Source organism: Oncorhynchus kisutch, unplaced genomic scaffold (assembly GCF_002021735.2).
Source record: "Oncorhynchus kisutch isolate 150728-3 unplaced genomic scaffold, Okis_V2 scaffold744, whole genome shotgun sequence".
In the NCBI taxonomy this organism is placed as follows: domain Eukaryota; kingdom Metazoa; phylum Chordata; class Actinopteri; order Salmoniformes; family Salmonidae; genus Oncorhynchus; species Oncorhynchus kisutch.
In genome coordinates, this window is record NW_022262689.1 from 110,001 (window position 1) to 175,658 (window position 65,658).

At 45.1% G+C, this 65,658-nt stretch overlaps 2 protein-coding genes and 1 long non-coding RNA gene across 3 annotated transcripts; all 3 read left to right on the forward strand.

Annotated features, from left to right (window-relative positions):
- Nucleotides 1–1,033: 1,033 nt before the first annotated feature.
- LOC109887214 (pre-mRNA 3'-end-processing factor FIP1) lies at nucleotides 1,034–37,841 on the forward strand. Its single transcript, XM_031816111.1, has 19 exons — nucleotides 1,034–1,381; nucleotides 1,847–1,898; nucleotides 2,961–3,024; nucleotides 3,621–3,727; nucleotides 7,723–7,787; nucleotides 8,911–9,021; nucleotides 10,487–10,617; nucleotides 14,076–14,194; nucleotides 16,456–16,509; nucleotides 19,337–19,436; nucleotides 20,103–20,259; nucleotides 20,600–20,626; nucleotides 21,299–21,350; nucleotides 22,355–22,413; nucleotides 25,256–25,279; nucleotides 32,031–32,117; nucleotides 33,718–33,850; nucleotides 36,810–37,091; nucleotides 37,328–37,841. Exons 1-19 carry the CDS (start codon nucleotides 1,291–1,293, stop codon nucleotides 37,467–37,469), a joined length of 1,857 nt encoding a protein of 618 aa, XP_031671971.1. The 5' UTR covers nucleotides 1,034–1,290; the 3' UTR covers nucleotides 37,470–37,841.
- Nucleotides 37,842–51,444: 13,603 nt separating this feature from the next.
- Nucleotides 51,445–60,713, forward strand: LOC109878782 (NACHT, LRR and PYD domains-containing protein 12-like). Its single transcript, XM_020470987.2, has 9 exons — nucleotides 51,445–51,579; nucleotides 51,827–51,993; nucleotides 52,093–53,893; nucleotides 53,977–54,150; nucleotides 54,230–54,403; nucleotides 54,559–54,732; nucleotides 57,663–57,836; nucleotides 59,966–60,012; nucleotides 60,151–60,713. The coding sequence occupies exons 1-9, from the start codon at nucleotides 51,464–51,466 to the stop codon at nucleotides 60,711–60,713; spliced, it is 3,390 nt and encodes a 1,129-aa protein (XP_020326576.2). The 5' UTR covers nucleotides 51,445–51,463.
- A 682-nt stretch (nucleotides 60,714–61,395) lies between these two features.
- On the forward strand, nucleotides 61,396–63,889 carry LOC116361760 (uncharacterized). Its single transcript, XR_004207652.1, has 4 exons — nucleotides 61,396–61,419; nucleotides 62,038–62,075; nucleotides 63,475–63,539; nucleotides 63,672–63,889. It is a non-coding gene; the product is annotated as an uncharacterized LOC116361760 (long non-coding RNA).
- Nucleotides 63,890–65,658: the final 1,769 nt, after the last annotated feature.

Below are 65,658 nucleotides of genomic sequence, written 5' to 3' on the forward strand. Positions count from 1 at the left end.
TGTGTGTGTGTGTGTGTGTGTGTGTGTGTGTGTGTGTGTGTGTGTGTGTGTGTGTGTGTGTGTGTGTGTGTGTGTGTGTGTGTGTGTGTGCGTGTGTGTGTGTGCCTGTGTGTGTGTGTGCCTGTGTGTGTGTGTGCCTGTGTGTGTGTGTGTGTGTGTGTGTGCCTGTGTGTGTGTGTGTGTTTGTGTTTGTGCCTGTGTGTGTGTGTATGCCTTAATAGATCCATCTATACGACCCCTTATAGTTCAATAAACCACACAGAGGCTGAACTCCAGTGGCCATAACTACATTAACTACATTAACTATAGAGCAACCTCTGCATTAAAGTCTACCCTACCCCACCCCCGTACAAAACCACAACACCAATCAGGACATTTTAAAGTGGCCATCGGCTGTCTATCACTACAGATGGACTGGACTGCTGTTGTGTGATGATGATACACACCTATCTACCCTACCCCACCCCCATACAAAACCACAACACCAATCAGGACATTTTAAAGTGGCCATCGGCTGTCTATCACTACAGATGGACTGGACTGCTGTTGTGTGCACAGTAGACATGACGATACACACCTAATTGAAGAGAATGATGTAGTTTTGGTATTTAATGGGCATTGTATATTGTGTTGGTTTTAAAGGGAGTCTTGCATGTTTGTGTGGGACGCTATAAGAAGTGTATTCATCATGATTAGCATACAGGTATAGTGTATACAAGAATTAGCAGAATAGTTGTCCACAATGTCGTCACCAATGTATCAACACATAATTGTTGTGATGAACAAAATAGCAAGTAGATGTATCCCAGGGAGTGGTTTGCTACATTGTCCTTCAATAATAAAAAATAGCTTCATGCGGTGTCCCCCCCCCCCAAAGAAAAATTCGGATTGATGTTATTTCGCCCTCTTGTGTCTTTAAAACGTTACTCCATTCGACACCCCGGTCCCAACTGCGCATGAACCGTTCGGTGTTTGACTTCCGCTGACAGAATCCCGCTAGACCAATAGGAAGACAGTTTGCTTGCCCTCTGTTGAAGGATTACTTCCGGGCACACGGTCCACTCGCTAGCTCGTCGAAATCAAAATGTATGAACTGGATATTTTTCCGCGCTTCAAGATAATGCAATAATTTATGACGACTTATGCTGTTTTAACTATAGATATATTTTTGTTGTTGTTTGGTCGTGTGCATTTACTACTATCCGGGTTGTTTCGTTAGCCAACTAGCTAGCTGGAAAACAAGAGTTGCGATCTTCGTGAAAGACACTTTCTTACCGCTGGTTAAAGAAGATGTCTGCGGAAGAGGCGGCAGACAAAACAACCCCGGCGGACGCGAGTGCGGGAGATGGCGGAGACGAGGAAGAAGAGTGGCTCTACGGAGGTAAAGAGGTGTTACAATGAATATAACATTTAGCTAAGTGGTTCCAGTTATAACTAATGCCACATGCAACTGCAAGTCGTTAGCACAGGTGCTACCTGATTAGCACAGTAGTTGCTGTAGCTTGCTAAAGCCTTAAGGTGCCGTGGTGCTGCATGTGTTGGCCTAGTGTCACTGTAAACGTCAAGCCGACCCACTAACGCTACAGCATTTCCTTCAGGATTGCACCAAGGATTTGCACTTTGCTCAGTTTGTAGTTATCTAGCTACCTGTATGTGGGGGAAAATACAATGGACGGAAGAAGCATTGGATATGAATGGTTCGTTTGCATGGATCTTCTGAACCAATAAACGTGGCTAGTTAGCTATGTAAGTTATTTAACTAGGTAACGTTAGATATTGTAATCTATGACTTTATCGTTGACATTTTTACCGTTAGTTAGTTCATGAATGGTCGTTTCCCTTCTAGATGATGATGAGAGAGCTGATGAAGAAGAGGCCAAACTATCTGCTGCTGTCAGGTAAATAATACTGTTATTGAGTTGTCTCAACTTTCTCTGTTGTATTGTCTACAGGATGTGTCTGAATCTATTGATGATATTTACGTCCTCAGTCTGAATGTATTGGTGATATTTACATCCTCAGTCTGAATAATGTGTTGGTGATATTTACATCCTCAGTCTGAATGTGTTGATGATATTTACATCCTCAGTCTGAATAATGTGTTGGTGATATTTACATCCTCAGTCTGAATAATGTGTTGATGATATTTACATCCTCAGTCTGAATAATGTGTTGATGATATTTACATCCTCAGTCTGAATAATGTGTTGGTGATATTTACGTCCTCAGTCTGAATAATATATTGGTGATATTTACATCCTCAGTCTGAATAATATATTGGTGATATTTACGTCCTCAGTCTGAATAATATATTGGTGATATTTACGTCCTCAGTCTGAATAATATATTGGTGATATTTACATCCTCAGTCTGAATAATATATTGGTGATATTTACGTCCTCAGTCTGAATAATATATTGGTGATATTTACGTCCTCAGTCTGAATAATATATTGGTGATATTTACGTCCTCAGTCTGAATAATATATTGGTGATATTTACGTCCTCAGTCTGAATAATATATTGGTGATATTTACGTCCTCAGTCTGAATAATATATTGGTGATATTTACATCCTCAGTCTGAATAATGTGTTGGTGATATTTACATCCTCAGTCTGAATAATGTGTTGGTGATATTTACATCCTCAGTCTGAATAATGTGTTGGTGATATTTACGTCCTCAGTCTGAATGTGTTGGTGATATTTACGTCCTCAGTCTGAATAATGTGTTGGTGATATTTACGTCCTCAGTCTGAATAATGTAATAATATATTGGTGATATTTACGTCCTCAGTCTGAATGTGTTGGTGATATTTACATCCTCAGTCTGAATAATGTGTTGGTGATATTTACATCCTCAGTCTGAATAATGTGTTGGTGATATTTACGTCCTCAGTCTGAATGTGTTGGTGATATTTACGTCCTCAGTCTGAATGTGTTGGTGATATTTACGTCCTCAGTGCACCTATTCCTGCTACTGAGTCAGAAGAGGCAGCTACTACAGGCAACGGAGTGGAAGCTCAGGTAAGACCTCTTCCCCCAGTGTGTCCCAAATGGCACCCTATTCCCCTATAGGGCACCAAGTTTGACCGAAGTAGTGCACTATATAGGGAATAGGGTACCATAGGGCTCTGGTCTAAAGTAGTGCACTATATAGGGAATAGGGTGCCATAGGGCTATGGTCTAAAGTAATGCACTATATAGGGAATAGGGTGCCATAGGGCTCTGGTCTAAAGTAGTGCACTATAAAGGGAATGGGGTGCCATAGGGTTCTGATCTAAAGTAGTGCACTATATAGGGAATAGGGTGCCATTTGAGACCGAGGGGTAGTGTTTCTCCTATCGTTGTCGATGCGAGGCGGGGTGAATTGGGATTTGTGTGTAATTAAGGTCTGGAGTTTCTCATGGTCAGTTCATGTGGTCTGGACACACTCCAGGACCTACTGTGTTCAGGAGATGGGTTCTGATCAGGGTTTCTGTCTCTCTCTGTTTGTTTCTCTCTCCTCCCCCTTCCCTCTCTTTCCCTCTCCATCCCCCCTCTCTCTCCTCCCCCTTCTCTCTCATTCCCTCCCTCTCTTTCCCTCTCCATCCTCTCTATCTCTCCCCCTCTCTCTTTCTCAGGAGAAGGAGCCAGGAGATGATGACGACAGCGATAGCGATAGCGACGATGATGACGATGATGTTCGTGTCACCATCGGAGACATCAAGACCGGAGCCCCACAGTACACGTACGTGTCTTTAAAGTAGAGATCCCCACAGTACGTGTCTTTAAAGTAGAGGTCGGTACACATGCGCGTCTTTAAAGTAGAGGTCCCCACAGTACACGTACGTGTCTTTAAAGTAGAGGTCCCCACAGTACGTGTCTTTAAAGTAGAGGTCCCCACAGTACACGTACGTGTCTTTAAAGTAGAGGTCGGTACACGTACGTGTCTTTAAAGTAGAGGTCCCCACAGTACGCGTCTTTAAAGTAGAGGTCGGTACACGTACGTGTCTTTAAAGTAGAGGTCGGTACACGTACGTGTCTTTAAAGTAGAGGTCCCCACAGTACGCGTCTTTAAAGTAGAGGTCGGTACACGTACGTGTCTTTAAAGTAGAGGTCGGTACACGTACGTGTCTTTAAAGTAGAGGTCCCCACAGTACGTGTCTTTAAAGTAGAGGTCGGTACACGTACGTGTCTTTAAAGTAGAGGTCCCCACAGTACGCGTCTTTAAAGTAGAGGTCGGTACACGTACGTGTCTTTAAAGTAGAGGTCGGTACACGTACGTGTCTTTAAAGTAGAGGTCCCCACAGTACGCGTCTTTAAAGTAGAGGTCGGTACACGTACGTGTCTTTAAAGTAGAGGTCCCCACAGTACGTGTCTTTAAAGTAGAGGTCGGTACACGTACGTGTCTTTAAAGTAGAGGTCGGTACACGTACGTGTCTTTAAAGTAGAGGTCCCCACAGTACGCGTCTTTAAAGTAGAGGTCGGTACACGTACGTGTCTTTAAAGTAGAGGTCCCCACAGTACGTGTCTTTAAAGTAGAGGTCCCCACAGTACGCGTCTTTAAAGTAGAGGTCGGTACACGTACGTGTCTTTAAAGTAGAGGTCCCCACAGTACGCGTCTTTAAAGTAGAGGTCCCCACAGTACACCTACGTGTCTTTAAAGTAGAGGTCGGTACACGTACGTGTCTTTAAAGTAGAGGTCCCCACAGTACGCGTCTTTAAAGTAGAGGTCCCCACAGTACACCTACGCGTCTTTAAAGTAGAGATCCCCATAGTACACGTACGTGTCTTTAAATTAGAGGTCGACCGATTATGATTTTTCAGCTCCGATACCGATTATTTGGGACCAAAAAAAGCCGATACCGATTAATCGGCTGATTTTGTATATGTGTATTTGTAATAATGGCAATTACAACAATACCGAATGAACACTTTTATTTTAACTTAATATAATACATAAATAAATCTATTTAGTCTCAAATAAATAATCAAACATGTTCAATTTGGTTTAAATAATGCAAAAACACAGTGTTGGAGAAGAAAGTAAAAGTGCAATATGTGCCATGTAAGAAAGCTAACGTTTCAGTTCCTTGCTCAGAACATGAGAACATATGAAAGCTGGTGGTTCCTTTTAACAGGAGTCTTCAATATTCCCAGGTAAGAGGTTTTAGGTTGTAGTTATTATAGGTCTATTTCTCTCTATACCATTTGTATTTCATTAACCTTTGACTATTGGATGTTCTAATAGGTGTTCCAATTGCCAGCCTGATCTCGGGAGTTGATAGGCTTGAAGTCATAAACAGCGCAATGCTTGAAGCACAGCGAAGAGCTGCTGGCAAACGCCGTTAAAGTGCTGTTTAAATGAATGCTTACGAGCCTGCTGCTGTCTACCATCGCTCAGTCAGACTGCTCTATCAAATATCAAATCATAGACTTAATTATAATGTAATAAACACACACAAATACTAGCTTTATGTAATTAATATGGTAAAATCCGGAAACTATCATTTCGAAAAACAAGACGTTTATTCTTTCCGTGAAATACGGAACCGTTCCGTATTTTATCTAACGGGTGGCGTCCATAGGTCTAAATATCGTTCCGTATTTTATCTAACGGGTGGTAAATATTGCTGTTACGTTGCACAACCTTCAGTGTTACATAATTATGGTGTAAAAATCTGGCAAATTAATTACGGTCTTTGTTAGGAAGAAATGGTTTTCAACACAGTTCGCAACGAGCCAGGCGGCCCAAACTGCTGCATATACCCGGACTCTGCTTGCACAGAACTTCACAAGAGAAGTGACACAATTTCCCTAGTTAATATTGCCTGCTAACATACATTTCTGGGGCCTCCCGGTGGTGCAATGGTCTCTGCCACCAGAGATTCTGGGTTCGAGCCCAGGCTCTGTTGCAGCCGGCCTGCGACCGGGAGGCCCATGGGGCGGCGCACAATTGGCCCAGTGTCGTCTGGGTTAGCGTCGTCCGGGACCGGGTCCCCAGGTGTACGGTGTTTTCTCCGACACATTGGTGCGGCTGACTTCCGGGTTGGATGTGCATTGTGTCAAGAAGCAGTGCGGCTTGGTTGGGTTGTGTTTCGGAGGCTCTCGGCCTTTGCCTCTCCTGAGTCCGTACGAGAGTTGCAGCGATGAGACAAGACAGTAACTACTACCACGAAATTGGGTAGAGAAAATGGGTCAAATGTTAAATTTTTTATAAACATGAATAACTTTTAACTAAATATGCAGGTTTAAAAATATATACTTGTGTTTTGATTTGAATTAAGGCATTGATGTTTATGGTGAGGTACATTGGTGTTTATAGTTAGGTACATTGGTCTTTATAGTTAGGTACATTGGTGTTTATAGTTAGGTACATTGGTGTTTATAGTTAGGTACATTGGTGTTTATAGTTAGGTACATTGGTGTTTATAGTTAGGTACATTGGTGTTTATAGTTAGGTACATTGGTGTTTATAGTTAGGTACATTGGTGTTTATAGTTAGGTACATTGGTGTTTATAGTTAGGTACATTGGTGTTTATAGTTAGGTACATTGGTGTTTATAGTTAGGTACATTGGTGTTTATAGTTAGGTACATTGGTGTTTATTGGTGCAACGACAGTGTTTTTTTGTTGCGAATGCGCTTGTTAAATCGTCACCTGTTTGGCGACGTAGGCTGTGATTGGATGATAAATTAACAGGCACCGCATCGATGATTTGCAACGCAGGGACAAGCTAGTTAAACTAGTAATATCATCAACCGTGTGTAGTTAACTAGCAATTATGTTAAGATTGATCGTTTTTTTTTTTTTTACAAGATAAATTTAATGCTAGCTATGGTCTTTAGAGGGATAGTTCACCCCTATGGGTCTAAAGGGATAGTTCACCCCTATGGGTCTAAAGGGATAGTCTTTAAAGACTATATCATAATTCACCCATAGGGGTGAACTATCCCTCTAAAGACCATAGCTAGCATTAAATTTATCTTGTAAAAAAAACGTCTTTAAAGGGATAGTTCACCCATATGGTCTTTAAAGGGATAGGTCACCCATATGGTCTTTAAAGGGATAGTTCACCCATAATGTGAAAGGGATAGTTCACCCATATGGTCTTTAAAGGGATAGTTCACCCATAATGTGAAAGGGATAGTTCACCCCTATGGTCTTTAAAGGGATAGTTCATCCATAATGTGAAAGGGATAGTTCATCCATAATGTTAAAGGGATAGTTCATCCATAATGTGAAAGGGATAGTTCACCCGTAATGTCTTTAAAGGGATAGTTCATCCATAATGTTAAAGGGATAGTTCACCCCTATGGGATAGTTCATCCATAATGTGAAAGGGATAGTTCACCCCTATGGTCTTTAAAGGGATAGTTCATCCATAATGTGAAAGGGATAGTTCACCCCTATGGTCTTTAAAGGGATAGTTCATCCATAATGTTAAAGGGATAGTTCATCCATAATGTGAAAGGGATAGTTCACCGCAATGTCTAAGCCGATCTGACCTTATTATTCCCAGATAAGGGGTTTTAAGTACAGCTGATGAGCCTGAATTCATCTATTGTATTTCACAGCCTTTGACTCTGTAGCGTTAAATTGTGTTGTTGTTGTTGACATGTCTGGGTTGTTGTTGTTGTTGTTGACATGTCTGGTTTGTTGTTGTTGTTGACATGTCTGGTTTGTTGTTGTTGTTGACATGTCTGGGTTGTTGTTGTTGACATGTCTGGTTTGTTGTTGTAGAACGTATGGAGTGGCTCCTGTTAACCTGAACATAAAGACAGCGGGAGCCAGACCCTATGGAACAGGTACTGTAGTGTTCTGTTCTTCACCTGTTCTATGCACCTGACTTTACACAGGCCGACATGGAGTGGGAAATGTATAGTACAGGCTAATAGAGGTGTCCATTCCCACCGCCGTGGGTGTCCATTTCCACCGCCATGGGTGTCCATTCCCACCGCCATGGGTGTCCATTCCCACCGCCATGGGTGTCCATTCCCACCGCCATGGGTGTCCATTCCCACCGCCATGGGTGTCCATTCCCACCGTCATGGGTGTCCATTCCCACTGTCATGGGTGTCCATTCCCACCACCATGGGTGTCCATTCCCACCACCATAGGTGTCCATTCCCACCACCATAGGTGTCCATTCCCACCACCATAGGTGTCCATTCCCACCACCATAGGTGTCCATTCCCACCACCATGGGTATCCATTCCCACCACCATGTCTTGATAGGTGTCCATTCCCACTGTCATGGGTGTCCATTCCCACCACCACGTCTTGATAGGTGTCCATTCCCACCACCATGTCTTGATGGGTGTCCATTCCCACCACCACGTCTTGATAGGTGTCCATTCCCACCACCACGTCTTGATAGGTGTCCATTCCCACCACCACGTCTTGATAGGTGTCCATTCCCACCACCATGTCTTGATAGGTGTCCATTCCCACCACCATGTCTTGATAGGTGTCCATTCCCACCACCATGTCTTGATAGGTGTCCATTCCCACCACCATAGGTGTCCATTCCCACCACCATGTCTTGATAGGTGTCCATTCCCACCACCATAGGTGTCCATTCCCACCACCATGTCTTGATAGGTGTCCATTCCCATCACCATGTCTTGATAGGTGTCCATTCCCACCACCATAGGTGTCCATTCCCACCACCATAGGTGTCCATTCCCACCACCATAGGTGTCCATTCCCACCACCATAGGTGTCCATTCCCACCACCATGTCTTGATAGGTGTCCATTCCCATCACCGTGTCTTGGGCAGCTAAGTGTAACTAGATGGTATAAATGTCGATATCGGTGATTTAAATAATTTTGATTGATGTACTAAAGTGTCCTCTGTATATTTTAACACGGGTATATTCTTAATGTTTCTTTTCCATGTGGTGTTCTGGTTTCTATTCTCTCTCTAGTAGGGAACAAGTTAAAGGGTGTGGATCTGGAGGCCCCGGGAAACATCAATGGAGTCCCAGTAGTGGAGGTGGACATGGAGACATTCGAGGAGAAACCCTGGAGGAAACCAGGTACGGGTTACTGTGGGCGGGGTTACTGTGGGACATTCGAGGAGAAACCCTGGAGGAAACCTGGTACGGATTACTGTGGGCGGGGTTACTGTGGGACATTCGAGGAGAAACCCTGGAGGTAACCTGGTACGGATTACTGTGGGCGGGGTTACTGTGGGACATTCGAGGAGAAACCCTGGAGGGAACCTGGTACGGGTTACTGAGGGTGGGGTTACTGTAGGCGGGGTTACTGTAGGCGGGGTTACTGTGAGACATTCGAGGAGAAACCCTGGAGGAAACCAGGTACGGATTACTGTGGGCGGGGTTACTGTGGGACATTCGAGGAGAAACCCTGGAGGAAACCAGGTATGGGCTCCTGTGGGCGGGGTTACTGTGGGAAATTCGAGGAGAAACCAGGTACGGGTTACTGTGGGACATTCGAGGAGAAACCCTGGAGGAAACCAGGTACGGGTTACTGTGGTTCGGGGTTACTGTGGTTCGGGGTTACTGTGGGCGGGGTTACTGTGGGACATTCAAGGAGAAACCCTGGAGGAAACCAGGTACGGGTTACTGTGGGCGGGGTTACTGTGGGACATTCGAGGAGGAAACCAGGTACGGATTACTGTGGGTGGGGTTATTGTGGGCGGGGTTACTGTGGGGCATTCGAGGAGAAACCCTGGAGGAAACCAGGTATGGGTTCCTGTGGGCGGGGTTACTGTGGGAAATTCGAGGAGAAACCAGGTACGGGTTACTGTGGGCGGGGTCACTCTGGGCGGGGTCACTCTGGGCGGGGTTACTGTGGGACATTCGAGGAGAAACCCTGGAGGAAACCAGGTACGGGGTTACTGTGGTTCGGGGTTACTGTGGTTCGGGGTTACTGTGGTTCGGGGTTACTGTGGGACATTCGAGGAGGAAACCAGGTACGGATTACTGTGGGTGGGGTTATTGTGGGCGGGGTTACTGTGGGACATTCGAGGAGAAACCCTGGAGGAAACCAGGTACGGGTTACTGTGGGCGGGTTACTGTGGGCCATTCAAGGAGAAACCCTGGAGGAAACCAGGTACGGGTTACTGTGGGCGGGGTTACTGTGGGACATTCGAGGAGGAAACCAGGTACGGATTACTGTGGGCGGGGTTACTGTGGGGCATTCGAGGAGAACCCCTGGAGGAAACCAGGTACGGGTTACTGTGGGCGGGGTTACTGTGGGCGGGGTTACTGTGGGACATTCGAGGAGGAAACCAGGTACGGATTACTGTGGGTGGGGTTATTGTGGGCGGGGTTACTGTGGGACATTCGAGGAGAAACCCTGGAGGAAACCAGGTACGGGTTACTGTGGGCGGGGTTACTGTGGGACATTCGAGGAGGAAACCAGGTGCGTGTTACTGTGTCTTCTGACAGAGTGGGGCGGGGTTACGTTTCTGATTGGTCCACTTTTACACTGAGAGGCTTGGTAGGAGTTTGTAAAAATAAACATCTGTGTGTCTAGGTGCTGACCTGTCTGACTACTTTAACTATGGGTTCAACGAGGACACGTGGAAGGGCTACTGTGACAAACAGAAGAGGCTGAGGATGGGCCTGGAGGTCGTCAACATCTCCTCCACCACCAGTAAAATCACTGTAAGATACCACATCTCCTCCACCACCAGCTAAATCACTGTAAGATACAACATCTCCTCCACCACCAGCTAAATCACTGTAAGATACAACATCTCCTCCACTACCAGCTAAATCACTGTAAGATACAACATCTCCTCCACTACCAGCTAAATCACTAAGATACAACATCTCCTCCACTACCAGCTAAATCACTAAGATACAACATCTCCTCCACTACCAGCTAAATCACTAAGATACAACATCTCCTCCACTACCAGCTAAATCACTGTAAGATACAACATCTCCTCCACTACCAGCTAAATCACTGTAAGATACAACATCTCCTCCACCACCAGCTAAATCACTAAGATACAACATCTCCTCCACTACCAGCTAAATCACTGTAAGATACAACATCTCCTCCACTACCAGCTAAATCACTAAGATACAACATCTCCTCCACTACCAGCTAAATCACTGTAAGATACAACATCTCCTCCACTACCAGCTAAATCACTAAGATACAACATCTCCTCCACTACCAGCTAAATCACTGTAAGATACAACATCTCCTCCACTACCAGCTAAATCACTGTAAGATACAACATCTCCTCCACTACCAGCTAAATCACTGTAAGATACAACATCTCCTCCACTACCAGCTAAATCACTGTAAGATACAACATCTCCTCCACTACCAGCTAAATCACTAAGATACAACATCTCCTCCACTACCAGCTAAATCACTAAGATACAACATCTCCTCCACTACCAGCTAAATCACTAAGATACAACATCTCCTCCACTACCAGCTAAATCACTAAGATACAACATCTCCTCGTCATCAACATCTCCTCCACTACCAGCTAAATCACTGTAAGATACAACATCTCCTCCACTACCAGCTAAATCACTGTAAGATACAACATCTCCTCCACTACCAGCTAAATCACTGTAAGATACAACATCTCCTCCACTACCAGCTAAATCACTAAGATACAACATCTCCTCGTCATCAACATCTTCTCCACTACCAGCTAAATCACTGTAAGATACAACATCTCCTCCACTACCAGCTAAATCACTAAGACACAACATCTCCTCCACTACCAGCTAAATCACTAAGATACAACATCTCCTCCACTACCAGCTAAATCACTAAGATACAACATCTCCTCCACTACCAGCTAAATCACTAAGATACAACATCTCCTCCACTACCAGCTAAATCACTAAGATACAACATCTCCTCCACTACCAGCTAAATCACTAAGATACAACATCTCCTCCACCACCAGCTAAATCACTGTAAGATACAACATCTCCTCCACTACCAGCTAAATCACTGAGATACAACATCTCCTCCACTACCAGCTAAATCACTAAGATACAACATCTCCTCCACTACCAGCTAAATCACTAAGATACAACATCTCCTCCACTACCAGCTAAATCACTGTAAGATACAACATCTCCTCCACTACAGCTAAATCACTAAGATACAACATCTCCTCCACTACCAGCTAAATCACTAAGATACAACATCTCCTCCACTACCAGCTAAATCACTAAGATACAACATCTCCTCCACTACCAGCTAAATCACTAAGATACAACATCTCCTCCATTACCAGCTAAATCACTGTAAGATACAACATCTCCTCCACTACCAGCTAAATCACTGAGATACAACATCTCCTCCACTACCAGCTAAATCACTGAGATACAACATCTCCTCCACTACCAGCTAAATCACTAAGATACAACATCTCCTCCACTACCAGCTAAATCACTAAGATACAACATCTCCTCCACTGCCAGCTAAATCACTGTAAGATACAACATCTCCTCCACTACAGCTAAATCACTAAGATACAACATCTCCTCCACTACCAGCTAAATCACTGTAAGATACAACATCTCCTCCACTACCAGCTAAATCACTGTAAGATACAACATCTCCTCCACTACAGCTAAATCACTGAGATACAACATCTCCTCCACTACCAGCTAAATCACTAAGATACAACATCTCCTCCACTACCAGCTAAATCACTGTAAGATACAACATCTCCTCCACTACAGCTAAATCACTAAGATACAACATCTCCTCCACTACCAGCTAAATCACTAAGATACAACATCTCCTCCACTACCAGCTAAATCACTGTAAGATACAACATCTCCTCCACTACCAGCTAAATCACTGTAAGATACAACATCTCCTCCACTACCAGCTAAATCACTGTAAGATACAACATCTCCTCCACTACCAGCTAAATCACTAAGATACAACATCTCCTCCACTACCAGCTAAATCACTAAGATACAACATCTCCTCCACTACCAGCTAAATCACTAAGATACAACATCTCCTCCACTACCAGCTAAATCACTAAGATACAACATCTCCTCCACTACCAGCTAAATCACTAAGATACAACATCTCCTCCACTACCAGCTAAATCACTAAGATACAACATCTCCTCCACTACCAGCTAAATCACTAAGATACAACATCTCCTCCACGACCAGCTAAATCACTAAGATACAACATCTCCTCCACTACCAGCTAAATCACTAAGATACAACATCTCCTCCACTACCAGCTAAATCACTAAGATACAACATCTCCTCCACTACCGGCTAAATCACTAAGATACAACATCTCCTCCACTACCAGCTAAATCACTAAGATACAACATCTCCTCCACTACCAGCTAAATCACTGTAAGATACAACATCTCCTCCACTACCAGCTAATTCACTGTAAGATACAACATCTCCTCCACTACCAGCTAAATCACTAAGATACAATATCTCCTCGTCATCAACATCTCCTCCACTACCAGCTAAATCACTAAGATACAACATCTCCTCCACTACCAGCTAAATCACTGTAAGATACAACATCTCCTCCACTACCAGCTAAATCACTAAGATACAACATCTCCTCGTCATCAACATCTTCTCCACTACCAGCTAAATCACTGTAAGATACAACATCTCCTCCACTACCAGCTAAATCACTAAGATACAACATCTCCTCCACTACCAGCTAAATCACTGTAAGATACAACATCTCCTCCACTACAGCTAAATCACTAAGATACAACATCTCCTCCACCACCAGCTAAATCACTGTAAGATACATCTCCTCCACTACCAGCTAAATCACTGTAAGATACAACATCTCCTCCACTACCAGCTAAATCACTGTAAGATACAACATCTCCTCCACTACCAGCTAAATCACTGAGATACAACATCTCCTCCACTACCAGCTAAATCACTGTAAGATACAACATCTCCTCCACTACCAGCTAAATCACTGTAAGATACAACATCTCCTCCACTACCAGCTAAATCACTAAGACACAACATCTCCTCCACTACCAGCTAAATCACTAAGACACAACATCTCCTCCACTACCAGCTAATGTTATAAACCTAAAGATGTCCTACTCTACTCCCCCCAGGTTCAGCAGGGCAGGACGGGGAATGAGAAGGAAGTGAGTTTACCCATCCACACGTCCAAACCTGACTTCCCCACTCCAGCCAGCCTCTACAAGACATCCATGAACATGAACACTACCAGGTAAGAGCTGTACACAGGTCAGATGAATAAGAGCCGTACACAGGTCAGATGAATAAGAGCCGTAAGGTTAGCCTAGGACAGGTAGAGATGGTAAGAGCTGTACACAGGTCAGGACAGGTACATATAGGTTAGCATAGGACAGGTAGAGACGGTAAGAGCTGTACACAGGTCAGGTGAATAAGAGCCTAGGACAGGTAGAGACAGGCCGTAAGGTTAGCATAGGACAGATAGAGATGAATAAGAGCTGTACACAGGTCAGATGAATAAGAGCCGTAAGGTTAGCCTAGGACAGGTAGAGATGGTAAGAGCTGTACACAGGACAGGTACATATAGGTTAGCCTAGGACAGGTAGAGATGGTAAGAGCTGTACACAGGTCAGGACAGGTAGAGATGGTAAGAGCTGTACACAGGTCAGGACAGGTAGAGATGGTAAGAGCTGTACACAGGTCAGGACAGGTACATATAGGTTAGCCTAGGACAGGTGGAGATGGTAAGAGCTGTACACAGGTCCTCAGATGAATAAGAGCCATAAGGTTAGCATAGGACAGGTAGAGATGGTAAGAGCTGTACACAGGTCAGATGAATAAGAGCCGTGAGCTTAGCATAGGACAGGTACATATAGACGGTGAGGTTAGCCTAGGACAGGTAGAGATGGTAAGGTTAGCCTAAGACAGGTACAAACAGACGGTGAGGTTAGCCTAGGACAGGTAGGGACGGTAAGGTTAGCCTAGGACAGGTAGAGACAGACTGTAAGGTTAGCCTAGGACAGGTACATTTAGACCGTAAGGTTAGCCTAGGACAGGTACAGGCGGTGAGGTTAGCCTAGGACCGGTAGAGACGGTAAGGCTAGCCTAGGACAGGTACATATAGACGGACTGTAAGGTTAGCCTAGGACAGGTAGGGACGGTAAGGTTAGCCTAGGACAGGTAGAGACGGTAAGGCTAGCCTAGGACAGGCAGGGACAGACTGTAAGGTTAGCCTAGGACAGGTACATATAGATGGACTGTAAGGTTATCCTAGGACAGGTACCGACAGTAAGGTTAGCCTAGGACAGGTAGACAGTAAGGTTAGCCTAGGACAGGTACAGACAGTGAGGTTATCCTGGGACAGGTTAAGAGACAGTGAGGTTATCCTGGGACAGGTACAGACAATACGGTTATCCTAGGACAGGTAAAGACAATACGGTTATCCTAGGACAGGTGCAGACAGTAAGGTTAGCCTAGGACAGGTACAGACAGTGAGGTTAGCCTAGGACAGGTTGAGACTGTAAGGTTATCCTGGGACAGGTTTAGAGACAGTGAGGTTAGCCTGGGACAGGTACAGACAGTAAGGTTAGCCTAGGACAGGTACAGACAGTAAGGTTAGCCTAGGACAGGTTAAGAGACAGTAAGGTTATCCTAGGACAGGTGGAGAGATAGTGAGTTAGCCTAGGACAGGTGTGAGACAGTACAGTTATCATAGGACAGGTACAGACAGTAAGATTATCCTAGGACATGTTGAGAGACAGTGAGGTTATCCTGGGACAGGTACAGAGAGTGAGGTTAGCCTAGGACAGGTTAAGAGACAGTAAGGTTATCCTAGGACAGGTTAAGAGACAGTGAGGTTATCCTGGGACAGGTTAAGAGACAGTGAGGTTATCCTAGGACAGGTTAAGAGACAGTGAGGTTATCCTGGGACAGGTTAAGAGACAGTGAGGTTATCCTGGGACAGGTTAAGAGACATGAGAGAGACTCATGTATTAGCTCTGGTAGAGGATTTGGCAAAACACTGTCTGGCAGTGGACAGACAGACAGACACAGACAGACAGACACAGACAGACAGACACAGACAGACAGGCTGACAGACAGGCTGACAGACAGACAGACAGAGACAAACAGATAGACAGAGAGACAGATAGAGGTAGAGAGAAAGAGCGAGAGAAGGACAGATAGATAGAAAGACAGACAGTGAGTGAGTGACAGATAGAGGTAGAGAGAAAGAGAGCGAGAGAAGGACAGATAGATAGAAAGACAGACAGTGAGTGAGTGATAGAGGTAGAGAGAAAGAGAGCGAGAGAAGGACAGATAGATAGAAAGACAGACAGTGAGTGAGTGACAGAGGTAGAGAGAAAGAGAGCGAGAGAAGGACAGACAGAGATGCAGTAGACTGCTTGCTTCCATTTTTTCTCCTTTCACTGTACACATGAGTGAGTTCCTCTGAGTTCCTCTGAGTGTTTGAGGGGAGGTCTAACTGTGTCTCCCCCCTTCTCCCTCTGATGGTAGGATCTCCCCCCCACAGTGGACTGCTCCCCCCGTCCAGGACATGTCCTACTATACGTGAGTGGGATGTGGCTTTATCACAACAACACACTGATACATGGGATGGGGCTTTATCACTACAACACACTGATACATCCATCTGGTACTGATCTGTCTGTGGTGGTTAGGTACTGATCTGTCTGTGGTGGTTAGGTACCCCGATCTGTCTGTGGTGGTTAGGTACCCCGATCTGTCTGTGGTGGTTAGGTACCGATCTGTCTGTGATGGTTAGGTACCGATCTGTCTGTGGTGGTTAGGTACCGATCTGTCTGTGGTGTGGTGGTTAGGTACAGATCTGTCTGTGGTGTGGTGGTTAGGTACCCCGATCTGTCTGTGGTGGTTAGGTACCCCGATCTGTCTGTGGTGGTTAGGTACCGATCTGTCTGTGATGGTTAGGTACCGATCTGTCTGTGGTGGTTAGGTACCGATCTGTCTGTGGTGTGGTGGTTAGGTACAGATCTGTCTGTGGTGTGGTGGTTAGGTACCCCGATCTGTCTGTGGTGGTTAGGTACCCCCGATCTGTCTGTGGTGGTTAGGTACCGATCTGTCTGTGATGGTTAGGTACCGATCTGTCTGTGGTGGTTAGGTACCGATCTGTCTGTGGTGGTTAGGTACCGATCTGTCTGTGGTGTGGTGGTTAGGTACAGATCTGTCTGGTGTGGTGGTTAGGTACCCCGATCTGTCTGTGGTGTGGTGGTTAGGTACCCCGATCTGTCTGTGGTGGTTAGGTACCCCGATCTGTCTGTGGTGGTTAGGTACCCCGATCTGTCTGTGGTGGTTAGGTACCGATCTGTCTGTGATGGTTAGGTACCGATCTGTCTGTGGTGGTTAGGTACCGATCTGTCTGTGGTGTGGTGGTTAGGTACAGATCTGTCTGTGGTGTGGTGGTTAGGTACCCCGATCTGTCTGTGGTGTGGTGGTTAGGTACCCCGATCTGTCTGTGGTGTGGTGGTTAGGTACCCCGATCTGTCTGTGGTGGTTAGGTACCCCGATCTGTCTGTGGTGGTTAGGTACCCCGATCTGTCTGTGGTGGTTAGGTACCCCGATCTGTCTGTGGTGGTTAGGTACCGATCTGTCTGTGATGGTTAGGTACAGATCTGTCTGTGGTGGTTAGGTACCGATCTGTCTGTGGTGGTTAGGTACCGATCTGTCTGTGGTGTGGTGGTTAGGTACAGATCTGTCTGTGGTGTGGTGGTTAGGTACCCCGATCTGTCTGTGGTGGTTAGGTACCCCGATCTGTCTGTGGTGGTTAGGTACCCCGATCTGTCTGTGGTGGTTAGGTACCCCGATCTGTCTGTGGTGGTTAGGTACCGATCTGTCTGTGATGGTTAGGTACCGATCTGTCTGTGGTGGTTAGGTACCGATCTGTCTGTGGTGGTTAGGTACCGATCTGTCTGTGGTGTGGTGGTTAGGTACAGATCTGTCTGTGGTGTGGTGGTTAGGTACCCCGATCTGTCTGTGGTGGTTAGGTACCCCGATCTGTCTGTGGTGGTTAGGTACCCCGATCTGTCTGTGGTGGTTAGGTACCGATCTGTCTGTGATGGTTAGGTACCGATCTGTCTGTGGTGGTTAGGTACCGATCTGTCTGTGGTGTGGTGGTTAGGTACAGATCTGTCTGTGGTGTGGTGGTTAGGTACCCCGATCTGTCTGTGGTGTGGTGGTTAGGTACCCCCGATCTGTCTGTGGTGTGGTGGTTAGGTACCCCGATCTGTCTGTGGTGTGGTGGTTAGGTACCCCGATCTGTCTGTGGTGGTTAGGTACCCCGATCTGTCTGTGGTGGTTAGGTACCGATCTGTCTGTGATGGTTAGGTACAGATCTGTCTGTGGTGGTTAGGTACCGATCTGTCTGTGGTGGTTAGGTACCGATCTGTCTGTGGTGTGGTGGTTAGGTACAGATCTGTCTGTGGTGTGGTGGTTAGGTACCCCGATCTGTCTGTGGTGGTTAGGTACCCCGATCTGTCTGTGGTGGTTAGGTACCCCGATCTGTCTGTGGTGGTTAGGTACCCCGATCTGTCTGTGGTGGTTAGGTACCGATCTGTCTGTGATGGTTAGGTACCGATCTGTCTGTGGTGGTTAGGTACAGATCTGTCTGTGGTGTGGTGGTTAGGTACCCCGATCTGTCTGTGGTGGTTAGGTACCCTGATCTGTCTGTGGTGTGGTGGTTAGGTAACCCGATCTGTCTGTGGTGTGGTGGTTAGGTACCGATCTGTCTGTGGTGTGGTGGTTAGGTACCGATCTGTCTGTGGTGAGGTGGTTAGGTACCGATCTGTGTGGTGAGGTGGTTTGGTACCGATCTGTCTGTGGTGTGGTGGTTAGGTACACCGATCTGTCTGTGGTGTGGTGGTTAGGTACCCCGATCTGTCTGTGGTGGTTAGGTACCGATCTGTGCATGTGGCTGTGTATTAGTTGGTAGAGCGTATAGATGGTAAACCCAGCGTTAATGACTGATTAGACGGCAGGTAGTCTAGTGGTTAAGAGCGTTGTCCTTAGTCGTTAGTGACTGAGTAGACGGCAGGTAGTCTAGTGGTTAAGAGCGTTGTCTGTCGTTAATGACTGAGTAGACGGCAGGTAGTCTAGTGGTTAAGAGCGTTGTCCTTAGTCGTTAATGACTGAGTAGACGGCAGGTAGTCTAGTGGTTAAGAGCGTTGTCTTAGTCGTTAATGACTGAGTAGCCGGCAGGTAGTCTAGTGGTTGGAAGGTTGCTTGTTCGAATCCCAGAGCCAACTAGGTGAAACATCTCATCTTGAGCCAAAAGGCCCTTAGTCGTGACAGCTTCCTGTTTGTTGTTCCGGAGGAGATGGTCTGCTGAGTGACTCATGTTGTACGGGGGGGGGGTTGTGTTCAGGAAGACCAGTGGTACGATCGACGTGATTGGAGGAGGGACCGCTACCATCAGCAGAGTGGAGGGACGACGAAGACACAACCTGGAGGGAAACAACATCCAGGTACACACACACACACACCTGGAGGGAAACAACATCCATGTATATACACACACACACAACCTGGAGTGAAACAACATCCAGGTACACACACACACACACACAACCTGGAGTGAAACAACATCCAGGTACACACACACACACACACACACACAACCTGGAGTGAAACAACATCTAGGTACACACACACACACACACCTAGAGGGAAACAACATCTAGGTACACACACACACAATATTTAGGAAGTTGTTCTTAATGTTTTGTAAACTCAGTGTATATTATGTGAACTAAACAGAAAAAATATATTATTAATTTAAATAAAATAATGAGCCGTACATTGACGCATCGAGTCCAAAACGTCAGTTAAAAAACATAAATATCGAGGTAGTTTTAAATCTTCCAGGAACTCATCTTTAATTTCCTGAGGAAAACAGTCCCTTGCTGTTATGAAAACCTTATGTTGACACCCAGAGTCCCATTTTAGTTTATTTAGTCTTTTCAACAGGTTTTTAACTGACTTTTTATTCTGGTATCGTAGTAATACTGTTGTCGGGACAACACTACACGAACACATGAAATGACATGGCCGACATAGAAGTCCATGTACCCTTTCTGTTGGCTGTTGAATCACATACCCGGTTGTGATTTGGCCGTTTCTTTGTTGTCTAGGTGATTTCGGAACACTCGTCGTCGGACGCTGAGCAAAACCCCAACAAGATGCCCCCCTTCTTCCCACCCGGGCCCCTCCCCCCAAACATCCCTCCTCCCCCATTCCTCCCCCCTCCTCCCAACGTCAGCCAGGCTCCCCCTCTCATCCCCCCACCAAGTAAGTCTACACCTCTCTCACTTTGTCATTCTGTCTCGCTCTCCCCCCATCTGTCTCTCTCTGTCTCTGTCTCTCTCTCTCTGTATATCTCTCTCTCTCTCCGTCGCTCTCTCTGTCCCCCCCGTCTCTCTCTCTCTCTGTCTCTCTCTCTGTCTCTCTCTCTCTCCTGCTGTCTCTTTCCCTCTAACTTTCTCTCCCACATTCTCTCTCAGGCTCTAACTTTCTCTCCCACATTCTCTCTCAGGCTCTAACTTTCTCTCCCTTTTATATATTTGTATATTCACCCTGTTTAACTTTCCCACAGAGAGGAATTTGCTAACAATTGTTTTTTATTTGTTAGGAATACCTATGAATGTCCCTCCTCCTGGTAAGAACAATACTCCCAACTATACTCACTGTTACTAGACAAAATACACAATGACATTCATGATGTGGGAAAGACTGAAGAGTTCCACATATTGGTATACTATACAGGTTTTATCTGTCTCAATGTTCCCAGTTAGAATGTGTCAGTGTGGTGATGTCATAATGTGGTATAGACTCAACAGTTAGAATGTGTCAGTGTGGTGATGTCATAATGTGGTATAGACTCAACAGGTAGAATGTGTCAGTGTGGTGATGTCATAATGTGGTATAGACTCAACAGGTAGAATGTGTCAGTGTGGTGATGTCATAATGTGGTATAGACTCAACAGGTAGAATGTGTCAGTGTGGTGATGTCATAATGTGGTATAGACTCAACAGTTAGAATGTGTCAGTGTGGTGATGTCATAATGTGGTATAGACTCAACAGGTAGAATGTGTCAGTGTGGTGATGTCATAATGTGGTATAGACTCAACAGGTAGAATGTGTCGGTGTGGTGATGTCATAATGTGGTATAGACTCAACAGTTAGAATGTGTCAGTGTGGTGATGTCATAATGTGGTATAGACTCAACAGGTAGAATGTGTCGGTGTGGTGATGTCATAATGTGGTATAGACTCAACAGTTAGAATGTGTCTGTGTGTGTCTTAATAGTAACACTGTGTGTGTGTGCAGGTTTCCCTCCTCCCAGCGGCCCCCCTCCCTCTCTCATCCCCACCTTGGACAGGTAAGACACCTTCTACAGCTCTACCTTGTAGACATGGATAGATTGAGCCCTAGCCTCTCCCCTCATGTACTTGTAGAGATCTAAGGCAGCGTTTACACAAGCAACCCAATTCTGATCTGTTGACTGGAAGTCTATGGGTATCTGCTAGCATGCTATGGGTATCTGCTAGCATGCTATGGGTATCTGCTAGCATGCTATGGGTATCTGCTAGCATGCTATGGGTATCTGCTAGCATGCTATGGGTATCTGCTAGCATGCTATCCATTTGTTTGTATGCTGTTCTTTGTTCTGACATTTTAATATTTGATTATTAACCAATGATATTAGGCCACTCTTGGCCATGATTACAGACACCTGTGTCTTTTGACACTATATAAACGAGTCATCCCGCAGTGTTTGTGATTATACCCTGATGAAGACAGCTTGGCTGTCGAAACGTTGGTAATTAAATGATTGCATCTGAGTGTGCGGCTCTCTTTTATGTTCAAGCATGCTATGGGTATCTGCTATAGCATGCTATGGGTATCTGCTATAGCATGCTATGGGTATCTGCTATAGCATGCTATGGGTATCTGCTATAGCATGCTATGGGTATCTGCTATAGCATGCTAGTGGTATCTGCTATAGCATGCTATGGGTATCTGCTATAGCATGCTAGTGGTATCTGCTATAGCATGCTATGGGTATCTGCTATAGCATGCTATGGGTATCTGCTATAGCATGCTAGTAGATACCCATCGACTTCCAGTCAACGCGCTAACTCTATTTAACATTGGCTCACGAATAATACCTTAAACTTCCTTCATACTGGACACAGAGACATAAACACGGTGTCCACGAGTCCATCTGACTCTGGGGAAGTGGATAAAGAGCATCATTGCCAGAATCCTGAAATATCCATTTAATATGATTGATTGGATCAATATGTAAATGGCATCAAAATTATTGGATAAAATGTTCATGACGACTTTGAAATATTGAACTTATTTTTTATTTTTTTATAGCAGTGGGCATCCAGGTGGATATGATGTTCGTCCCGTTCCACCATACCCCTTCCCCACAGGTAGGGGGCGACAACACACACTATCACTTTCAATCAATATTATATTATATAAGTCTGTCCAAAAATGGATCCCTATTCCCTATGTAGTGCGCAAACCGTTGACTAAGGTGCCATTTCTGATGTAGCCTCACTCTCAATCACTTTCAATTAATAATAAGTTGTTATTATATTAAATGGTATTCAATCAATCCATGGGCTTCATTTAACAAGATAAATAGGATGAGTCCCAATGGGACCCATTTCTGTGATCAAAAGTAGTGCCCTATATAGGGAATAGGGTGCCATAGGGCTCTGGTCTAAAGTAGTGCACTATATAGGGAATAGGGCTCTGGTCTAAAGTAGTGCCCTATATAGGGAATAGGGTGCCATAGGGCTCTGGTCTAAAGTAGTGCACTATATAGGGAATAGGGTGCCATAGGGCCCTGGTCTAAAGTAGTGTACTATATAGGGAATAGGGTGCCATAGGGCTCTGGTCTAAAGTAGTGCCCTATATAGGGAATAGGGTGCCATAGAGCTCTGGTCTAAAGTAGTGTACTATATAGGGAATAGGGCTCTGGTCTAAAGTAGTGCACTATATAGGGAATAGGGCTCTGGTCTAAAGTAGTGCACTATATAGGGAATAGGGTGCCATAGGGCTCTGGTCTAAAGTAGTGCCCTATATAGGGAATAGGGTGCCATAGGGCTCTGGTCTAAAGTAGTGTACTATATAGGGGATAGGGTGCCATAGGGCCCTGGACTAAAGTAGTGTACTATATAGGGTGCCATAGGGCCCTGGTCTAAAGTAGTGTACTATATAGGGAATAGGGTGCCATAGGGCTCTGGTCTAAAGTAGTGTACTATATAGGGAATAGGGTGCCATAGGGCCCTGGTCTAAAGTAGTGTACTATATAGGGGATAGGGTGCCATAGGGCTCTGGTCAAAAGTAGTGTACTATATAGGGAATAGGGTGCCATAGGGCTCTGGTCAAAAGTAGTGTACTATATAGGGGATAGGGTGCCATAGGGCTCTGGTCAAAAGTAGTGTACTATATAGGGGATAGGGTGCCATAGGGCTCTGGTCAAAAGTAGTGTACTATATAGGGAATAGGGTGCCATAGGGCCCTGGTCTAAAGTAGTGTACTATATAGGGAATAGGGCTCTGGTCTAAAGTAGTGTACTATATAGGGGATAGGGTGCCATAGGGCTCTGGTCTAAAGTAGTGTACTATATAGGGAATAGGGTGCCATAGGGCTCTGGTCTAAAGTAGTGTACTATATAGGGAATAGGGTGCCATAGGGCCCTGGTCTAAAGTAGTGTACTATATAGGGAATAGGGTGCCATAGGGCTCTGGTCTAAAGTAGTGTACTATATAGGGAATAGGGTGCCATAGGGCCCTGGTCTAAAGTAGTGTACTATATAGGGAATAGGGTGCCATAGGGCTCTGGTCTAAAGTAGTGTACTATATAGGGAATAGGGTCCCATAGGGCTCTGGTCTAAAGTAGTGTACTATATAGGGAATAGGGTCCCATAGGGCTCTGGTCTAAAGTAGTGTACTATATAGGGAATAGGGTGCCATAGGGCTCTGGTCTAAAGTAGTGTACTATATATGGAATAGGGTGCCATAGGGCTCTGGTCAAAAGTAGTGTACTATATAGGGAATAGGGTGCCATAGGGCTCTGGTCTAAAGTAGTGTACTATATAGGGAATAGGGTGCCATAGGGCCCTGGTCTAAAGTAGTGTACTATATAGGGAATAGGGTGCCATAGGGCCCTGGTCTAAAGTAGTGTACTATATAGGGAATAGGGTGCCATAGGGCCCTGGTCTAAAGTAGTGTACTATATAGGGAATAGGGTGCCATAGGGCTCTGGTCTAAAGTAGTGTACTATATAGGGAATGGGGTGCCATAGGGCCCTGGTCTAAAGTAGTGTACTATATAGGGTTCCGGTTGGGAAGCACCCATTTATGAACTTGATCCAAAGTTTGATTGATATTAGGGCCGGTACGATACCAGTATCGCCATCCTCGTTAGTGGCAAGGAAACACAACACAAAGCAGATTTAGGAAACAGCCCTGATGTTGGAGAACAGCCCTGATGTTGGAGAACAGCCCTGATGTTGGAGAACAGCCCTGATGTTGGAGAACAGCCCTGATGTTGGAGAACAGCCCTGATGTTGGAAAACAGCCCTGATGTTGGAAACAAACATCATTATGTTGGAAAACAGCCCTGATGTTGGAGAACAGCCCTGATGTTGGGAAACAGCCCTGATGTTGGAAAAAAAACATCATTATGTTGGAAAACAGCCCTGATGTTGGGAAACAGCCCTGATGTTGGAAAACAAACATCATTATGATGGAAAACAGCCCTGATTTTGGAAAACAGCCCTGATGTTGGAAACAACATCATTATGTTGGAAAACAGCCCTGATGTTGGAAAACAGCCCTGATGTTGGAAAACAGCCCTGATGTTGGAAAACAGCCCTGATGTTGGGAAACAAACATCGTTATGTTGGAAAACAGCCCTGATGTTGGAAAACAGCCCTGATGTTGGAAAACAGCCCTGATGTTGGAAAACAGCCCTGATGTTGGAAACAAACATCATTATGTTGGAAACAGCCCTGATGTTGGAAAACAGCCCTGATGTTGGAAAACATTTAATGAGTCACATTTAATTTATTTTCCACGCAATAGCACACCATATTTGTTTTTAAAGCACCAAACAGTTTAGTCTGTTACGATACTGCTATCGCCTCGGCCGTCATTGATATGGGAAGTATTTCAACTCCACATGGAAGGTGTTTTAGGTGGGTACACACTGATATGTTCACACAATATTGTAATAATCGATCATGTTTATTGTCCCTCAGGTGGTTTCCCTCCTCCTATGACAGGTATGTCCTCATCACTACAGTATATCCTCCTCCTCCTCACAGTATATCACTACAGTATATCCTTCTCCTCCTCACTACAGTATATCCTTCTCCTCCTCACTACAGTATATCACTACAGTATATCATTCTCCTCCTCACTACAGTATATCACTACAGTATATCCTCCTCATCACTACAGTATATCACTACAGTATATCACTACAGTATATCATTCTCCTCCTCACTACAGTATATCCTTCTCCTCCTCACAGTATATCACTACAGTATATCACTACAGTATATCATTCTCCTCCTCACTACAGTATATCCTCCTCCTCCTCACTACAGTATATCACTACAGTATATCACTACAGTATATCCTCCTCCTCCTCACTACAGTATATCACTACAGTATATCATTCTCCTCCTCACTACAGTATATCACTACAGTATATCACTACAGTATATCATTCTCCTCCTCACTACAGTATATCCTTCTCCTCCTCACAGTATATCACTACAGTATATCACTACAGTATATCCTCCTCCTCCTCACAGTATATCACTACAGTATATCATTCTCCTCCTCACTACAGTATATCCTCCTCACTACAGTATATCACTACACTATATCCTCATCACTACAGTATATCCTCCTCCTCCACACTACAGTATATCACTACAGTATATCCTCCTCACTACAGTATATCACTAGAGTATATCCTCCTCATCACTACAGTATATCACTACAGTATATCACTACAGTATATCCTCCTCCTCACTACAGTATATCCTCCTCCTCACTACAGTATATCACTACAGTATATCCTCCTCATCACTACAGTATATCACTACAGTATATCCTCCTCACTACAGTATATCACTAGAGTATATCACTACAGTATATCCTCCTCACTACAGTATATCACTACAGTATATCCTCCTCCTCCTCACAGTATATCACTACAGTATATCCTCCTCCTCCTCACAGTATATCACTACAGTATATCCTCCTCCTCCTCACAGTATATCACTACAGTATATCCTCCTCCTCCTCACAGTATATCCTCCTCCTCCTCCTCACTACAGTATATCTTCCTCCTCTTCACTACAGTATATCTTCCTCCTCTTCACTACAGTATACCCTCCTCCTCCTCACTACAGTATATCCTCCTCCTCCTCACAGTATATCACTACAGTATATCCTCCTCATCCTCACAGTATATCACTACAGTATATCCTCCTCCTCCTCCTCACTACAGTATATCACTACAGTATATCCTCCTCCTCCTCACTACAGTATATCACTACAGTATATCATTCTCCTCCTCACTACAGTATATCACTACAGTATATCATTCTCCTCCTCACTACAGTATATCACTACAGTATATCCTCCTCACTACAGTATATCATTCTCCTCCTCACTACAGTATATCCTTCTCCTCCTCACAGTATATCACTACAGTATATCACTACAGTATATCCTCCTCCTCCTCACAGTATATCACTACAGTATATCATTCTCCTCCTCACTACAGTATATCACTACAGTATATCCTCCTCACTACAGTATATCACTACAGTATATCCTCATCACTACAGTATATCCTCCTCCTCCACACTACAGTATATCACTACAGTATATCCTCCTCACTACAGTATATCACTAGAGTATATCCTCCTCATCACTACAGTATATCACTACAGTATATCCTCCTCCTCACTACAGTATATCCTCCTCCTCCTCACTACAGTATATCACTACAGTATATCCTCCTCATCACTACAGTATATCACTACAGTATATCACTACAGTATATCCTCCTCCTCACTACAGTATATCACTACAGTATATCACTACAGTATATCCTCCTCACTACAGTATATCACTACAGTATATCCTCCTCCTCCTCACAGTATATCACTACAGTATATCCTCCTCCTCCTCACAGTATATCACTACAGTATATCCTCCTCCTCCTCACAGTATATCACTACAGTATATCCTCCTCCTCCTCACAGTATATCACTACAGTATATCCTCCTCCTCCTCCTCACTACAGTATATCACTACAGTATATCTTCCTCCTCTTCACTACAGTATATCCTCCTCCTCCTCCTCACTACAGTATATCCTCCTCCTCCTCACAGTATATCACTACAGTATATCCTCCTCATCCTCACAGTATATCACTACAGTATATCCTCCTCCTCCTCCTCACTACAGTATATCCTCCTCCTCCTCACAGTATATCACTACAGTATATCCTCCTCCTCCTCCTCCTCCTCCTCCTCCTCCTCCTCCTCACTACAGTATATCCTCCTCACTACAGTATATCACTACAGTATATCCTCCTCCTCCTCACAGTATATCACTACAGTATATCCTCCTCCTCCTCACAGTATATCACTACAGTATATCCTCCTCCTCACAGTATATCACTACAGTATATCCTCCTCCTCCTCACAGTATATCCTCCTCCTCCTCCTCACTACAGTATATCTTCCTCCTCTTCACTACAGTATATCTTCCTCCTCTTCACTACAGTATATCCTCCTCCTCCTCACTACAGTATATCCTCCTCCTCCTCACAGTATATCACTACAGTATATCCTCCTCATCCTCACAGTATATCACTACAGTATATCCTCCTCCTCCTCCTCACTACAGTATATCACTACAGTATATCCTCCTCCTCCTCACTACAGTATATCACTACAGTATATCATTCTCCTCCTCACTACAGTATATCACTACAGTATATCATTCTCCTCCTCACTACAGTATATCCTTCTCCTCCTCACAGTATATCACTACAGTATATCACTACAGTATATCCTCCTCCTCCTCACAGTATATCACTACAGTATATCATTCTCCTCCTCACTACAGTATATCACTACAGTATATCATTCTCCTCCTCACTACAGTATATCACTACAGTATATCCTCCTCACTACAGTATATCACTACAGTATATCCTCATCACTACAGTATATCCTCCTCCTCCACACTACAGTATATCACTACAGTATATCCTCCTCACTACAGTATATCACTAGAGTATATCCTCCTCATCACTACAGTATATCACTACAGTATATCACTACAGTATATCCTCCTCCTCACTACAGTATATCCTCCTCCTCCTCACTACAGTATATCACTACAGTATATCCTCCTCATCACTACAGTATATCACTACAGTATATCACTACAGTATATCCTCCTCCTCACTACAGTATATCACTACAGTATATCACTACAGTATATCCTCCTCACTACAGTATATCACTACAGTATATCCTCCTCCTCCTCACAGTATATCACTACAGTATATCCTCCTCCTCCTCACAGTATATCACTACAGTATATCCTCCTCCTCCTCACAGTATATCACTACAGTATATCCTCCTCCTCCTCACAGTATATCACTACAGTATATCCTCCTCCCTCCTCCTCACTACCGTATATCTCCTCCTCTTCACTACAGTATATCCTCCTCCTCCTCCTCACTACAGTATATCCCTCCTCCTCCTCACAGTATATCACTACAGTATATCCTCCTCATCCTCACAGTATATCACTACAGTATATCCTCCTCCTCCTCCTCACTACAGTATATCCTCCTCCTCCTCACAGTATATCACTACAGTATATCCCTCCTCCTCCTCCTCACTACAGTATATCCTCCTCACTACAGTATATCACTACAGTATATCCTCCTCCTCCTCACAGTATATCACTACAGTATATCCTCCTCCTCCTCACAGTATATCACTACAGTATATCCTCCTCCTCCTCACAGTATATCACTACAGTATATCCTCCTCCTCCTCACAGTATATCACTACAGTATATCCTCCTCCTCACAGTATATCACTACAGTATATCCTCCTCCTCCTCACAGTATATCCTCCTCCTCCTCACTACAGTATATCTTCCTCCTCTTCACTACAGTATATCTTCCTCCTCTTCACTACAGTATATCCTCCTCCTCCTCACTACAGTATATCCTCCTCCTCCTCACAGTATATCACTACAGTATATCCTCCTCATCCTCACAGTATATCACTACAGTATATCCTCCTCCTCCTCACTACAGTATATCACTACAGTATATCCTCCTCCTCCTCACTACAGTATATCACTACAGTATATCATTCTCCTCCTCACTACAGTATATCACTACAGTATATCACTACAGTATATCATTCTCCTCCTCACTACAGTATATCCTTCTCCTCCTCACAGTATATCACTACAGTATATCCTCCTCCTCCTCACAGTATATCACTACAGTATATCATTCTCCTCCTCACTACAGTATATCACTACAGTATATCATTCTCCTCCTCACTACAGTATATCACTACAGTATATCCTCCTCACTACAGTATATCACTACAGTATATCCTCCTCACTACAGTATATCACTAGAGTATATCCTCATCACTACAGTATATCACTACAGTATATCACTACAGTATATCCTCCTCCTCACTACAGTATATCCTCCTCCTCCTCACTACAGTATATCACTACAGTATATCCTCCTCATCACTACAGTATATCACTACAGTATATCACTACAGTATATCCTCCTCACTACAGTATATCACTACAGTATATCCTCCTCCTCCTCACAGTATATCACTACAGTATATCCTCCTCCTCCTCACAGTATATCACTACAGTATATCCTCCTCCTCCTCACAGTATATCACTACAGTATATCCTCCTCCTCCTCCTCACTACAGTATATCACTACAGTATATCTTCCTCCTCTTCACTACAGTATATCCTCCTCCTCCTCCTCACTACAGTATATCCTCCTCCTCCTCACAGTATATCACTACAGTATATCCTCCTCATCCTCACAGTATATCACTACAGTATATCCTCCTCCTCCTCCTCACTACAGTATATCCTCCTCCTCCTCACAGTATATCACTACAGTATATCCTCCTCCTCCTCCTCCTCCTCCTCCTCCTCCTCACTACAGTATATCCTCCTCCTCCTCACAGTATATCACTACAGTATATCCTCCTCCTCCTCACAGTATATCACTACAGTATATCCTCCTCCTCCTCACAGTATATCACTACAGTATATCCTCCTCCTCACAGTATATCACTACAGTATATCCTCCTCCTCCTCCTCACTACAGTATATCCTCCTCCTCCTCCTCCTCACAGTATATCACTACAGTATATCCTCCTCCTCCTCCTCACTACAGTATATCACTACAGTATATCTTCCTCCTCTTCACTACAGTATATCCTCCTCCTCCTCCTCACTACAGTATATCACTACAGTATATCCTCCTCCTCCTCACAGTATATCACTACAGTATATCCTCCTCATCCTCACAGTATATCACTACAGTATATCCTCCTCCTCCTCACAGTATATCACTACAGTATATCCTCCTCCTCCTCACAGTATATCACTACAGTATATCCTCCTCCTCCTCACAGTATATCCTCCTCCTCCTCCTCCTCCTCACTACAGTATATCACTACAGTATATCTTCCTCCTCTTCACTACAGTATATCCTCCTCCTCCTCCTCACTACAGTATATCACTACAGTATATCCTCCTCCTCCTCACTACAGTATATCACTACAGTATATCCTCCTCCTCCTCCTCACTACAGTATATCACTACAGTATATCACTACAGTATATCACTACAGTATATCACTACAGTATATCTTCCTCCTCTTCACTACAGTATATCCTCCTCCTCCTCACTACAGTATATCACTACAGTATATCCTCCTCCTCCTCACTATAGTATATCACTACAGTATATCACTACAGTATATCACTACAGTAAATCCTCCTCACTACAGTATATCCTCATCACTACAGTATATCCTCATCACTACAGTATATCACTACAGTATATCACTACAGTATATCCTCATCACTACAGTATATCCTCATCACTACAGTATATCACTACAGTATATCACTACAGTATATCCTCATCACTACAGTATATCCTCATCACTACAGTATATCACTACAGTATATCACTACAGTATATCACTACAGTATATCACTACAGTATATCTTCCTCCTCTTCACTACAGTATATCCTCATCACTACAGTATATCACTACAGTATATCACTACAGTATATCACTACAGTATATCACTACAGTATATCCTCCTCCTCCTCACTATAGTATATCACTACAGTATATCCTCATCACTACAGTATATCCTCATCACTACAGTATATCACTACAGTATATCACTACAGTATATCCTCATCACTACAGTATATCACTACAGTATATCCTCATCACTACAGTATATCACTACAGTATATCCTCCTCATCACTACAGTATATCACTACAGTATATCCTCCTCATCACTACAGTATATCACTACAGTATATCCTCCTCATCACTACAGTATATCACTACAGTATATCACTACAGTATATCCTCATCACTACAGTATATTCTCCCCTTCACTACAGTATATCACTACAGTATATCCTCCTCATCACTACAGTATATCACTACAGTATATCCTCCTCATCACTACAGTATATCACTACAGTATATCCTCCTCATCACTACAGTATATCACTACAGTATATCCTCCTCATCACTACAGTATATCACTACAGTATATCCCCCTCCTCTCTGTCTCCAGGTGGCTACCCTCCTCATCCACACTAGAGTATATCACTACAGTATATCACTAGAGTGTATCACTAGAGTATATCCTCCTCCTCTCTGTCTCCAGGTGGCTACCCTCCTCCTATGCCAGGTGTGGTGTCTCCATGGCCTCCTATGATGGACCAGTCTAAACAGTGGGACTACTACCCTCCAGGTAAACCAGTTTAAACAGTAGTACTGCTACCCTCCAGGTAAACCAGTCTAAACAGTGGTACTACTACCCTCCAGGTAAACAGTGGTACTACTACCCTCCAGGTAAACCAGTCTAAACAGTAGTACTGCTACCCTCCAGGTAAACCAGTTTAAACAGTGGTACTACTACCCTCCAGGTAAACAGTGGTACTACTACCCTCCAGGTAAACCAGTCTAAACAGTAGTACTACTACCCTCCAGGTAAACCAGTCTAAACAGTAGTACTGCTACCCTCCAGGTATACCAGTCTACCCTCCAGGTAAACCAGTCTACCCTCCAGGTAAACCAGTCTACCCTCCAGGTAAACCAGTCTACCCTCCAGGTAAACCAGTCTACCCTCCAGGTATACCAGTCTACCCTCCAGGTATACCAGTCTACCCTCCAGGTAAACCAGTCTACCCTCCAGGTATACCAGTCTACCCTCCAGGTAAACCAGTCTACCCTCCAGGTATACCAGTCTACCCTCCAGGTCCAGGTATACCAGTCTACCCTCCAGGTAAACCAGTCTACCCTCCAGGTATACCAGTCTACCCTCCAGGTCCAGGTATACCAGTCTACCCTCCAGGTAAACCAGTCTACCCTCCAGGTATACCAGTCTACCCTCCAGGTAAACCAGTCTACCCTCCAGGTAAACCAGTCTACCCTCCAGGTAAATCAGTCTACCCTCCAGGTAAATCAGTCTACCCTCCAGGTAAACCAGTCTACCCTCCAGGTAAACCAGTCTACCCTCCAGGTAAACCAGTCTACCCTCCAGGTAAACCAGTCTACCCTCCAGGTAAACCAGTCTACCCTCCAGGTAAACCAGTCTATCCTCCAGGTAAACCAGTCTATCCTCCAGGTAAACCAGTCTATCCTCCAGGTAAACCAGTCTACCCTCCAGGTAAACCAGTCTACCCTCCAGGTAAACCAGTCTACCCTCCAGGTAAACCAGTCTACCCTCCAGGTAAACCAGTCTACCCTCCAGGTAAACCAGTCTATCCTCCAGGTAAACCAGTCTATCCTCCAGGTAAACCAGTCTATCCTCCAGGTAAACCAGTCTATCCTCCAGGTAAACCAGTCTATCCTCCAGGTAAACCAGTCTATCCTCCAGGTAAACCAGTCTATCCTCCAGGTAAACCAGTCTATCCTCCAGGTAAACCAGTCTATCCTCCAGGTAAACCAGTCTATCCTCCAGGTAAACCAGTCTACCCTCCAGGTAAACCAGTCTACCCTCCAGGTAAACCAGTCTAAACAGTAGTACTGCTACCCTCCAGGTAATGTGATCAGCGGTAGATCTGTGTAATAGCAGAATTTAAAGGTCATATCTGATTGAGCTGACCTATGCAGCGGTTACCGTGACTACAATCTCCGTGAACACAGGAACATCGCCTTTTAAAAGGGTCATAGCTGACAAAGCAGGATCAGATTGAATCCCAGCCTTACTCTCTGTTAGTCAGCGCCTCTACACACTGTTTTGGGGTTTCAGCTAATGTTTTTTACTAGTGATCAAACAATCAACCTGTCAATCAATAACCAATCAATCAGTCTGACCTGATGTTCTTTACTGTACTACTACCCATCAGGACCGGGACCGGGACCAGGACCAGGACCCAGACGGGAGGACAAGAGGGAGAAGGAGAGAGAGAGACCCAGGGAGAGACCACATGAGAGGGAGAGAGAGCGAGAGCACAGCCCCTCCACTATGGCTTACAACAGGTTAGTCGAGGACGATGCGGACGACGGCGGGTTAGTCGAGGACGACGAGGTGACAATGGGTTAGTCGAGGACGACGCGGGCGACGGCGGGTTAGTCGAGGACGACGCGGGCGACGGCGGGTTAGTCGAGGGCGACGCGCAGGCGACGGCGGGTTAGTCGAGGGGCGACGCGCAGGCGACGGCGGGTTAGTCGAGGGCGACGCGACGGCGGGTTAGTCGAGGGCGACGCGACGGCGGGTTAGTCGAGGGCGACGCGACGGCGACGGCGGGTTAGTCGAGGGCGACGGCGGGTTAGTCGAGGACGAGGTCGAGGACGACGCGCAGGCGACGGCGGGTTAGTCGAGGACGACGAGGCCGACAGCGGGCTAGTCGAGGACGACGCGGGCGACTGCGGGTTAGTCGAGGACGACGCAGGCACCATAGCATCTCCCACCTGTAGCACACGCTCCAGCAGGTATATCTCTCTAGTCACCCCCAAAACCAATTCTTTCTTTGGCCGCCTCTCCTTCCAGTTCTCTGCTGCCAATGACTGGAACGAACTACAAAAATCTCTGAAACTGGAAACACTTATCTCCCTCACTAGCTTTAAGCACCAACTGTCAGAGCAGCTCACAGATTACTGCACCTGTACATAGACCACCTATAATTTAGCCCAAACAACTACCTCTTTCCCAACTGTATTTAATTTTAATTTATTTATTTATTTTGCTCCTTTGCACCCCATTATTTTTATTTCTACTTTGCACATTCTTCCATTGCAAAACTACCATTCCAGTATTTTACTTGCTATATTGTATTTACTTTGCCATCATGGCCTTTTTTGCCTTTACCTCCCTTCTCACCTCATTTGCTCACAATGTATATAGACTTGTTTATACTGCATTATTGACTGTATGTTTGTTTTTACTCCATGTGTAACTCTGTGTCGTTTTATCTGTCGAACTGCTTTTGCTTTATCTTGGCCAGGTCGCAATTGTAAATGAGAACTTGTTCTCGACTTGCCTACCTGGTTAAATAAAGGTAAAATAAATAAAATAAAAAGGCGGCAGTGTTCTCCTAACAGTATATCTTCCCCCACTGTCCCAGTACCGGGCTCGGACCAGTGGTCCTCTGCTCGCTAACACAAGTGAAAGCATTCCTTGGCAAGGCACAAACCAGTTGAGCTATAGAAACATTATTGAATATGATAGCTAGCTGTGGAGTGCGCATACAGCACATTCTTTTTTTAATATATATTTTTATTTTATTTTGAATTTAACTCCCTTTTCTCCCCAATTTCGTGGTATCCAATTGTTTTAGTAGTTACTATATTGTCTCGTAGCTACAACTCCCGTACAGGCTCGGGAGAGACGAAGGTCGAAAGCCAACGGCCAACAGGCACACCTCATCTCACTGTCCAATCAGAGAAGATCTGTTTAACTTTAACTTCTAATGGGCAGGCTGGACGGTAGCGTCCCACCTGGCCAACATCCTGTGAAATTACAGAGCGTGAAATTCAAATGACAGAAATATAAATATTTAACATTCATGTAAATACATCAAAGTAAAGCTTAACTTCTTGTTAATTAATTATTCTCTCTCTCTCTCTCTCTCTCTCTCTCTCTCTCTCTCTCTCTCTCTCTCTCTCTCTCTCTCTCTCTCTCTCTCTCTCTCTCTCTCTCTCTCTCTCTCTCTCTCTCTCTCTCTCTCTCTCTCTCTCTCTCTACTCTCTCTCTCTACTCTCTCTCTCTACTCTCTCTCTCTCTCTCTCTCTCTCTCTCTCTCTGTCTCTCTCTCTCTCTCTCTCTCTCTCTCTCTCTCTCTCTCTCTCTCTCTCTCTCTCTCTTTCTTTCTTTCCCCCCCCCCCCCAATAAACTTCTTGTTAGTCCAGCCGCTGTGTCAGATTTCAAAAAGGCTTTACATCGAAAGCACACCACGCGATTATCTGAGGACAACGCCCCGCACACAAAAGCATGAAAAACAGTTTTCAACCAGGCAGGTGCGACACGAAAGTCAGAAATAGTGATATAATAAATGCCTTACCTTTGATGATCTTCTTCAGTTGGCACTCGAATAGGTCCCAGTTACATCACAAATGGTCCTTTTGTTCAATAAAGTCCTTGTTTATATATCCATAGAAACTCAGTTTAGCTGGTCGAGCTTCAGTCAATAATCCACTCAGTTTCCCTCCATCAAAATGCATACAAAAGACTGTTGACATCTAGTGGAAGCCCTAGGAACTGCAACAACAAACTGAATCCCAAATGTTCCTAATAAACTTATCAAAACAAGTGAAACAACGTTTATAATCAAACCTCAGGTACCCTAATAAGTAAATAAACGATAAAATAAATAATAACTATAACATTTAAGATGGAGAATAGTATGTTCATTACCGGAGATAAATAACAAAACGCGCATGGAAACACTACAGCCAAAATGTGAGCCTCTTAGAAAAACGACAACTTCTTGCTCATTTTTCAAAAAACAGCCTGAATCTCTTTCTAAAGACTGTTGACATCTAGTGGAAGCCCTAGGAACTGCAATCTGGGAGGACTTTGCCTCATAAAAAACATGAAAGACATTGAAAACAGTGGTAGGCTGAAATCTTTTTTTTATTTTTATGGTTTGTCCTCTGGGTTTCGCCTGCCATATCAGTTCTGTTATACTCACAGACATTATTTTAACAGTTTCAGAAACTTTTGAGTGTTTTCTATCCAACTCTACCAATTATATGCATCCTAGCTTCTGGGCCTGAGTTACAGGCAGTTTACTTTGGGCACGCTTTTCATCCGGACTTGAGACATGAAAATACTGCCCCCTACAACGACCGACAGATTGACACAACTCATCTCACTGTCCAATCAGAAAATATCTGTTTAACAACGACCAGATTGAACTGTGAGTTGTTTCAATCAGAAAAGATGATTAGTCATGTCACTGTCCAGCGTCCAATGAGATATTCTGTCTGGTCTCCATAGTGACGAGGAGCGGTACCGTGGTTACCGGGAGTACCAGGCGGAGCGAGGCTACAGCGGCGGTGACCGCGGAGGAGGTGACCGTGGAGGGGGGGAGCGTGGAGGCGTAGACCGTGGAGGTGACCGTGGAGGGGGGGAGCGTGGCGGTGACCGTGGGAGTGGTGGTGAGCGTGGTGGTGGAGGCGGGGAGCGTCACAGAGACAGGTCGAGCCGTGAGAAGGAGGAGAGACACAGAGAGAGAAGACACAGAGAGAAGGAGGAGGGGAGACACAAGTCATCACGCAGGTACGCCCCTCACTCACTCACACACTCTCTCTCTCACTCACTCACTCACTCTCTCTCACACATACACACACATTATTTCACCTCTTTGTATCAGAATCAGAACTGTCTTCCTTTTCTCTCTCTGTCTCTCTCTCCTGTCTCTGTCTCTTTCCCTCCCCCTCTCTCTGTCTCTCTCTGTCTCTTTCCCTCCCCCTCTCTGTGTCTCTCTCCCTCCCCCTCTCTCTCACTCTGAGCAGTAGCAGCAGGAGGAGACATGATAGTGAAGAAGGAGACGGTCACAGGAGACACAAACACAAGAAGAGCAAGAGGAGTAAGGAGGGCAAGGAACCTAGTGATGACATGGGAGGAGACCAGGAGAACCAGGACACCATGGAGTGATGAAGAGAACACCCTCCTCTCCCTCTGTCCCTCTTCATCTCTCTCTCTCTCTGTCTACATGGGAGGAGACCAGGAGAACCAGGACACCATGGAGTGATGAAGAATACACCCTCCTGTCCCTCTTCTCATCTCTCTCCCTCTGTTTCCCTCTATACGTCCCTCCATCTTTCTCTCTCTCCTCTCTCCCTCAGAGCACTGTTGTAGTTGATCATGCTCAGAGATCGTTGTTGTTTACCCGTTCCCTTCGTAGTCATGACGATCATAAACAACCCTCATCTTCTTCTGTCATTTATTTTCGTCCATCTATTTTCTTAACCAAACACCTCGCTGAAAGATGTCAATTTGTTGAATTAAAAAACAAGCTTTTGATAACTTCTGTGTGTTGGGTGGTTTCTGTGTATGGCTGGTTGGTGTGTGTGGCTGGTTGGTGTGTGTGGCTGGTTGGTGTGTGTGTGTGTGTGTGGCTGGTTGGTGTGTGTGTGGCTGGTTGGTGTGTGTGTGGCTGGTTGGTGTGTGTGTGGCTGGTTGGTGTGTGTGTGGCTGGCTGGTTGGTGTGTGTGTGTGGCCGGGTGGTTTCTGTGTGTGTGAGGCCGGGTGGTTTCTGTGTGTGTGAGGCCGGGTGGTTTCTGTGTGTGTGAGGCCGGGTGGTTTCTGTGTGTGTGAGGCCGGGTGGTTTCTGTGTGTGTGAGGCCGGGTGGTTTCTGTGTGTGTGAGGCCGGGTGGTTTCTGCGTGTGTGTGGCTGGGTGGTTTCTGCGTGTGTGTGGCCGGGTGGTTTCTGCGTGTGTGTGGCCGGGTGGTTTCTGCGTGTGTGTGGCCGGGTGGTTTCTGCGTGTGTGTGGCCGGGTGGTTTCTGCGTGTGTGTGGCCGGGTGGTTTCTGCGTGTGTGTGGCCGGGTGGTTTCTGCGTGTGTGTGGCCGGGTGGTTTCTGCGTGTGTGTGGCCGGGTGGTTTCTGCGTGTGTGTGGCCGGGTGGTTTCTGCGTGAGGCCGGGTGGTTTCTACGTGAGGCCGGGTGGTTTCTGCGTGAGGCCGGGTGGTTTCTGCGTGAGGCCCGGGTGGTTTCTGCGTGAGGCCGGGTGGTTTCTGCGTGAGGACGGGTGGTTTCTGCGTGAGGACGGGTGGTGTCTGCGTGAGGCCTGGTGGTTTCTGCGTGAGGCCGGGTGGTTTCTGCGTGAGGCCGGGTGGTTTCTGTCTTCGCTCTTCCTTCCTCTATGACTGACGGAGGGGTAATGAGGCAATAAGGCCCGAGGGGGTGTGGTATATGATAGCAGATTATAGGCTTTGTGTGCGGCTTTGAAAGGCAACGTTCCCGCCCAACGTTCCCGCCCAACGTTCCCGCCCAACGTTCCCGCCCAACGCTCCGCCCCTCGCGGAGACTGCGTTCGCGGTAAACGGTGCCTATGTCGACTCAATCAGAAATGACCCTTGACATTTCTATGGTGAAAACTGTAACGCTTCAGTGATTAACACATTATATAGAGCCCTTCAATCTAGGCCAAAGGCTTTGTCCTGTTCATGTTTAGCTACAGTACGGGACACGTAGACTACATTAGAAACCATAAGGGATACGTAGACTACATTAGAGGCCATAAGGGATACATAGACTACATTAGAAACCATAAGGGATACATAGACTACATTAGAGGCCATAAGGGATACATAGACTACATTAGAAGCCATAAGGGATACATAGAGGCTACATTAGAGGTCATAAGGGACACATAGACTACATAAGAGGCCATAAGGGATACATATAGACTACATTAGACGCCATAAGGGATACATATAGACTACATTAGAAGCCATAAGGGATACATATAGACTACATTACAAGCCATAAGGGATACATATAGACTACATTAGAAGCCATAAGGGATACATATAGACTACATTACAAGCCATAAGGGATACATAGACTACATTAGAGGCTATAAGGGATACATAGACTACATTACAAGCCATAAGGGGTACAGGGCATTCGGAAAGTATTCAGACCCCTTGACTTTTTCCACATTTTGTTATGTTACAGTCTTATTCTAAAATGGATAAAAAATAAAATCCTCATCAATCTACACACAATGCCCCATAATGACATCACAATACCCCATAATGACATCACAATACCCCATAATGACGTAGGAAAAAATCTACTGAAATATCACATTTACATAAGTATTCAGACCCTTTCCTCTACTTTGTTGAAGCACCTTTTGGCAGTGATTACAGCCTCCAGTCTTCTTGGGTATGACGCTATAAGCTTGGCACACCTGTATTTGGGGAGTTTCTCCCATTCTTCTCTGCAGATCCTCTCAAGCTCTGTCAGGTTGGATGGGGAGCGTCGCTTTCAGGTCTCCCTAGAGATGTTCGATCGGGTTCAAGTCCGGGCTCTGGCTGGGCCACTCAAGGACATTCAGAGACTTGTCCCACTCCTGCGTTGTCTTGGCTGTGTGCTTAGGGTCGTTGACCTGTTTAAAGGTGAACCTTTGCCCCAGTCTGAGGTCATGAGCGCTCTGGAGCAGGTTTTCATCAAGGATCTCTCTGTACTTTGCTCCGTTCATCTTTGCCTCGATCCTACACCGAAACATGTCTTGTATTCAAGATCCTTAATGGCCTGGCTCCTCCCCCTCCTCTCAGTATTTTGTTAAACAGAAAACCCAGACATATGGCAGCAGATCCACAAGGTCTGCCATGAGAGGTGACTGTACAGTTCCCTTAAGGAAAAGCACCTTTAGTAAATCTGCATTCTCTGTGAGAGCTTCCCATGTCTGGAATACACTGCCATCAGACACACATAACTGCACCACCTATCACACTTTCACAAAAAACTTGAAGACATGGCTAAAGGCCAATCAGATTTGTGATCATAATCCCTAGCTGTGTTTTGCCGCTTTCCATGTTGTCTGTAGCTTGTGAGGTGTGGAAACACTTTTATGGATTTTGTCTTGTTGATTTTTGTTCTATGTTGCTCTGTCTGTATGCTACGTCTTGCTTGTTCTATGTTGCTCTGTCTGTATGCTACGTCTTGCTTGTTCTATGTTGCTCTGTCTGTATGCTACGTCTTGCTTGTTCTATGTTGCTCTGTCTGTAGGCTACGTCTTGCTTGTTCTATGTTGCTCTGTCTGTATGCTACGTCTTGCTTGTTCTATGTTGCTCCGTCTGTAGGCTACGTCTTGCTTGTTCTATGTTGCTCTGTCTGTATGCTATGTCTCGCTTGTTCTATGTTGCTCTGTCTGTGTGCTACGTCTTGCTTGTCCTATGTTGCTCTGCGTGTGCTCACTGCTCAATGATTGTCTATATTGTAATTGTTTTTAATAACCTGCCCAGGGACTGCTGTTGACAATTAGCCGGCTGGCTAAAACCGACACTTTTACTGAAACGTTGATTAATGTGCACTGTCCCTGTAAAAAATAAAATAAACTGACTAGTCTCCCAGTCCCTGCCGCTGAAAAACATTCCCTCAGCATGATGCTGCCACCACCATGCTTCACCGTAGGGATGGAGCCATGTTTCCTCCAGACGTGATGCTTGGCATTCAGGCCAAAGAGTTCAATCTTGGTTTCATCAGACCAGAGAATATTGTTTCTCATGGTCAGAATCCTTTAGGTGCCTTTTTGCAAACTCCAAGCAGGCTGTCATGTGCTTTTTACTGAGCAGTGGCTTCCGTCTGGCCACTACCATAAAGACTTGATTGGTGGAGTCCTTCTGGAAGGTTCTCCCATCTCCACAGAGGAACTCTGGGGCTCTGTCAGAGAATTCTTCCATTTAACAATGATGGAGGCCACTGTGTTCTTGGGGTAGTGACCATGCTGGAGGTGTTGCTGTACTCTACAGTCTACTATCAGGGTAGTGACCATGCTGGAGGTGTGTTACTCTACAGTCTACTATCAGGGTAGTGACCATGCTGGAGGTATGTTACTCTACAGTCTACTATCAGGGTAGTGACCATGCTAGAGGTATGTTACTCTACAGTCTACTATCAGGGTTGTGACCATGCTGGAGGTGTGTTACTCTACAGTCTACTATCAGGGTAGTGACCATGCTGGAGGTATGTTACTGTACTCTACAGTCTACTATCAGGGTAGTGACCATGCTGGAGGTATGTTACTCTACAGTCTACTATCAGGGTAGTGACCATGCTGGAGGTATGTTACTCTACAGTCTACTATCAGGGTAGTGACCATGCTGGAGGTGTTACTGTACTCTACAGTCTACTATCAGGGTAGTGACCATGCTGGAGGTATGTTACTCTACAGTCTACTATCAGGGTAGTGACCATGCTGGAGGTATGTTACTCTACAGTCTACTATCAGGGTAGTGACCATGCTGGAGGTATGTTATTCTACAGTCTACTATCAGGGTAGTGACCATGCTGGAGGTGTGTTACTCTACAGTCTACTATCAGGGTAGTGACCATGCTGGAGGTATGTTACTCTACAGTCTACTATCAGGGTAGTGACCATGCTGGAGGTATGTTACTCTACAGTCTACTATCAGGGTAGTGACCATGCTGGAGGTATGTTACTCTACAGTCTACTATCAGGGTAGTGACCATGCTGGAGGTATGTTACTCTACAGTCTACTATCAGGGTAGTGACCATGCTGGAGGTATGTTACTCTACAGTCTACTATCAGGGTAGTGACCATGCTGGAGGTATGTTACTCTACAGTCTACTATCAGGGTAGTGACCATGCTGGAGGTATGTTACTCTACAGTCTACTATCAGGGTAGTGACCATGCTGGAGGTATGTTACTCTACAGTCTACTATCAGGGTAGTGACCATGCTGGAGGTGTGTTACTGTACTCTACAGTCTACTATCAGGGTTTTAGACCATGCTGGAGGTATGTTACTCTACAGTCTACTATCAGGGTAGTGACCATGCTGGAGGTATGTTACTCTACAGTCTACTATCAGGGAGCCAGGCTGCTCATGCTCCTCTAACCTGTGAGAACATCCTGAAACCCCTACAGATGATCCGGTGAGCATCTACACTGTCTAGTTCACTATATATCTATAGCGATCTTTGTTGGTCTGTGTGTCGGTTGTTCGGTCAGTCCGTCACTGTGTGTCTGCCTGTCTATATTCATTCATAGTCTGTCTGCCTGTCTATTAATTCCTAGTCTGTGAGTCTGTCTGTCTATATTAATTCCCAGTCTGTATAGAGCACCGTCCAGAATTCTCTGCACAACTGGCCTGCCATGCAGACTATTACAGGGACCCGTTGGTCTGTATGCAGATACAGTGATGATGATGATCTCATTGAGAAGGTGGATGTTGGTAATGTTCAGTTGGGAATCTGGTTGACTGGATTACTGTAAAAGTACTATGAGACATTTTTAAAGGGGCTATAGAATAACTATCTTTAAAGTAATGACTCGGGACGTCGATTATAAGATTAACGCGTATTTTAATAACACTTCACGTTACATTTGACCACTTTTAGATTCTATAAAATAATAAAAGAAAGTTGCTAGCGAACGCTACGCTTATCACTCGTCACTTGCTCATAAGTGGAGCATTTTCGTTCTCACTTCCACTTCCTGTCGCAAAGCATGCTGGTAATTGAAGTCTAAGACGCAATATGCAGAAATAGCTCCATCATCGCATTGACTGCTAATGATGGTTCGTCTAAACGAGTCATGTATAGTGTAGAGAATCATTGTACCATCTGAACCACTGAAATATATTTTGAATAACTAATTTTGTATATTTTTTTCAGCTGTTTGAAGCTGGTGTACGAAACCGAGAGTAAAAAAGATGCCTAAATTTACGGACGGGAAGCAAGGGAAATGGCACACATCAGACTTGCTTTCAACCAGAAGACATCTATAACTCACGTGAATTTTGGTCGGGTCGCCCACAAAGCTACACTTTGTGCACTTTTAATTAGTTCGTGAGGAAGAGAACTCCAGACCGATATTGAGAAATTAATTTGTCAAATTACCTGGGTGTCATGGATGTTGGAAATGTTAAATGTACAATTGGGTATCTAGTGGACTGGATTACTGTAAAGTTCCATGGCTGTGTTTACACAGGGAGCCCAATTCTAATCTTTTTTCTTCTTCACTCATTGGTCTTTTGACCAATCAGATAAGATCTGATGTGATTAGTGGAAAAAAAATAACAGAATTGGGCTGCCCGTGTAAACACAGCCTAGAAAACATTTTTGAATAACATTATTCTAGGTGAAATAGGCCCCCAGACACCACAGGAGGCTGTGTGAAGGGGAGAAAGGATGATAGAAATGTCTGGAATGGTGTGAAAGGAATGGAAACCATATATCTAATGTGTTTGATTCCATTAATTCTGTCCTCCCCAATTGAAGTGCCACCATCCACCTGTTGTACAGCTGATGCCGCCTCTACACTCTAACCACTAGGCCACCCTGCCGCCTCTATACTCTAACCACTAGGCTACCTGCCGCCTCTACACTCTAACCACTAGGCTACCCTGTCACCTCTACACTCTAACCACTAGGTTACCCTGCCGCCTCTACACTCTAACCACTAGGCTACCTGCCACCTCTACACTCTAACCGCTAGGCTACCTGCCACCTCTACACTCTAACCACTAGGCTACCTGCCACCTCTACACTCTAACCACTAGGCTACCCTGCCACCTCTACACTCTAACCACTAGGCTACCCTGCCACCTCTACACTCTAACCACTAGGCTACCCTGCCACCTCTACACTCTAACCACTAGGCTACCCTGCCTCCTCTACACTCTAACCACTAGGCTACCCTGCCACCTCTACACTCTAACCACTAGGCTACCCTGCCACCTCTACACTCTAACCACTAGGCTACCTGCCTCCTCTACACTCTAACCACTAGGCTAGCCTGCCTCCTCTACACTCTAACCACTAGTCTACCCTGCCACCTCTACACTCTAACCACTAGGCTACCTGCCACCTCTACACTCTAACCACTAGGCTACCTGCCACCTCTACACTCTAACCACTAGGTTACCCTGCCACCTCTACACTCTAACCACTAGGCTACCCTGCCTCCTCTACACTCTAACCACTAGGCTACCCTGCCACCTCTACACTCTAACCACTAGGCTACCCTGCCACCTCTACACTCTAACCACTAGGCTACCTGCCTCCTCTACACTCTAACCACTAGGCTAGCCTGCCTCCTCTACACTCTAACCACTAGTCTACCCTGCCACCTCTACACTCTAACCACTAGGATACCCTGCCATCTCTACACTCTAACCACTAGGCTACCTGCCACCTCTACACTCTAACCACTAGGCTACCCTGCCACCTCTACACTCTAACTACTAGGCTACCCTGCCACCTCTACACTCTAACCACTAGGCTACCTGCCACCTCTACACTCTAACCACTAGGCTACCTGCCACCTCTACACTCTAACCACTAGGTTACCCTGCCACCTCTACACTCTAACCACTAGGCTACCCTGCCGCCTCTACACTCTAACCACTAGGCTACCCTGCCACCTCTACACTCTAACCACTACACTCTAACCACTAGGCTACCCTGCCACCTCTACACTCTAACCACTAGGCTACCCTGCCGCCTCTACACTCTAACCACTAGGCTACCCTGCCACCTCTACGCTCTAACCGCTAGGCTACCTGCCACCTCTACACTCTAACCGCTAGGCTACCCTGCCTCCTCTACACTCTAACCACTAGGCTACCCTGCCACCTCTACACTCTAACCACTAGGCTACCCTGCCACCTCTACACTCTAACCACTAGGCTACCCTGCCGCCTCTACACTCTAACCACTAGGCTACCCTGCCACCTCTACACTCTAACCGCTAGGCTACCCTGCCTCCTCTACACTCTAACCGCTAGGCTACCCTGCCACCTCTACACTCTAACCACTAGGCTACCCTGCCGCCTCTACACTCTAACCACTAGGCTACCCTGCCGCCTCTACACTCTAACCACTAGGCTACCCTGCCTCCTCTACACTCTAACCACTAGGCTACCCTGCCACCTCTACACTCTAACCACTAGGCTACCCTGCCACCTCTACACTCTAACCACTAGGCTACCCTGCCGCCTCTACACTCTAACCACTAGGCTACCTGCCACCTCTACACTCTAACCACTAGGTTACCCTGCCACCTCTACACTCTAACCACTAGGCTACCCTGCCACCTCTACACTCTAACCACTAGGCTACCCTGCCACCTCTACACTCTAACCACTAGGATACCCTGCCATCTCTACACTCTAACCACTAGGCTACCTGCCACCTCTACACTCTAACCACTAGGCTACCCTGCCACCTCTACACTCTAACCACTAGGCTACCCTGCCACCTCTACACTCTAACCACTAGGCTACCTGCCACCTCTACACTCTAACCACTAGGCTACCTGCCACCTCTACACTCTAACCACTAGGTTACCCTGCCACCTCTACACTCTAACCACTAGGCTACCCTGCCGCCTCTACACTCTAACCACTAGGCTACCCTGCCACCTCTACACTCTAACCACTACACTCTAACCACTAGGCTACCCTGCCACCTCTACACTCTAACCACTAGGCTACCCTGCCGCCTCTACACTCTAACCACTAGGCTACCCTGCCGCCTCTACACTCTAACCACTAGGCTACCCTGCCACCTCTACACTCTAACCACTAGGCTACCCTGCCGCCCCATCATCAAGCCACAGATTATTTGAATCAGGTTATTTGAATGTGTACTAGGGCAATTTTATTTTATAATACTTTAATGAAAATGTTTGTATCTACCTGCCCATGGACTACAGTTGAAAACTAGCTAGCTGGCTAAACCTGGCACATTTACAGAAATGTTGATTGATGTGAAGTATCTCTGTCAAATACATTCTCGATAAATGGAATGGAATGTGTTTATGTGAGTTGGTCTTTAATACGTGTGATTAGTTCAATGTAACGTCCTATACCACAGATTGTAATCCGTTTGTTTTGGGTTGTTTTGCAGAATCATTGTAATATCGTTGGTTACCCATCCGATCATGTTACCGCAACAACACAGATAGGACCGTCTGGCGTCCTTCTGCCAAACCTTGTTGTCACACTGCCCTCTGCTGGTAGCACTGCAAAACATCACTCAATCAAATCATGAAATAAAATATAAATCCGCTTTTTCCAGACACACTTCATGCAGGTGTTCAGCCCATAGAATATGAATGTATGAAGACGTTATATGACATAAATATGAACATATAATTTTTTTAACCTATATACGTGTTGAACGCGTCGACTGTGTTGAAATGGGAAGTAGCCTACATTTTATAAGGAAGTAGAGAAGTAACGGTCGAAGAAACATGTTTGAGGTTTGTAGCCTTTTACAATTTAATATAGAAAAGTGTTTTTTTTGGAGAAGTTAAGACTATTTTAGAGAGGTGATTTTAGGGGTTAAATATCCGCAGATTTGTGAAGTTATTACAATACTGATTTCAACTTTCAAGAATAATATTGATTAGCCTAATTAATATGTTGTGATGTTAAAGGCTCTGAGGTAGGGAGTTGTTGTTATAGGCGATTGGTTGCACTTGATCGTGATTTGCTATCCGCGTGATCCCCAACACCGTCGACACTTTGCGTTGTTTCAATTCCTGAAAGAAGACGTGCATGGGAATTGTGTAAATCTGTCGCTAAAGAAACTAGTCCGTCTCGTCAAATCGGCAAAGTAAAAGTGACGTGCAACAATTGGCACATAAACGACTAAATCAGGGTTTTCAAAAAGTCGGTCCGCCCACCCTACCGTTTTGCAACGGGTTGGTGAGGTTTACACTAATGAATACACCCCAGCTCTGGATCGTACTTGTTGTAATGTTGAATGACGAGACGGAGGCATTGATGCGAGTAACCAGTCTTGTTCAGGTCGTTGCAATTACTACATCCGGGTATCTCAAACACACCGGTAAAAACACTGGACTTGCAGTAATTAACATGTACCACCAGATGACATCACTCTGCCATTTTACACCGATAAATAGTCTTTGCCAAGACTAACCAATTATTCCATATTTGGACATTTTCCTGCATAACGAAGCAATGCGTGTCAACTTATAGGCAACTACTAAACCACAACAATAAACTATGGTGTGTAGGCTGTATCCTCTCAAAGGGTTAGGAAGAAATACCTGTCAGCTAATTATAACTTAAGCCCCCGAGTGGCGCAGCGGTCTTAATGCACTGCATCACTACATACCCGGGTTCAATCGCGGGCTCTATCACAACCGTCCGTGATCCGGAGACACGTTGAGCGGCGCACATTTTGGCCCAGCGTCTTCGGGGTTAGAGGACATCATATGACATAAATATGAACATGTAATAAATAAACCTAAAGGTGTTGAACCCGTTCACTGTGTTGAAACAGGAAGTAGCCTACATTTTTATAAGGAAGTAGAGAAATAACAGTCGAATAAAAAATAAAAAAAAGTTTTACAATTTATTATAGAAAAGTGTTTGAGAAGTTAAGACTATTCTAGAGAGAGGTGATTTAGGGGAAGGCCTTCATTGTAAATACGAATTTGTTCATAACTGACTTGCCTAGTTAAATTTAAAAAAGTAACTAATGTCTTCTTGGTAAATTATTATAATGTCTACTACCGTCTTTCCATGTAAAATATATGTCTGTAATGTATTTTTGTTGTGTGTGGAGCCCATGTACACTAGCTGTTGTTATGGGGTCAGATTATGGGGATCCAACCAGGTAGACTAGCTGTTGTTATGGAGTCAGGGGATCCAACCAGGTAGACTAGCTGTTGTTATGGAGTCAGGGGATCCAACCAGGTAGACTAGCTGTTGTTATGGAGTCAGGGGATCCAACCAGGTAGACTAGCTGTTGTTATGGAGTCAGGGGATCCAACCAGGTAGACTAGCTGTTGTTATGGAGTCAGGGGATCCAACCAGGTAGACTAGCTGTTGTTATGGAGTCAGGGGATCCAACCAAGTAGACTAGCTGTTGTTATGGAGTCAGGGGATCCAACCAGGTAGACTAGCTGTTGTTATGGAGTCAGGGGATCCAACCAGGTAGACTAGCTGTTGTTATGGAGTCAGGGGATCCAACCAGGTAGACTAGCTGTTGTTATGGAGTCAGGGGATCCAACCAGGTAGACTAGCTGTTGTTATGGAGTCAGGGGATCCAACCAGGTAGACTAGCTGTTGTTATGGAGTCAGCGAGTGGGGATCCAACCAGGTAGACTAGCTGTTGTTATGGAGTCAGCGAGTGGGGATCCAACCAGGTAGACTAGCTGTTGTTATGGAGTCAGGGGATCCAACCAGGTAGACTAGCTGTTGTTATGGAGTCAGGGGATCCAACCAGGTAGACTAGCTGTTGTTATGGAGTCAGGGGATCCAACCAGGTAGACTAGCTGTTGTTATGGAGTCAGCGAGTGGGGATCCAACCAGGTAGACTAGCTGTTGTTATGGAGTCAGCGAGTGGGGATCCAACCAGGTAGACTAGCTGTTGTTATGGAGTCAGCGAGTGGGGATCCAACCAGGTAGACTAGCTGTTGTTATGGAGTCAGGGGATCCAACCAGGTAGACTAGCTGTTGTTATGGAGTCAGGGGATCCAACCAGGTAGACTAGCTGTTGTTATGGAGTCAGGGGATCCAACCAGGTAGACTAGCTGTTGTTATGGAGTCAGGGGATCCAACCAGGTAGACTAGCTGTTGTTATGGAGTCAGGGGATCCAACCAGGTGTACTAGCTGTTGTTATGGAGTCAGGGGATCCAACCAGGTGTACTAGCTGTTGTTATGGAGTCAGCGAGTGGGGATCCAACCAGGTAGACTAGCTGTTGTTATGGAGTCAGCGAGTGGGGATCCAACCAGGTAGACTAGCTGTTGTTATGGAGTCAGCGAGTGGGGATCCAACCAGGTAGACTAGCTGTTGTTATGGAGTCAGCGAGTGGGGATCCAACCAGGTAGACTAGCTGTTGTTATGGAGTCAGGGGATCCAACCAGGTAGACTAGCTGTTGTTATGGAGTCAGGGGATCCAACCAGATAGACTAGATGTTGTTATGGAGTCAGGGGATCCAACCATGTAGACTAGCTGTTGTTATGGAGTCAGGGGATCCATCCAGGTAGACTAGCTGTTGTTATGGAGTCAGCGAGTGGGGATCCAACCAGGTAGACTAGCTGTTGTTATGGAGTCAGCGAGTGGGGATCCAACCAGGTAGACTAGCTGTTGTTATGGAGTCAGCGAGTGGGGATCCAACCAGGTAGACTAGCTGTTGTTATGGAGTCAGGGGATCCATCCAGGTAGACTAGATGTTGTTATGGAGTCAGGGGATCCAACCAGGTAGACTAGCTGTTGTTATGGAGTCAGGGGATCCAACCAGGTGGACTAGCTGTTGTTATGGAGTCAGCGAGTGGGGATCCAACCAGGTAGACTAGCTGTTGTTATGGAGTCAGGGGATCCAACCAGGTGGACTAGCTGTTGTTATGGAGTCAGCGAGTGGGGATCCAACCAGGTAGACTAGCTGTTGTTATGGAGTCAGCGAGTGGGGATCCAACCAGGTAGACTAGCTGTTGTTATGGAGTCAGCGAGTGGGGATCCAACCAGGTAGACTAGCTGTTGTTATGGAGTCAGCGAGTGGGGATCCAACCAGGTAGACTAGCTGTTGTTATGGAGTCAGGGGATCCAACCAGGTAGACTAGCTGTTGTTATGGAGTCAGCGAGTGGGGATCCAACCAGGTAGACTAGCTGTTGTTATGGAGTCAGCGAGTGGGGATCCAACCAGGTAGACTAGCTGTTGTTATGGAGTCAGGGGATCCAACCAGGTAGACTAGCTGTTGTTATGGAGTCAGCGAGTGGGGATCCAACCAGGTAGACTAGCTGTTGTTATGGAGTCAGCGAGTGGGGATCCAACCAGGTAGACTAGCTGTTGTTATGGAGTCAGGGGATCCAACCAGGTAGACTAGCTGTTGTTATGGAGTCAGGGGATCCAACCAGGTAGACTAGCTGTTGTTATGGAGTCAGGGGATCCAACCAGGTAGACTAGCTGTTGTTATGGAGTCAGGGGATCCAACCAGGTAGACTAGCTGTTGTTATGGAGTCAGGGGATCCATCCAGGTAGACTAGCTGTTGTTATGGAGTCAGCGAGTGGGGATCCAACCAGGTAGACTAGCTGTTGTTATGGAGTCAGCGAGTGGGGATCCAACCAGGTAGACTAGCTGTTGTTATGGAGTCAGCGAGTGGGGATCCAACCAGGTAGACTAGCTGTTGTTATGGAGTCAGCGAGTGGGGATCCAACCAGGTAGACTAGCTGTTGTTATGGAGTCAGCGAGTGGGGATCCAACCAGGTAGACTAGCTGTTGTTATGGAGTCAGCGAGTGGGGATCCAACCAGGTAGACTAGCTGTTGTTATGGAGTCAGGGGATCCAACCAGGTAGACTAGCTGTTGTTATGGAGTCAGGGGATCCATCCAGGTAGACTAGCTGTTGTTATGGAGTCAGCGAGTGGGGATCCAACCAGGTAGACTAGCTGTTGTTATGGAGTCAGCGAGTGGGGATCCAACCAGGTAGACTAGCTGTTGTTATGGAGTCAGCGAGTGGGGATCCAACCAGGTAGACTTGCTGCTGTTATGGAGTCAGCGAGTGGGGATCCAACCAGGTAGACTAGCTGTTGTTATGGAGTCAGCGAGTGGGGATCCAACCAGGTAGACTAGCTGTTGTTATGGAGTCAGCGAGTGGGGATCCAAATCAAATTAATAATTTTGGACTGTGTATGTTTAAATGCAACAAGAAGTATCTGAACTCTGACCTCCGACAATAAAAGTGTGGTAATTGTTAATGGTTCTTCAATGTTCAGAAATATTGACTGTTCTGTTATTTCTTATTGTAGCTGAGTGAGCTGTGACTTACATCTAAAATGAGTCTCTCTGGGGAGAGAGAGGAGGAGGAGACCACTGCCTCTAAAATGAGTCTCTCTGGGGAGAGAGAGGAGACCACTGCCTCTAAAATGAGTCTCTCTGGGGAGAGAGAGGAGGAGACCACTGCCTCTAAAATGAGTCTCTCTGGGGAGAGAGAGGGGGGGACCACTGCCTCTAAAATGAGTCTCTCTGGGGAGAGAGAGGAGGGGACCACTGCCTCTAAAATGACTCAAGACACCAGTTCTAAGAGGTAAGAGATTAATTGCAAAATATACATTGCTCTTATGTCAAATGAATGAAAACTTTTCCCAAATTACATCAAATGTAGGCCTATATCATTTATTTAAAAGGCCAAAAATGGATTTACCAATTGCAGACTGTAGCATTATGAAGAAACATCAGGACTTCCAGAAGTTCCACTATACAGTTGTTAAAATGAAGTAGATGAGGTATTGATGTGATATTGATGAGGTGATCTGTCTCCCTGTTTTGATCAGTGTCCAGAAGCCCAGAGCAGTGTCACCTACAACCAGCCTGCTATCAATGAAGAGTGATCAGCCACCTGCTTTCAGCCAGGAACCATTACCAGATGACAATAAGGAAGTGGAGAGTTTGGACAGTGTGGATGTATTAAAGATCACACACAACCTTCTGGACAGAAGAAGTAAGACTGTGTTTCATACAATATTACAAAGAACGGTACAAAGGCCCTAATAAAACACACATTAACTTATGAGTCCCAACTCTCATTGTTTTCCTACAGGTCAAACTCTGCTGACAGTCCAACAAGACATTAAGGCTAAACTGAAACACAAGTATCAACACATATCTGAAGGAATTGGACTCCATGGAAACCAAAGTCTGTTAAAGGACATCTACACAGAGCTCTACATCACAGAGGGTGGAAGTGGAGGGCTCAATAATGAACATGAGGTTAGACAGATAGAGATGGCATCCAAAAAACAAACCACACAAGAGACATCAATCAAATGCAACGACATCTTCAAGACGTTACCTGTACAAGACAAACCTATCAGAACTGTGCTGACCAAAGGAATCGCAGGCATTGGAAAAACAGTCTCTGTGCAGAAGGTCATCCTTGACTGGGCAGAGGGAAAAGCAAATCAGGACGTTCTTTTCATGTTTCCTCTTCCTTTCCGTGATCTGAACCTGAAAAAGGACCAATACAGTCTGATGCAACTTCTTTCACACTACTTCCCAGAGCTGAAAGAGATTGACAGCATTGAAGATGGTGAAACCAAAACTGTTTTCATTTTTGATGGTCTGGATGAGTGTCGACTTCCTCTAGACTTCAAAAACAATGAGAAGTGCTGTGATGTCACGAAGCCAACCTCAGTGGACGTGCTGCTGACAAACCTCATCAAGGGGAATCTGCTTCCCTCTGCTCTCCTCTGGATAACCACACGGCCTGCAGCAGCCAATCAGATCTCTCCTGAGTGTGTTGACCAGGTGACAGAGGTACGAGGGTTCAATGATCCACAGAAGGAGGAGTACTTCAGGAAGAAAATCACAGATCAGAATCTGACCAATGAAATCATCAAACACATGAAGACATCAAGGAGCCTCCACATCATGTGCCACATGCCAGTGTTCTGTTGGATATCAGCCACTGTCCTTGAGATGATGCTGAACGAGGCAGAGAAGGATGAAGTCCCCAAAACTCTGACACAGATGTACTCACACTTCATGCTCATCCAAATCATTGTGAAGAACAGGAAGTACAACAAAGCCACAGAGACAAGCCCAAAGGAACTGTCTCAGTCAGACAAAGAGATGATCCTGAAACTGGCCAAGCTGGCTTTCCAACAGCTGCAGAAGGGCAACCTGATCTTCTATGAGGAGGACCTGAGAGAGTGTGGCCTTGACGTCACAGAGGCATCAGAGTACTCAGCATTGTGTACAGAGATCTTTAAAGAAGAATCTGGGCTGTACCAAGACAAGGTCTACAGCTTTGTGCATCTGAGCATTCAGGAGTTTCTAGCAGCAGTGCATGCTTTAGAATCATGTCTGGGCAAGAAGGAAAATGTTTTCTCCCCTACTAGTGATGGTGAAGAGAAGGAGTCAATCCAGTTGTCTGACTTACACAGGAGAGCAGTGGACCAGGCTTTGAAGAGTAAGAATGGACACCTGGACCTGTTCCTCCGCTTCCTTCTGGGTCTCTCACTGGAGTCCAATCAGAATCTGTTACGAGGCCTTCTGACACAGACAGGAAGTACCACACGGAGCAATAAGAAAACAGTTGAGAGAACAGTCAGGTACCTTTCAGACATCATCGAGGAGGAATCCTCACCAGAAAGGATCATCAACTTGTTCCACTGCCTGAATGAACTTGGTTCCAACTCTCTAGTTGAAGACATGCAGACCTCCCTACGATCAGGAACTCTTTCAGAAACAAGACTAAAACCTGACCAATGTTCAGCCCTGGCCTACCTGTTACTGATGTCAGAGGAGGTGCTGGAGGAGTTTGACCTGAAGACATACAACACAACAGAGGAAGGTTATCAGAGGTTGCTGCCGGTAGTGAGAACCTGCAAGAGAGCACTGTAAGTTAGGTTATTGAGTTGATGTTTACAGTATCATTATAATGAAGCATTTGTATATCTAACAGATTATCTCCTCTCTCCAGACTGGATCACTGTGAACTCACATATAAATCCTGTGAGACTCTGGCCTCAGCTCTGCAGACACCAAACTCCCCCATGAGAGAACTGGACCTCAGCTTCAATGACCTGGGAGACAGAGGAGTGGAGCTGCTCTGTTTTGGAGTAACCAGTCCACTCTGCAACATACAGACACTAGTGTGAATTAAATATCTTCAGTATGAGTTATTATGTGGATGTTTTAAACATGTGTTAATCATGTGATCTTCTGCCCTCTAGTCTAGGTCAGTGTGGTCTGACAGAGGGTTGCTGTTCAGATCTGACCTCAGTCCTGAGTTCACCCAACTCACAACTGAAACAACTGGAGCTGAGAGACAATAACCTGCAGGACTCAGGAGTTACACTGCTGTCTGCTGGACTGGAGGATCCAGACTGTAAACTACACACACTGGGGTAAGTACAGCAGTTTCAATCAGGTCGGTACTGAGCTGAGTTACACTGCTGTCTGCTGGACTGGAGGATCCAGACTGTAAACTACACACACTGAGGTGCGTGTGTATGTGTGTGTGTGTTGCTAGTGTTCAAGTTTGTCCTCTACTCCCCTCTAGTCTTGGTCAGTGTGGTCTGACAGAGGGTTGCTGTTCAGATCTGGCCTCAGTCCTGAGTTCACCCAACTCACAACTGAAACAACTGGAGCTGAGAGACAATGACCTGCAGGACTCAGGAGTTACACTGCTGTCTGCTGGACTGGAGGATCCAGACTGTAAACTACACACACTGGGGTAAGTACAGCTGTTTCAGTCAGGTCGGTACTGAGCTTGGTAAAACAGGAGACACTGTAGTCCCATCTGATGATACCCCCGGACATTGCTCCAGTGCCTTTTTCCGTTCACCTTCACACTCCTGGGCCAGACTACACTCAATCATATGACCCACTGAAGAGTCTTCAGTAAAGACTTAAAGGTTGAGACCGAGTTTGCATCTCTCACATGGGTAGGCAGACCATTCCATAAAAATTGAGCTCTATAGGAGAAAGCCCTGCCTCCAGCTGTTTGCTTAGAAATTCTAGGGACAATTAGGAGGCCTGCGTCTTGTGACCGTAGCGTATGTGTAGGTATGTACGGCAGGACCAAATCAGAGAGATAGATAGGAGCATGCCCATGTAATGCTTTGTAGGTTAGCAGTGGAGTAATATGATCACATTTTTGGGTTCTAGTCAGAATACTAGCAGCCGTATTTAGCACTAACTAAAGTTGATTTAGTGCTTTATCCGGGTAGCCGGAAAGTAGAGCATTGCAGTAGTCTAACCTAGAAGTGAACAGAAGATCTCGTTGTTTCTTGGGACCTAGAACAAGCATCTCTGTTTTGTCCAAGTTTAGAAGTAGAACATTTGCCGCCATCCACTTCCTTATGTCTGAAACACAGGCTTCCAGGGAGGGCAATTTTGGGGATTCACCATGTTTCATTGAAATGTACAGCTGTGTGTCATCCGCATAGCAGTGAAAGTTAACATTATGTTTTCGAATTACATCCCCAAGAGGTAAAAATATATAGTGAAAACAATAGTGGTCCTAAAACGGAACCTTGAGATTTACAGTTGACTTGTCAGAAGACAAACCATTCACAGAGACAAACTGATATCTTTCCGACAGATAAGATCTAAACTAGGCCAGAACTTGTCCGTGTAGACCAATTTGGGCAAGTATTGACTATATACATCTGCACATTCAAGATATGAAGCTATACTGATCTCTCCAAAAGAATGTGTGATCGATGGTATCAAAAGCAGCACTAAGGTCTAGGAGCACGAGGACAGATGCAGAGCCTCGGTCTGATGCCATTAAAAGGTAATTTACTGCCTTCACAAGTGCAGTCTCAGTGCTATGATGGGGTCTAAAACCAGACTGAAGCATTTCGTATACATTGTTTGTCTTCAGGAAGGCAGTGAATTGCGGCGCAACAGCTTTTTCTAAAATTTTTGAGAGGAATTGGAGATTCGATATAGGCCGATTAGTTTTTTAATATTTTCTGGGTCAAGGTTGGGCTTTTTCAAGAGAGACTTTATTACTGCCACTTTTAGTGAGTTTCGTACACATCCGAGCTGTTAATTATGTTCAACATAGGAGGACAACTGAGCTTTGGAGGAATACGCAGATTTAAAGAGGAGTCCGTATTTTGATTTCTAATGATCATGATCTTTTCCTCAAAGAAGTTCATGAATTTATCACTGCTGAAGTGAAAGCCATCCATCGAAGGAGAGGCGGCCAAAGAAAGAATTGGTTTTGGGGGTGACTAGAGAGATATACCTGCTGGAGCGTGTGCTACAGGTGGGAGATGCTATGGTGATCAGCGAGCTGAGATAAGGGGGGACTTTACCTAGCAGGGTCTTGTAGATGACATGGAGCCAGTGGGTTTGGCGACGAGTATGAAGCGAGGGCCAGCCAACGAGAGCGTACAGGTCGCAATGGTGGGTAGTATATGGGGCTTTGGTGATAAAACGGATTGCACTGTGATAGACTGCATCCAATTTGTTGAGTAGGGTATTGGAGGCTATTTTGTAAATGACATCGCCAAAGTCGAGGATTGGTAGGATGGTCAGTTTTACAAGGGTATGTTTGGCAGCATGAGTGAAGGATGCTTTGTTGCGAAACAGGAAGCCAATTCTAGATTTAACTTTGGATTGGAGATGTTTGATATGGGTCTGGAAGGAGAGTTTACAGTCTAACCAGACACCTAAGTATTTGTAGTTGTCCACGTATTCTAAGTCAGAGCCGTCCAGAGTAGTGATGTTGGACAGGCGGGTAGGTGCAGGTAGCGATCGGTTGAAGAGCATGCATTTAGTTTTACTTGTATTTAAGAGCAATTGGAGGAAGTCCAAAGTGAAAGCCATCCTCTCTTGGGGAATGCTGCTTTTTAGTTCGCTTTGCGACAGTATCAAAAATAAATATGTTGTGTGTCTCTTGTCGTGGAAATATCGGTTCAAATATGACGCAATCAAGAACTTTGTGAAAATCAATAGACTTTTAATACAAAAGTATCGCAAGCCGGAGTGGTCCGCGGAACACACCCTTTTTCAGAGCACTCGCTCTGATTTTATACACACACACAACATATCAACATATGAGTTCATCCTACATGCAAATGAAGTTACATCCCAATCCGTGCGTCCTGCTTGTTTAGCCCAATAACGCCCATATCTGCTTTCCTTCAGATTATAATGATGACAAGACCCTTGCTTTGTCCCTGCACTCAGCTCAATGCGTTCTTCTGTATGTGTGTTATCTAGGGTCAGCAGACTATGTGTCTCCTCTGTTTTTAGCGTGCTCAGCTATACTAAAAATACTATACATTCCTCTATTTTCTAGGCTTGCTTTGTCCCTGCATTTAGCTTAATGCATTCTTTATCTTGGATCAGCAGACTATGTGTCTCCCCTGTCATTCCTTCAGCATCTCCATGTCCTAAGAATATGTGAGTTATGTCTATACTCCATCAGTTGGTCATTTGGCTGACCCCCTCCTTTGTATATCCCTATGACCTTTGTATGTCCAGCTGTCCTGGCGCCTGTGTGTCTCCTCTAGTTCTCCTCTCCTATACAATAGACAATGCATTTTACCAGAATGGCAAATGCACTCTATAAGTGTATCTCTCTCTTGTGTTACAGTATTTATGTTTCTCCATATATGTACATAATTTCTCCCATACTCTCTGCAGGCTGTCTGGCTGTCTGGTCACAGAGGAGGGCTGTGCTGCTCTGTCTTCAGCTCTGAGGTCAAACCCCTCCCACCTGAAAGAGCTGGACCTGAGCTACAATCACCCAGGAGACTCTGCAGGGGGACTGCTTTCAGCTGCTCTGATGGATCCCACATATAAACTGATGAAGCTGAAGTAAGTCAGAATAGATGTCCTAATAGTGTGAGCAGCAGTTGTGTCATATGTACAGTCATGGCCAAAAGTTTTGAGAATGACACAAATATTAATTTTCACAAAGTCTGCTGCCTCAGTGTCTTTAGATATTTTTGTCAGATGTTACTATGGAATACTGAAGTATAATTACAAGCATTTCATAGGTGTCAAAGGCTTTTATTGACAATAACATGAAGTTGATGCAAAGAGTCAATATTTGCAGGATTGACCCTTCTTTTTCAAGACCTCTGCAATCCGCCCTGGCATGCTGTCAATTAACTTCTGTGCCACATCCTGACTGATGGCAGCCCATTCTTGCATAATCAATGCTTGGAGTTTGTCAGAATTTGTGGGGTTTTGTTTGTCCACCCGCCTCTTGAGGATTGACCACAAGTTCTCAATGGGATTAAGGTCTGGGGAGTTTCCTGGCCATGGAGCCAAAATATCAATGTTTTGTTCCCCAAGCCACTTAGTTATCACTTTTGCCTTATGGCAAGGTGCTCCATCAGGCTGGAAAAGGCATTGTTTGTCACCAAACTGTTCCTGGATGGTTGGGGGAAATTTCTCTCAGAGAATGTATTGGTACCATTCTTTATTCATGGCTGTGTTCTTAGGCAAAATTGTGAGTGAGCCCACTCCCTTGGCTGAGAAGCAACCCCACACATGAATGGTCTCAGGATGCTTTACTGTTGGCATAACACAGGACTGATGGTAGAGCTCACCTTGTCTTCTCCGGAAAAGCTTTTTTTCCAGATGTCCCAAACAATCGGAAAGGGGATTCATCAGAGAAAATGACTTTACCCCAGTCCTCAGCAGTCCAATCCCTTTACCTTTTGCAGAATATCAGTCTGTCCCTGATGTTTTCCTAAAGAGAAGTGGCTTCTTTGCTGCCCTTATTGACACCAGGCCATCCTCCAAAAGTCTTCACCTCACTGTGCGTGCAGATGCATTCACACCTGCCTGCTGCCCTATCTGAGCAAGCTCTGTACTGGTGGTGCCCCGATCCCGCAGCTGAATGAACTTTAGGAGAAGGTCCTGGCGCTTGCTGAACTTTCTTGGGCGCCCTGAAGCCTTCTTCACAACAATTGAACCGCTCTCCTTGAAGTTCTTGATGATCCGATAAATGGTTGATTTAGGTGCAATCTTACTGGCAGCAATATCCTTGCCTGTGAAGCCCTTTTTGTGCAATGCAATGATGACGGCACGTGTTTCCTTGCAGGTAACCATGGTTGACAGAGGAAGAACTGTGATTCCAAGCACCAACCTACTTTTGAAGCTTCCAGTCTGTTATTTGAACTCAATCAGCATGACAGAGTGATCTCCAGCCTTGTCCTCGTCAACACTCACACCTGTGTTAATGAGAGAATCACTGACATGATGTCAGGTGGTCCTTTTGTGGCAGCGCTGAAATGCAGTGGAAATGTTTTTTCGGGATTCAGTTCACTTGCATGGCAAAGAGGGGCTTTGCAATTAATTGCAATTCATCTGATCACTCTTCATAACATTCTGAAGTATATGCAAATTGCCATCATACAAACTGAGGTAGCAGACTTTGTGAAAATTAATATTTGTGTCATTCTCAAAACTTTTGGCCACAACTGTAGTGTAGTAGGTTTAGTAACATGAGGACATGATGATAGAATTAAGAGGAAGTCTACCCAGCAGGCAGAGAACTCCAATACAGCATACATCATCACCACATGAATACTCTTCTTCTGCAGCTCTGATATCCTGTTGTAATTGTACCCCGTTCTGTATGCAGTAGGTAGGATAGAATACCTGTATGTCTCTAGTAATGAATTGTACTCCGTTCTGTATGCAGTAGGTAGGATAGAATACCTGTATGTCTCTAGTAATGAATTGTACTATGTTCTGTATGCAGTAGGGATGATAGAATACCTGTATGTCTCTAGTAATGAATTGTACTCCATTCTGTATGCAGTAGGTAGGATAGAATACCTGTATGTCTCTAGTAATGAACTGTACTCCGTTCTGTATGCAGTAGGTAGGATAGTAATGAACTGGGATAGTGCACCAGAACACAACAATATGGTTTAAATGTTGACTGCTTTATTAGGTCTTTGTCAGTCAATAACCTGATTCTCCTACAGTGTGGATCATGGTGGAGAGTGCAGGCTGAAATCAGGGCTGAGGAAATGTAAGTCTCTTCAATCCTAATTAACTGCATATTCAGCACTATAGTAACATAGTAACTAATCAATACTTGTCCTGTAACTACAAAACACAATATTTTATATGACGATGTGGTATGATTAAACTCTCATTTTGTCTACAGATGCCTGTCATCTCACCCTGGACCCAAATACAGTACACCCACACCTGATACTGTCTGAGGGGAACAGGAAGGTGACACGGGTGGTGGAGGACCAGCATTATGAAGACCATCCAGACAGATTTGATTGTCTTCTCCAAGTTCTCTGCAGAGAAGGCTTATCTGGGTGTCGGTATTACTGGGAGGTGGAGATGGATGGTACCGGGGCTGTCATTGGTGTGATGTACAAAGGAATGAAGAGGAAGGGAAGGGGGGTTGACAGTGACATTGGAGGCAATAAGAAGTCCTGGTGTTTATACTGCTCTCATAGTGGTTATTGCTTTTACCATCCTGGAGTCTGTTGCAGATCCATCCCTGGTCCTGTTTCTAACAGAGTTGGAGTGTATCTGGACTGGTCAGCTGGTACTTTGTCCTTATATAGTGTGTCCTCCTCTGGTACACTGACACACCTTTACACAGAACACACCACATTCACTGAACCCCTCTATCCTGGGTTTGGTGTTTCCTCCTCCTCAGTGACCCTGCGTCAGATAGATGACCAACACACTCAAAGGTGGGTGTTTTAATGTGTTCTGTTGGACCTACAGACAGTTAGATTAGTAGTAGTGGTGTGTTTTAATGTGTTCTGTTGGACCTACAGAAATAGAACTACAGACCATGGTGGAGAGAGTTGTATCAAGCCTGGACCTGAGGATACCAGAGACCATGGTGGAGAGAGTTGGATCAAGCCTGGACCTGAGGATACCAGAGACCATGGTGGAGAGTGTTGTATCAAGCCTGGACCTGAGAACACCAGAGACCATGGTGGAGAGAGTTGGATCAAGCCTGGACCTGAGAACACCAGAGACCATGGTGGAGAGAGTTGGATCAAGCCTGGACCTGAGGACACCAGAGACCATGGAGGAGAGAGTTGTATCAAGCCTGGACCTGAGGACACCAGAGACCATGGTGGAGAGAGTTGTATCAAGCCTGGACCTGAGGACACCAGAGACCATGGTGGAGAGAGTTGTATCAAGCCTGGACCTGAGGACACCAGAGACCATGGTGGAGAGAGTTGTATCAAGCCTGGACCTGAGGACACCAGAGACCATGGTGGAGAGAGTTCTATCAAGCCTGGACCTGAGGATACCAGAGACCATGGTGGAGAGAGTTGTATCAAGCCTGGACCTGAGGACACCAGAGACCATGGTGGAGAGAGTTGTATCAAGCCTGGACCTGAGGACACCAGAGACCATGGTGGAGAGTGTTGGATCAAGCCTGGACCTGAGAAATGTGAGTTAACTGATAATAGTTTTTTAACTCAAAATAGTTTTAAAGCGTTCATTATAGTTTAGTCCCAGACAAGGAACACAATTGAGATCTATTTGGTCAAAACAAACTTAAAGGTAGAGTCAGCGATATGACGTAGATGCACAAAGTTAACAGCATAGTGGGTCAATTTCTACAACTAAGAGCGTTGGAACGCTAAACTTCTCTGTTTTGTTTCCGTGGTGAACACTCTGTAAGAGAGGGAAGAGAACCCACGCACATGGCAGATACTGTGTGAGAGAGAAGTTGGGCATCTTGCTCATCACAATATCTGTGGTTCTGCTGGTACAACCTACATTTATCTGACTCTACCAGTAAGCTCTCATCCTAGGATCTACCAGAAATCAGGTCCCCAACATCTACAAAACTTGGACCAGAACGATGTTGTTTCCTGCTTCTACAAACATTAATTAATATAACACTAATGTCAGATTAGGGTATGTTAACAATGAGTGTACATTCTGAGACAGTTGATCACTAAAGATCACTTATATTCATTTTTATAACAAGTCTATTTAATAATTATTAATTCATTATTACATGAGATTGTCCATTTTAAATAACAACTACTTTTGCCTTCAGTGATTCCTCAGAGCTGTAAGACTTGTGACCATGTTAAGGTAAGTCATAATGTCAATTCTTACTTTTACATACCTGCAGGGGTCAGGAACAGTGTGTGTCTCAAAGCCAGGTGTGTACTGACCAACCATTCATACTGGGATATAGGCAGTCCTGTGTTCTGCTTTGTAATATAAACACAGTCTCAAAGCCAGGTGTGTACTGACCAACCATTCATACTGGGATATAGACAGTCCTGTGTTCTGCTTTAGTAATATAAACACAGTCTCAAAGCCAGGTGTGTACTGACCAACCATTCATACTGGGATATAGACAGTCCTGTGTTCTGCTTGTATATGTTGTGTCTTTACTATCATTAAATGAAGACTTTAAGTTTTTATCAAAGATTCTCTGTAATTAGTATTACGAGATTAAACTGATTAATCATGTAACTGTAATTAACTAGGAAGTCAGGGCACCAAGGAAAATATTCAGAATTCAAAGTTATAATTTTCCTAATATAACTTTTCAGATATTTTATATCTGATCAATTAGTCTTCGAATGAATGAATGATTTATTTGACCTCACTTTAGTCTCATTCCAAACGTCATAAAATTGTTGGTTATCTGCACAAACCCAGTCTTCACTATGAGTCATCCATACATCAATTGTCTTAAATCACTAACTAAGTAATTCACAGAAATGCATAAACAAACAGTTGATCGTTACAAGGAAATGATAACGGAGTTTGTGGGATAAACCGGCATTGCGGCTTGTTGTAGAAAAGGGAAGTGGGGATCGACTGAGATAAGACCACACACAGTTGATAATTATAGAATGGATAGTTCAGAGTGACATTCATTCATTTCGTTATAGAATGGATGTTTTGCGGTTGTCGTTCTTCGCGTTCAATGATACCGAATTCCTAGCTGCAGACTAGTAATTAACATCAAAGACTTGTTCTTATTCTGTCGGTATCGATAGTCTAATAGTTTAACCACGTGGGATGGTTAAAAGATTCAGCAGTCTGGTCTCAAACCTTGGCCCCCTCGTTATCGAGGAAAGCTGGTCTGCAACCTTTGTCCTCTCATAATGGAGAGAAACATGGTCTGGTGATAAATTAGTTGTAGGAGGCAGGGAGAGGGGGATGGGGCTTGCTGTACCCAAAGAGGGCAACGTCATGTCATAGTCATGCAGGATTTTAGCTGTTGTCATCTTTATTCATTGAACAGTGTAATCAATATATCACCAGCATTCCATGTAACATTGAATAAATACATTAGATCAGATACTTTGGTATAATTGGCCAGTTTCCCAGACACAGATTAAGTCTAGTCCTGGACCTTAAAGAACGTTCTATTGAAACTTCCAATGAGCATGCTTTAAATCCAGCACTAGACTCAATCTGTGTCCAGGAAACAGGCCCCATATGTATTACTGACATGCTTGTCCTTGTTCAGGACTCCACACACTGGCTTCAGATTGAACCCTTGACTTCCACTGTCCAGGGAGTGACAATGTTCAGGTAAAATAACTACTTTTAACATTTCATTCCACTTGCTAGTGTATTTCCCCATTACCTTTGGGAATAGTCTTCTAATCCAACCTCTCCATTTGACCATTGACCCTCTCTACCACATCTTGTTGTTGCCCTCAGCCACAGGACACCCAAAGGGAGTTATGAGTGCACAGTGTCTGGGCTCCGCTGGCTGTGTGAGAGAGATGTAATTCTGAAGTATCACTTCAGGAACTGGGAACCCTACAGTCAACTTCTGAAGACATGCAGTACACACAAGGTGGTCCATTGCTGGACATCACTATGGAGTTAGGTGAACTGGAGGAAGTTCATCTGCCACACTTTGTCTGTTTAGGTAAAACCATATAGAAATAGTATTCAGAAAGACATTTCCATGTAACTGAGTTTCACTTCCTCAATTAATGATAAAACTAATTCTGGGAGTTTGAGTTTACTGTGATCTGGTACTGCATATTCTTTGTGTTTTAGTTGGATGAATAATTCAATATTTCTCTTCTGTCTCCTTTGTATTGTGTTGGTCAGGGACCCAACCCTTCCCTGAGGAATGAGATGAAGATTCTTCATGTAGAGGACAATGGAGTGTCTTTAAGGAAGTGCATGAGTCACCAGATTCCCTGCTAAGATTCTCCATCCCAAGTTCTCAGCTATCTCTGTTTACTGAGCTATATCTTTTCTTGGATCGTAGATGTCCACTGTGATGTGGTCCTCTACATGGCAGTAAAAAAGTCAACATTTAATTTCAAGGCTGTACCTGCTCCTCAGAAACTCCAGTCAGAAAGAGGTGAGCCACTATCACTGAAGGTGTCAACAGTATGTTGAATCTTACTGAAGGCAAGCTGATAGTTTGTTGAAAATCTCTAGATTACAAAGACAACATGCAGCTCTGTGACAAATCTATTTCTGTCTCGTTCATTTGAAGAGCCAGTAAGAAACAGCACACATCCCTGGACATGGCCTGGGCAGTGAATGGGGACCAATTGCCCCTGGGCAGTGAAGGGGACATTGCCCCTGAGCAGTGAAGGGGACATTGCCCCTGGGCAGTAAAGGGGACATTGCCCCTGGGCAGTGAAGGGGACATTGCCCCTGGGCAGTGAAGGGGACATTGCCCCTGGGCAGTGAAGGGGACATTGCCCCTGGGCAGTGAAGGGGACATTGCCCCTGGGCAGTGAAGGGGACATTGCCCCTGGGCAGTGAAGGGGACATTTCCCTGTGTAGGTGCTGTATTTCAGATGGGACATTAAATGGGGTGTCCTCTCCATGGTCACTAAAGATCCCATGGTACTTATCGTAAGAGTAGGTGTGTTAACCCGGTATCCTGGCTAAACTTCCAATCTGACCCTCATACCATCATGGCTCCTAATCATCCTCAGCTTCCAATTGGCTCATTTATCCCCTCTCCCTCTCCCCTGTAACTAGTCCCCAGGTCGTTGCTGTAAAAGAGAATCTCTTCTCAGTCAACTTATCTGATAAAATAATGGTAAATAAATAACGATAGTGTTGACAAAAATGGATTTCCCAGTGAGCTGCATGTTGTCTGAATTATGAGACTACATTGTTGTGACTGACTACTACATCTCTCATTTTGTAGGCTGTTCGGGAACGGGAGAAAGATCAGGTGTCCCAAGGATATTCAGAATTCTCCTGTCAAGTCCAAACGGGCCCTTAAAGATGAACACTTGGTTTGCACTCAAGAATCCCCGCTCCACTTCCATCTATCCAGAGGTGCAGTTTTATCAGGCTGAGGACATGAATCTGTCATATTGTATATGAATTACTGGAATATCATTCTCTCTCTCTCTCTCGTGTTGCACCATATGGCCTCCTACAGAAGATTCAGCTGTTACCTGCAAACACCACACCAAGCTGTTGTAAGATGATAATGGGAAAACAGGGGTGGACATTGAGATGGAGTTAATCGGGGATGATGAGAGGAGGACAGTATGGAAATCAGTGGTATCAAAAGGTAAGTAATACTGGACATGAACAGTATGTCAATCATCAATGTCCTTTTCTAACAGATGCTGTTAAAAGTGTTTTATGATATTTTCTCTTGTTTGTCTTTCAGATGAATACAGCAAAGACTCTCATCCAACACGTAACGTTTGTC

Excerpts from the sequence above, each read along its gene's own strand:
- LOC109887214 (XM_031816111.1), top strand. The coding sequence starts at position 1,291 with ATGTCTGCGGAAGAGGCGGCAGACAAAACAACCCCGGCGGACGCGAGT. Across the intron at positions 21,351-22,354 it reads CTCATCCCCACCTTGGACAG|CAGTGGGCATCCAGGTGGAT; the intron begins GTAAGACACCTT and ends ATTTTTTTATAG. Across the intron at positions 25,280-32,030 it reads TTTCCCTCCTCCTATGACAG|GTGGCTACCCTCCTCCTATG; the intron begins GTATGTCCTCAT and ends CTCTGTCTCCAG.
- LOC109878782 (XM_020470987.2), top strand. The coding sequence starts at position 51,464 with ATGAGTCTCTCTGGGGAGAGAGAGGGGGGGACCACTGCCTCTAAAATG. Across the intron at positions 54,404-54,558 it reads TGTAAACTACACACACTGGG|TCTTGGTCAGTGTGGTCTGA; the intron begins GTAAGTACAGCA and ends ACTCCCCTCTAG. Across the intron at positions 57,837-59,965 it reads TATAAACTGATGAAGCTGAA|TGTGGATCATGGTGGAGAGT; the intron begins GTAAGTCAGAAT and ends ATTCTCCTACAG.